Source organism: Biomphalaria glabrata, chromosome 4 (assembly GCF_947242115.1).
Source record: "Biomphalaria glabrata chromosome 4, xgBioGlab47.1, whole genome shotgun sequence".
In the NCBI taxonomy this organism is placed as follows: Eukaryota; Metazoa; Mollusca; class Gastropoda; family Planorbidae; genus Biomphalaria; species Biomphalaria glabrata.
Window position 1 is genome coordinate 24,478,258 of NC_074714.1, and position 72,089 is coordinate 24,550,346.

At 38.1% G+C, this 72,089-nt stretch overlaps 3 protein-coding genes across 6 annotated transcripts in view; 2 read left to right on the forward strand and 1 right to left on the reverse strand.

Moving 5' to 3' along the window:
* Window positions 1-1,560: 1,560 nt before the first annotated feature.
* On the forward strand, window positions 1,561-11,540 carry LOC106075753 (interferon alpha-inducible protein 27-like protein 2). Its single transcript, XM_056027697.1, has 3 exons — window positions 1,561-1,756; window positions 2,344-2,615; window positions 10,433-11,540. The coding sequence occupies exons 1-3, from the start codon at window positions 1,688-1,690 to the stop codon at window positions 10,674-10,676; spliced, it is 585 nt and encodes a 194-aa protein (XP_055883672.1). The 5' UTR covers window positions 1,561-1,687; the 3' UTR covers window positions 10,677-11,540.
* Window positions 11,541-18,811: 7,271 nt separating this feature from the next.
* On the forward strand, window positions 18,812-30,974 carry LOC106050964 (interferon alpha-inducible protein 27-like protein 2). 2 transcript variants are annotated; one of them, XM_056026975.1, is made up of 3 exons: window positions 18,812-18,998; window positions 28,458-28,664; window positions 30,050-30,974. In XM_056026975.1, exons 2-3 carry the CDS (start codon window positions 28,477-28,479, stop codon window positions 30,423-30,425), a joined length of 564 nt encoding a protein of 187 aa, XP_055882950.1. In that variant the 5' UTR covers window positions 18,812-18,998; window positions 28,458-28,476; the 3' UTR covers window positions 30,426-30,974. The 2 variants fall into 2 exon arrangements, with proteins under 2 accessions (XP_055882950.1, XP_055882949.1); XM_056026974.1 differs by having other exon boundaries at window positions 18,814-19,016; window positions 28,461-28,664.
* A 13,219-nt stretch (window positions 30,975-44,193) lies between these two features.
* The window catches only part of LOC129925914 (mucin-2-like), a 42,979-nt gene continuing 15,083 nt past the window's right edge, over window positions 44,194-72,089 (reverse strand). Inside the window, exons 1-5 of one of the 3 annotated variants that reach the window (XM_056027492.1) lie at window positions 61,836-62,040; window positions 55,912-56,149; window positions 54,042-54,219; window positions 50,622-50,763; window positions 44,194-46,342 (exon numbers count right to left, since the gene is read on the reverse strand). In XM_056027492.1, coding sequence (XP_055883467.1) covers window positions 44,541-46,342; window positions 50,622-50,763; window positions 54,042-54,219; window positions 55,912-56,149; window positions 61,836-61,923 — 2,448 coding nt within the window. In that variant the 5' untranslated portion in view covers window positions 61,924-62,040 and the 3' untranslated portion in view covers window positions 44,194-44,540. Of the gene's footprint in view, window positions 46,343-50,621; window positions 50,764-54,041; window positions 54,220-55,911; window positions 56,150-61,835; window positions 62,041-72,089 lie in introns of those variants that run through there. The other 2 variants (XM_056027491.1, XM_056027493.1) reach the window with 2 other exon arrangements.

Sequence of the window (72,089 nt, forward strand, 5' to 3'; positions counted from 1 at the left end):
GGATTTTGATTCGCCTCCATTTGACTCTGATTCGTTTACAGATTTGACTAGATTCATTCTACCATTAGATTTAGAATCAAAGCTTAGAATAGTGACTGGTGAGTCATAATTGATTCAATTATAGGCTTACCCAAGCTAATAGAGCAATATTCTGTTAATATTTGATATGCAAGTTATAGCCCTTAGTCATTGTGAGTTATGCGTCTTTTGTTGTGAACATGTCCTTCCTGCCTAAGATGGCGTCCTATGTTGATGATTAAAAGTGTTCGGCCCAACTACGACAATTGTTGCCTCAATTCTTCAGGCAAAAAAAAAAAAAAAAAAAAAAAAAAAAAGATTGAGCCTTTTCAAAACAATTATATCAATTATAAGACTTCAGTTAGGCCAGGAGAGGCGCGGTAGCTTAGCGGTAAAGCGCTTGGCTTCCGAACCGGAGGCCCCGGGTTCGAATCCTGGTGAAGACTGGGATTTTCAACTTTGGAATCCTTAGGCGCCTCTGAGTCCACCCAGCTCCAATGGGTACCTGATATTAGTTGGGGAAAAGTAAAGGCGGTTGGTCGTTGTGCTAGCTACATGACAACCTCGTTAATCGTAGGACACAAAAACAGATGAACTTTACATCATCTGCCCTATAGACCACAAGGTCTGAAAGGGGAACTAGATAGGCCAGGTTCACATCTAACTTTGCATTCACTTGCACCTATCCTTTGATCTGCTGTACCGTTGGGGCACTACACAAGATCTGTCAACCTTCTTTCTCCATTCTTATCTCTCATTTGTCTTTGATATAATTTCATTTGGATGTTCTTTCTGAAAATATTGAAGCCTGCCTGGGTGGACCACTTCGGGGGCCGATTTTGAGTTTGTGTTTCCACACAAACTGTCTTTTGTAACCTTGTTTTGTTTAGACAAAGTCTGACAAAGTTCAGAAGTATAGTTCCCCGGTTATACCTTGCTATCTTTGGGGCAGATAATGTTAAAGTCATCTGTTTCTTTGGCCAACGGAAAACGAGCAGAGTGCCATGTGACCAGCACAGCGACCAGCCGCCTTTACTTTCCCTAACTAAAATCAGGTACCCATTAGATGTGGTTGGACTCAAGGGCACCCTAAAAATCCCAAATTTATTTAAAAATCCCAGTCTTCACCAAGATTCGACCTTAGGACCCAGGTTCGGAAGCCGAGCGCCTAAACATTCATTTACCGCAACTGGACAGACAAATGGATCAACAAAAATAACCCAAGTCCAGTAGTGGGTTTTCTGTAGAAATATCTCTCAACTATATTCTTGTCTTCTTTGAGTTATTGCTAGAACACAAGTAGAGCGATTTACTAAAGGCTTTTTTATATATCGATTGTAATATGTTCAAGTAAATAGTGCGTTGGTGTGGTATTTGACACACCTACTGATTTTAAATTACCGCTTTGGCCTACTCTCGAGAAATATTATCGGCCCTTTTGTGTGACTTACTGTTTCTATACTATGAAGTAATCAGACCAAAGTATGTTGCTTACGGATGACATATTGTTGTAAATATAGCTAATGGTATTTCCAGACGTTTGATATCGGTCTAGTTTCAGTTTCTTTTTGAAAGTATTTTTCATCAGTTGCATCTCATTGTGTAGATTGTGGTCATTATTAATTTTTGTTTGATTAAAAAACAAAAATTCGTTTTAGAAAGGATCATCATGGCGTCTTGTAGGAAATTAATTCTTTTGATGAATCAACATACAGGAACTAGAGTCTTCATTTCAACGGTATATTATTTAAACTTAATAGCAAATCATCTCTCTAGTTTGTGTACCTATAAAAGTACTCAAAACAAGACCTAGAGATTGGTTACAATTCACCTTGTCTCACTGGAGTCGAGACTCAATAAAAACATGGAACTATTTAACAGACACGTGAATGGACGAATATGGACACTATGTTACAATTATACTCTCACTTATCATCTTGTAAACTTGTAGATACATTCTATTAAAGACTTCAAGAAAAATCAATAGTTTGTTAGATAACGAATTTGTATATCTACAAGTCTTTATATAGATTGCATATCTATAAGCCATTATAGAGATAGATTCTAAATCTACAAGCCTTTATAAAAATGTACCTACTACATTGAAATCATAACGAGACCCTCCTACAACTAGAGGCTGTTAAACAACGCTAGTAATAGAGTCAGTCTGTCATGGATGGTCCCCCACTACATGTCACCAAGGTCACATAGTATACACACATATGTAGGCCTATAGCTGTCATCAATACTGTCACAAAACATGAAAGATTATAAACGTTCCATATTTTTAAAGACTTTTATAATGTTTCTATGTTCTATCTCCAGTTACGCCCCCTTCCGTCAGCTGTTGTCTACGTGGACAGATCTATCACTTTTAAAACAAAATCCAATCAGAAAGAGAATGACGATGATGACCTGCAGCAGACGTTAAATTCATACAGAAAGTCAAAAATAATCATTGGGACCGCTGTTCTAGCTGGAGCCGGTGGGGCTGTATTGGCTGCTCCCCTTGCTCTCACGGCTGCCGGTTTTGGGGCTGCTGGAATAGCAGCTGGGAGTGTGGCTGCAAGTATGATGTCTGGAGCAGCTACCACTGGGTATGTCTTGGCTTTTGATTTTTTCTTTTGAACTTCGGAATCGATACATTTAGTGTGTGTGTGTGTGTGTGTCTTACACATCATTAACTGAATTAGTCCCCTTTATAGGTCGCCTCTCTAAATTGAAACAAACAATATATAACTGCACACTCTTCTCTTCTCATAGGTATCTCACTAGCACTTCATTTGGATGAGGCGTGTGCATAGAGATCGAAATATGGTCGTTCCCCATTTATAAAACAACTAAAGTAAAATGCACCCAGATCTCCCTCTTTCTTCCCTTCATTTTCCCAACTGGTCCAGCTGAGTGATGCGATCATAGCGTAATGAGAAAGCTAATAGCATGAAATAGCGCTAAACTAAAACAATTAGTAAAAATATGAATAATTTTTGTTGTTTGTCTTGATCTATTACAAATTTATCCGCTAGTGTAAATGCTTTGAATAAAAAAAAGCTTATACGAAGGGGGTGGTTCGGACGAATTTTAGTAAAGAAATCACAAAATGTGCATATGAATTTATTACTTATGTTAATAATATAAACTAATTATTTATATTTCAACCTATTTTAAAATTATTTCACTCCCCCCCTGTTGGCCGATTTGGTGGGGTGGGGAGGGGGCGATGGCATCAATCCCCCCCCCACCATAAACTTTGGAGTGTGCGGGGGGGGGGCGGTCCAATTTATTTGTAGAAATCACACCTTGTTAACAGAGTCAATTAAATATCTATATGATTAAAACTTGTTATTGATATTTTAACTGATCTTTATATTATGTCGTTCCCCTGTTGGACGCCGGGGGGGGGGGCGAATGCATCTACTGCCCTTACCACCTAAACCCTTTTAGTTGGGGGGGGGGGGCGGTCCTATTTTACTGGAGAAATCATAGTTCGGAACAAAATTAGTTGAATTACTTTATATTTTTTATATTAGGTCGCTCCCCTTCAGGTATCTTTGCCGATTTGGTGGGTAAAAAAGGGGGGGGGGGCGATTGCATCTACTGCCCTTCCCACTCTAATCCTATAAGTCGCTTCCCTCTGGTATCTTGGCCGATTCGGCGGGGTGGGTTGGTGACGATAGCATCTTCTCCTACTCGATTTAAGGTTTTCACTCTCCCCCCCCCCTCTCCTTTCCAGACAAAAACATGACGTTTTTTTAAAACAGAATAGTCAAGTATGGAACAGAGTTTATGTCATTGCACACGAATTTATCATAATTATTTTAAGAAAGACTTTGTTTTGGAAAATGTAGAATTCAAAAGAATTTTTTTAGTATAATTGTAACAATTGAGATGAATTTTGAACCCAAATATTTTTGCCTAGTCGCCTTTTTCAAACCTTTAAATTTGGGACTACAGCTCACAATTTGTGACTGAATCCTAAACCTAATTGGTCCTCTAAATTGGTCCTCCCACTTTTGTTTTGTTTTGAGCTTTGAATTACAGCTCTATAACAAAAGGAAGTTACAAGTAGGTATATTTTTTTAAATATTATTTTTTGAATATATTTTTTTCGGCGGCGATCCTCAAAGCCTTAATCTAAATCTGTGTATCTTATCTTTTCAAGAAACAAATTGGTTGTAAATGCAATGTAGTAAGGGCCTATAAATTCATACAAGAATATTCATATTAGAATATTTTTCAAGTAAAACATTATTCAAAAGTTTCTTGAAAATGATAAAATTTTGTGCTTTTAAACTGTTGATGTCTTATGCTGACCAAATATCGGTATCCCTACTACAAGAGGTCTCTCTTAACATGAAGATAATATTACGATAAATATATTAATAAACTAATGAAGACATACTTATACTATTTATGCCTCGATTGTCCCTCACACTTCAGCATCGGCCCTTGTCCCCACGTAACTTGATTTGACTAAATTTGATCTGGCTTTTTGAATAGGATGAATAATGAGCTTTGTCAGGAGAATCGGTTTCTGCAGTTACGAATGCAAAAAAAAAACGCTTGGCGTCGGGGCAAAGCGCTCCCCCACATCCCCTAGAAATCAAAAGAAAGGCCGCCAACATGACTGATTTATTGTTTTTTTGCCGAAGGTTGAGATACACTACTTTTTTATTCTCATATGTGTGTGTGTGTGTGTGTGTGCGTGCGTTTATGGACTTGAAGATGACGTGGCATTGGTAGGTCAGTTGCAGATAGGCCTGCTGCTTATCTCAGCTTTTTGTTGGTTCGGCCTTCATTCACCCTGTCCACACTTCTTGCTTCAAACCTTCGAGTGAATAGGATATGAGAAACGTTCTCATCTTTGATCACGAAGGAGAAGATATATAAATATATGAAGTTTGTCCATATACACGTGGGGGGGGTGAGTGGCGGGAGATAAGTGCAAAGGTGGTCTAGACTATCTGGCGTCTTTGACAAAGAGGCCCCCGCTTGACCGTGACGAGAGTTTCCGGGAGATAGACATTGCGCGAAGGCGCGAGTTGAAAGTCCAGGAAATCAGCCCAGGTGGTCAGAGAACAAAGAGAGGGGGGTGATCGGAGGTGCCCAGGGCAAGGTAGATTACACCTTGATACTGGCTTTGCGCTAAACGATCGGGGAGACCGCGGCCCGAGGTGTCGAGTTGAATGGGCCCTTTGAAGTGACCAGCCGCTCCCCACAAAGGGGGGGGGGGTCAACGGATGTTTGCCAAGATAGGAAAAGGGGAGCGTACTCTTGTCAAGAGTCTAGTGTGGCACGTGTCAAGGTAGGGATAGTAAAATGTGACATCGATGCCAAAGGGGGTGGGGTTGGATTGGAGGGTTGGTGGCTGTGTTTTAGCTCTAGATCACTAAAATTAGTAAAATAGCGTGTGAATAAATTAATTAAATGCTTAGACTTGAGTGATACCTTGAGGGAGCTAAAACGGTTCTTCACACTAACAACACTAGTAAAATAAAAAATAAAAATTAGTTAATTAGCTATTGGTAATAAATTACTTTGTTTGGTATCTCAAACAAGGGAAAGAAATAGTACTTGACTGAAGTGGTGGTACAAGCTGAACTAGTCCCCTTTATATTAGAATGCCGCTTAGTGAACACAAACATGAAATAGAAACACTAGATAACTATAAAATCTTCCATGTTCATAGACTCTTTGATATCAACGTGGTTACCACGTTGGCTTTAGAAGCCTGAGAAAGCTTTAGCAAGTTTAGCCCACAAGTTCAAATTCAGTTTGTTCTCTTTTTTTAAATACATTTAAAAGGCGATTACTCAGATACCATCCTACTCTACAGATTTGTATCGAAATGTTGGAAAACTTCTCTGATGCTTCAAACACAATCAACTTTTAATAAAGTCTTAAAAATGTTCTTAGGATCGAGGTTATGAATTTCGTTTCAACTTTTATGTAGATGGAATTATTAAAAATTAATTGCGCGATAAAAAGATTGTTGAAAAAAAAAAAGAAAAGTTTTTGCCCCATTAGGGACTTGAACCTCTGACCCTCAGATTTAGCTATTCGAGTGCTATTCATATCAGAGCAAATTACGCACTAAAAGTAAAGTGCTAAGAAATGGAAGTATAATCTTGTACATTTCAAAATGTTGTCTTGAAAAAAAACAACACTTTTTGTATTGAAATTGCGACTAAAGAATCATTTGTGGTCAATCTAACCGCTGCGGTTTCGACAGGGCCGGTCTTAAGCCACTGCAACCTTTGCTGCGGCAGTGGGCCCCGCGCTAATTATATGTGTAAGTGCATAATGATGCAAATATACGATAAAATCGTACAAATCTCCGGAAGTTATTAAAATCTTCTTAAAAAATAGACAAAATTGTTATTTTGGGGTGTCATTCAAAATGGGAAATACAAATCTTAAGCGGAAAAAAAAGGCTTTGTCAGCTTTCATATTTAAATCAGGGCATTTAGACGCCATGACTAGTTGCTGTGATGCTGCAGCAAGACTAAGTAAAAAAAAACCCAGACATTGACAAAGTTCACCAGGAGACTTAAATGTTTGCTTCTAGTTGTTCAAAGACTTGTTGCGATTGTACAATTTCTAGCGAAGAGCAATTTAGCTTTCAGAGGGACCATTGAAAGACATGAAGAGCCAAGTAATGGGAATTTCCTGGTCTAGTAGAATTACTGGCAAAGTTTGATCCAGTAATGGGGAACAACTTCGACGTGTTACCAATGCAGAACTTCATGATCATTACCTGGAAAGAAGATTCAAAACGAACTTATTACTATAGTAGCTGCTGCTGTGGTGAATGCTATCCTTCGAGACGTCAAGAATGTAAAGTATTTTTCAGTGATACTGGATTGTACTGCAGACATAAGTCACAAAGAGCAGATGTCATTAACTATCCGGTATGTAGCAGATTGGGTTTGTGAAAGAGCCTGTGGTTGTACATGAACGATTTATTAAGTTTCTTTCAGTGGAAAGTACTACTGGACTGAACTTACGCGATGTACTAGTGAATGAGCTGGAGAAGTACAACTGGACTGAACTTATGCGATGTACTAGTGAATGAGCTGGAGAAGTACAACTGGACTGAACTTATGCGATGTACTAGTGAATGAGCTGGAGAAGTACAACTGGACTGAACTTATGCGATGTACTAGTGAATGAGCTGGAGAAGTACAACTGGACTGAACTTATGCGATGTACTAGTAAATGAGCTGGAGAAGTACAACTGGACTGAACTTATGCGATGTACTAGTGAATGAGCTGGAGAAGTACAACTGGACTGAACTTATGCGATGTACTAGTGAATGAGCTGGAGAAGTACAACTGGACTGAACTTATGCGATGTACTAGTGAATGAGCTGGAGAAGTACAACTGGACTGAACTTATGCGATGTACTAGTGAATGAGCTGGAGAAGTACAACTGGACTGAACTTATGCGATGTACTCGTGAATGAGCTGGAGAAGTACTACTGGACTGAACTTATGCGATGTACTCGTGAATGAGCTGGAGAAGTACTACTGGACTGAACTTATGCGATGTACTAAATGAGCTGGAGAAGTACTACTGGACTGAACTTATGCGATGTACTCGTGAATGAGCTGGAGAAGTACTACTGGACTGAACTTATGCGATGTACTAAATGAGCTGGAGAAGTACTACTGGACTGAACTTATGCGATGTACTAGTGAATGAGCTGGAGAAGTACTACTGGACTGAACTTATGCGATGTACTAAATGAGCTGGAGAAGTACAACTGGACTGAACTTATGCGATGTACTAGTGAATGAGCTGGAGAAGTACTACTGGACTGAACTTATGCGATGTACTCGTGAATGAGCTGGAGAAGTACTACTGGACTGAACTTATGCGATGTACTAAATGAGCTGGAGAAGTACAACTGGACTGAACTTATGCGATGTACTAGTGAATGAGCTGGAGAAGTACTACTGGACTGAACTTATGCGATGTACTCGTGAATGAGCTGGAGAAGTACTACTGGACTGAACTTATGCGATGTACTAGTGAATGAGCTGGAGAAGTACTACTGGACTGAACTTATGCGATGTACTAAATGAGCTGGAGAAGTACAACTGGACTGAACTTATGCGATGTACTAGTAAATGAGCTGGAGAAGTACAACTGGACTGAACTTATGCGATGTACTAGTGAATGAGCTGGAGAAGTACAACTGGACTGAACTTATGCGATGTACTAGTGAATGAGCTGGAGAAGTACAACTGGACTGAACTTATTCGATGTACTAGTGAATGAGCTGGAGAAGTACAACTGGACTGAACTTATGCGATGTACTAGTAAATGAGCTGGAGAAGTACAACTAGACTGAACTTATGCGATGTACTAGTAAATGAGCTGGAGAAGTACAACTGGACTGAACTTATGCGATGTACTAGTGAATGAGCTGGAGAGAAATTTGAATTAACTGTTGAAAATATTCGTGGACAAGGTTATGATAATGGTGCGAACATAAAAGGCGTCAATTCCTGAGTTCAAAAACGGCTTTTAAGAGCATTCTTTATTTCATGTACGTGTCATAATTACAACCTGGTGGTAGCAGACATGGTCAAAACTTGACCTGATGCGTTAATCTTTTTTGGAACTATACAACGCGTGTACACGATCTATTCAGCATCTAGAAAGAGATGGTCACTATTCAGAAAGCATGTTTTCAATCTGTCTTTAAAACCTCAGTGCTAAACGAGCTGGGAGTGTAGACTAGATAGTGTTAAAGCACTTTGTAATCAATTACCTGAAATATGTGATGCACTCGATAAATTAGCTGAAGAGACTAATGATGTGATAATTAAAAGTGAATCAGAAACACTGTATGAAACATTGAAGCAGTACAAAGTCTTAGGATCACTTGTGTTATGGTACGGCGTGCTCTTCCAAGTCAATGTTGTGAGTAAAGAACTACAAGGTGAAACAGTAGATCTGAGCACTGCAATGGACTCGTACAACAACTTGATGACTTGACAAAGGAGTTGGCTGAAAACATGGATGTTGTGCAATCTTTCCAGCCAAACGTCAAAGGAAAAGGCAGTATGATAACTTTGTGGAAAACTTCACATCTGGAAATGCTGAAGACGACTACAGGATAAAATGTTTCAACAGAATTGTGGACACTGCAATTCAATCCTTGCAGCCGAGATATAAACAGCTGAAATCAAATCACAATCTCTTTGGGGTTCTTGTCAGCTTCAAGAGCCTTAATGACATACAGCGAGCCTTGAGCAAGTAGTGACGTCATCAACAGACCAGTCAGCAGATATGTGTGGGCGAGAATTAGCAGATGAAATGGAATCTTTAAGGCATATTCTACCAAATACCACCAAAATCCCGGTAGAAATTTTAGCTTATCTGTCCACTAATGAAAGCTACACTGCTTTCCCAAACTACTTTGTTGCACTCAGAATTTGTTTCACAATATTCGTCACTGTGGTATCTAGTGAAAGAAGTTTCTCGTGCCTCAAGCTAATCAAGAATTACTAAAGGTCAACAATTCACGAAGAGAGATTGAACAATGTGGCAATTCTTGCTATTGAGCGTGATCTATGTAGGTAACAGAATTTTGATGATATACTGCATGACTTCGCTACACGCAAGGCTCGTAAAGTGAAGTTAATTTAATCGTGATTTTGTACTTACTTAAGAAGAAATAAAATGCAAAGACGTATGTTTTTTCTTATAAAAACCTTTATTTTCACTTATTATCCTTGTCCCTACCCATACTAGGCCCCGCGCCATCCGTTTCGCATAGGGCCCCGCAATTGCTAGGACCGGCCCTGGGTTTCGATCATGAAAATATTTTAGTTGCCCTAGATCCAAGGTAAGAGGTTAAAGGTTAAATTGTATTTATTTTTTTTTCTTCCACGCAAGTGGGGGAGTTAGTGATAGGTGAGTGAGTGAATTCATTAATCAATCAATCAGGGTCCTTCTAATTACTATGTAGATATTAACAATGACTCTATTTAAAGCTAAATTGAAATGAAATTAAAATACAGAAACACAACTAGACCCATAGAAAAATTCCAATGATGTGATATAGAAAACAAAAAAACCGCTAACGAAACAAAAGATGTTACAGCATTGCAAACGAATCCAAGAACATTAATGAGGGGGAAAATGCTGAAATTAACTTAGATGTAACACAATGACTTGTTACAGAGAGAAAGAGAGAGAAGTCGTCCCACTCCACTTAAAATACATAACTCTATCAGCCATCAAAAGTTCTGTTTTTAATGAGTCTCCACACACACGCACACAGACATTCTGACGCTCACAAACAAAAGCTGTTAAAGCGTGTCGAATATCGGTATCCATACTTTACAGACCTTTATTGAACACTTAATGATTATTAATCTTTTTCTTTTCAAATGTAGGGTTGGAATGGCTGTCGTTTCAGCTTTACAGTCTGCCGGAGCTGCTGGGATAGGCCTGGCAGCTAACGCCTTGATTGGTTTAGGTGGAGCAAGTGTCGGTGGGACACTTGCAGGAGCTGCTGTAGGAAAAGTGACGAGAAACGTGCAAAGTAAAGAGAATCAAGCCAAGGGAAATGAGCTCAATGATAAACTCATTGATAACATTCCAGTCAACCAAAGTTCTTCAGGTGATAAAGAAAAGTAAAGCGTTTAACAGAGAAAAAAATAATTCGAAAAATACAAAAGATAGACTCAAAAAACAACGCAACAATCATCGAGCAGATCTGCTCCTCAATATACAACTAATGTACCTGGTCCAGACGGAAACTTTTAACATCCAAGACTAAAAATGAAACTTGGGACTTGACCGATGTATTGAAGAGAACTAACCAACATACAGAAGTAACCTAGATCGTCTTATCCAAGATATGTTTATTTAAATTACTCAATTTGTAGTGTTTACATATAGATTTTATTATCAATGAATTGTTATAAAATTGTTATTTATTCTTATGTTCTAATTATCTACATTGTATTATTTTATTACAATTTTAATTTTAAGCAATAAATTTAAAAAGCATATAATGAAGTAAAACTGTTCTAAATTTCATACTGCTATCAAGATTACACATTAATGTTTATACATTTCGCGGTCTCAGTTTGGGAGACATCGACACTTACCTACGTCCTCCCGCGTCGTTTGACGCATTGGATAGCAAGCTGTCTCCACAAAGATCTGTCAGTGGTAATGTCTGAAGCCTTCTCCCTCCTGGTGTCCACTGTTCTGAGGTCCTCCGTGAACAGTTTGAGAGAATTTACAAAATATTAATTAAAGATTAAACAATTATTAGAAATATTATTCAGATAGAAAAAAAAAAGATATTTCTACCAGCAAGAGTGGAAATGTCGATATTAATGTATACTATTTATAAGCCATCATTGCGTTATTAGATAAGTATATCTGTAATTAATTAACTAATTAACCATTTTCACAATACTAAATGTGATTTTTGTGCTGTTTGATCTTTAAAAAAGCGTGTTACACATACAATGATTTCTGGTACACATATCATAAGTTGTTTGTTGTTTTATTTCGTGATACTGTTGTGTACTGTTGGGAAGCACGGTGGGTGAGCTGTAAAGCGCTTGGCTTCTGAACTGAGGTTTCGGGTTCGAATCCTGGTGAAGACTGAGATTTTTTTATTTCGGGACCTTTGGGCGCCTCTGAGTCCACCCAGCCATAATGGGTACATGACTATAGTTGGGGAAAAGTAATGGCGGTAGGTCGTTGTGCTGGCCACATGACACCCTCGTTAACCGTAGGGCTGATGATGTAAAGGTCAGGGTTAGGGTTAAGCCAAGTTTGATTGTTCCAAATTTCAAGCTGCTGTCTATCATCGAAAAATAGTTATGCTATACATCTTTCGGTCTTAGTTTTTCGGATACTTTTTATAGTAATGTATATATAGTCAATGTATGTAGTGAAGTCAGTGTATGTAGTGAAGTCAGTGTATGTAGTGAAGTCAGTGTATATAGTGAAGTCAATGTATGTAGTGAACTCAGTGTATGTATTGAAGTCAGTGTATATAGTGAAGTCAGTGTACATAGTGAAGTCAGTGTACGTAGTGAAGTCAGTGTACGTAGTAAAGTCAGTGTATGTAGTGAAGTCAGTGTATATAGTGAAGTCAATGTACGTAGTGAAGTCAGTGTACGTAGTGAAGTCAGTGTACGTAGTGAAGTAAGTGTACGTAGTGAAGTCAGTGTATGTAGTGAAGTCAGTGTATGTAGTAAAGTCAGTGTATATAGTGAAGTCAGTGTATATAGTGAAGTCAGTGTACGTAGTGAAGTCAGTGTACGTAGTGAAGTCAGTGTATGTAGTGAAGTCAGTGTACGTAGTGAAGTCAGTGTATGTAGTGAAGTCAGTGTATGTAGTGAAGTCAGTGTATGTAGTGAAGTCAGTGTATATAGTGAAGTCAGTAAACGTAGTGAAGTCAGTGTATGTAGTGAAGTCAGTGTATGTAGTGAAGTCAGTGTATGTAGTGAAGTCAGTGTATATAGTGAAGTCAGTGTACGTAGTGAAGTCAATGTATGTAGTGAACTCAGTGTATGTATTGAAGTCAGTGTATATAGTGAAGTCAGTGTACGTAGTGAAGTCAGTGTACGTAGTGAAGTCAGTGTACGTAGTAAAGTCAGTGTATGTAGTGAAGTCAGTGTATGTAGTGAAGTCAGTGTATATAGTGAAGTCAGTGTACGTAGTGAAGTCAGTGTACGTAGTGAAGTCAGTGTACGTAGTGAAGTCAGTGTATGTAGTGAAGTCAGTGTATGTAGTGAAGTCAGTGTATATAGTAAAGTCAGTGTATATAGTGAAGTCAGTGTACGTAGTGAAGTCAGTGTACGTAGTGAAGTCAGTGTATGTAGTGAAGTCAGTGTATGTAGTGAAGTCAATGTATGTAGTGAAGTCAGTGTACGTAGTGAAGTCAGTGTATGTAGTGAAGTCAGTGTATGTAGTGAAGTCAGTGTATGTAGTGAAGTCAGTGTATATAGTGAAGTCAGTGTACGTAGTGAAGTCAGTGTATGTAGTGAAGTCAGTGTATGTAGTGAAGTCAGTGTATCTAGTAAAGTCAATGTATGTAGGGAAGTCAGTGTACGTAGTGAAGTCAGTGTACGTAGTGAAGTCAGTGTACGTAGTAAAGTCAGTGTATGTAGTGAAGTCAGTGTATGTAGTGAAGTCAGTGTATATAGTGAAGTCAATGTACGTAGTGAAGTCAGTGTACGTAGTGAAGTCAGTGTACGTAGTGAAGCCAGTGTACGTAGTGAAGTCAGTGTACGTAGTAAAGTCAGTGTATGTAGTGAAGTCAGTGTATATAGTGAAGTCAATGTACGTAGTGAAGTCAGTGTACGTAGTGAAGTCAGTGTACGTAGTGAAGTCAGTGTATGTAGTGAAGTCAGTGTATGTAGTGAAGTCAGTGTATGTAGTGAAGTCAGTGTATATAGTGAAGTCAGTGTACGTAGTGAAGTCAGTGTACGTAGTGAAGTCAGTGTACGTAGTAAAGTCAGTGTATGTAGTGAAGTCAGTGTATGTAGTGAAGTCAGTGTATATAGTGAAGTCAATGTACGTAGTGAAGTCAGTGTACGTAGTGAAGTCAGTGTACGTAGTGAAGCCAGTGTACGTAGTGAAGTCAGTGTACGTAGTAAAGTCAGTGTATGTAGTGAAGTCAGTGTATATAGTGAAGTCAATGTACGTAGTGAAGTCAGTGTACGTAGTGAAGTCAGTGTACGTAGTGAAGTCAGTGTATGTAGTGAAGTCAGTGTATGTAGTGAAGTCAGTGTATGTAATGAAGTCAGTGTATATAGTGAAGTCAGTGTACGTAGTGAAGTCAGTGTATGTAGTGAAGTCAATGTATGTAGTGAGGTCAGTGTATGTAGTGAAGTCAATGTATGTAGTGAAGTCAGTGTACGTAGTGAAGTCAGTGTACGTAGTGAAGTCAATGTATGTAGTGAAGTCAGTGTATGTAGTGAAGTCAGTGTATGTAGTGAAGTCAGTGTACGTAGTGAAGTCAGTGTACGTAGTGAAGTCAGTGTACGTAGTGAAGTCAGTGTATGTAGTGAAGTCAGTGTATGTAGTGAAGTCAGTGTATATAGTGAAGTCAGTGTATATAGTGAAGTCAGTGTATGTAGTGAAGTCAGTGTATGTAGTAAAGTCAGTGTATATAGTGAAGTCAGTGTATATAGTGAAGTCAGTGTACGTAGTGAAGTCAGTGTACGTAGTGAAGTCAGTGTATGTAGTGAAGTCAGTGTACGTAGTGAAGTCAGTGTATGTAGTGAAGTCAGTGTATGTAGTGAAGTCAGTGTATGTAGTGAAGTCAGTGTATATAGTGAAGTCAGTAAACGTAGTGAAGTCAGTGTATGTAGTGAAGTCAGTGTATGTAGTGAAGTCAGTGTATGTAGTGAAGTCAGTGTATATAGTGAAGTCAGTGTACGTAGTGAAGTCAATGTATGTAGTGAACTCAGTGTATGTATTGAAGTCAGTGTATATAGTGAAGTCAGTGTACGTAGTGAAGTCAGTGTACGTAGTGAAGTCAGTGTACGTAGTAAAGTCAGTGTATGTAGTGAAGTCAGTGTATGTAGTGAAGTCAGTGTATATAGTGAAGTCAGTGTACGTAGTGAAGTCAGTGTACGTAGTGAAGTCAGTGTACGTAGTGAAGTCAGTGTATGTAGTGAAGTCAGTGTATGTAGTGAAGTCAGTGTATATAGTAAAGTCAGTGTATATAGTGAAGTCAGTGTACGTAGTGAAGTCAGTGTACGTAGTGAAGTCAGTGTATGTAGTGAAGTCAGTGTATGTAGTGAAGTCAATGTATATAGTGAAGTCAGTGTACGTAGTGAAGTCAATGTATGTAGTGAACTCAGTGTATGTATTGAAGTCAGTGTATATAGTGAAGTCAGTGTACGTAGTGAAGTCAGTGTACGTAGTGAAGTCAGTGTACGTAGTAAAGTCAGTGTATGTAGTGAAGTCAGTGTATGTAGTGAAGTCAGTGTATATAGTGAAGTCAGTGTACGTAGTGAAGTCAGTGTACGTAGTGAAGTCAGTGTACGTAGTGAAGTCAGTGTATGTAGTGAAGTCAGTGTATGTAGTGAAGTCAGTGTATATAGTAAAGTCAGTGTATATAGTGAAGTCAGTGTACGTAGTGAAGTCAGTGTACGTAGTGAAGTCAGTGTATGTAGTGAAGTCAGTGTATGTAGTGAAGTCAATGTATGTAGTGAAGTCAGTGTACGTAGTGAAGTCAGTGTATGTAGTGAAGTCAGTGTATGTAGTGAAGTCAGTGTATGTAGTGAAGTCAGTGTATATAGTGAAGTCAGTGTACGTAGTGAAGTCAGTGTATGTAGTGAAGTCAGTGTATGTAGTGAAGTCAGTGTATCTAGTAAAGTCAATGTATGTAGGGAAGTCAGTGTACGTAGTGAAGTCAGTGTACGTAGTGAAGTCAGTGTACGTAGTAAAGTCAGTGTATGTAGTGAAGTCAGTGTATGTAGTGAAGTCAGTGTATATAGTGAAGTCAATGTACGTAGTGAAGTCAGTGTACGTAGTGAAGTCAGTGTACGTAGTGAAGCCAGTGTACGTAGTGAAGTCAGTGTACGTAGTAAAGTCAGTGTATGTAGTGAAGTCAGTGTATATAGTGAAGTCAATGTACGTAGTGAAGTCAGTGTACGTAGTGAAGTCAGTGTACGTAGTGAAGTCAGTGTATGTAGTGAAGTCAGTGTATGTAGTGAAGTCAGTGTATGTAGTGAAGTCAGTGTATATAGTGAAGTCAGTGTACGTAGTGAAGTCAGTGTACGTAGTGAAGTCAGTGTACGTAGTAAAGTCAGTGTATGTAGTGAAGTCAGTGTATGTAGTGAAGTCAGTGTATATAGTGAAGTCAATGTACGTAGTGAAGTCAGTGTACGTAGTGAAGTCAGTGTACGTAGTGAAGCCAGTGTACGTAGTGAAGTCAGTGTACGTAGTAAAGTCAGTGTATGTAGTGAAGTCAGTGTATATAGTGAAGTCAATGTACGTAGTGAAGTCAGTGTACGTAGTGAAGTCAGTGTACGTAGTGAAGTCAGTGTATGTAGTGAAGTCAGTGTATGTAGTGAAGTCAGTGTATGTAATGAAGTCAGTGTATATAGTGAAGTCAGTGTACGTAGTGAAGTCAGTGTATGTAGTGAAGTCAATGTATGTAGTGAGGTCAGTGTATGTAGTGAAGTCAATGTATGTAGTGAAGTCAGTGTACGTAGTGAAGTCAGTGTACGTAGTGAAGTCAATGTATGTAGTGAAGTCAGTGTATGTAGTGAAGTCAGTGTATGTAGTGAAGTCAGTGTACGTAGTGAAGTCAGTGTACGTAGTGAAGTCAGTGTACGTAGTGAAGTCAGTGTATGTAGTGAAGTCAGTGTATGTAGTGAAGTCAGTGTATATAGTGAAGTCAGTGTATATAGTGAAGTCAGTGTACGTAGTGAAGTCAGTGTACGTAGTGAAGTCAGTGTATGTAGTGAAGTCAGTGTACGTAGTGAAGTCAGTGTACGTAGTGAAGTCAGTGTATGTAGTGAAGTCAGTGTATGTAGTGAAGTCAATGTATGTAGTGAAGTCAGTGTACGTAGTGAAGTCAGTGTATGTAGTGAAGTCAGTGTATGTAGTGAAGTCAGTGTATGTAGTGAAGTCAGTGTATATAGTGAAGTCAGTGTACGTAGTGAAGTCAGTGTATGTAGTGAAGTCAGTGTATGTAGTGAAGTCAGTGTATCTAGTGAAGTCAATGTATGTAGGGAAGTCAGTGTACGTAGTGAAGTCAGTGTACGTAGTGAAGTCAGTGTACGTAGTAAAGTCAGTGTATGTAGTGAAGTCAGTGTATGTAGTGAAGTCAGTGTATATAGTGAAGTCAATGTACGTAGTGAAGTCAGTGTACGTAGTGAAGTCAGTGTACGTAGTGAAGCCAGTGTACGTAGTGAAGTCAGTGTACGTAGTAAAGTCAGTGTATGTAGTGAAGTCAGTGTATATAGTGAAGTCAATGTACGTAGTGAAGTCAGTGTACGTAGTGAAGTCAGTGTACGTAGTGAAGTCAGTGTATGTAGTGAAGTCAGTGTATGTAGTGAAGTCAGTGTATGTAGTGAAGTCAGTGTATATAGTGAAGTCAGTGTACGTAGTGAAGTCAGTGTATGTAGTGAAGTCAGTGTATGTAGTGAAGTCAGTGTATCTAGTGAAGTCAATGTATGTAGTGAAGTCAGTGTACGTAGTGAAGTCAGTGTACGTAGTGAAGTCAGTGTACGTAGTAAAGTCAGTGTATGTAGTGAAGTCAGTGTATGTAGTGAAGTCAGTGTATATAGTGAAGTCAATGTACGTAGTGAAGTCAGTGTACGTAGTGAAGTCAGTGTACGTAGTGAAGCCAGTGTACGTAGTGAAGTCAGTGTACGTAGTAAAGTCAGTGTATGTAGTGAAGTCAGTGTATATAGTGAAGTCAATGTACGTAGTGAAGTCAGTGTACGTAGTGAAGTCAGTGTACGTAGTGAAGTCAGTGTATGTAGTGAAGTCAGTGTATGTAGTGAAGTCAGTGTATGTAATGAAGTCAGTGTATATAGTGAAGTCAGTGTACGTAGTGAAGTCAGTGTATGTAGTGAAGTCAATGTATGTAGTGAGGTCAGTGTATGTAGTGAAGTCAATGTATGTAGTGAAGTCAGTGTACGTAGTGAAGTCAGTGTACGTAGTGAAGTCAATGTATGTAGTGAAGTCAGTGTATGTAGTGAAGTCAGTGTATGTAGTGAAGTCAGTGTATGTAAGTCAGTGTATGTAGTGAAGTCAGTGTATGTAGTGAAGTCAGTGTATGTAGTGAAGTCAGTGTATGTAGTGAAGTCAGTGTATGTACTATGTAGTGAAGTCAGTGTACGTAGTGAAGTCAGTGTATGTCGTCATCTAACTGGTAATTTTGTTTGACGTTTATTTTGGTTCAAATGTGTTGTGAAAGACATTCTGATAACTATACACAATGACGTAAGTTACTCTCCAGGTCATGCAGCTTTCACACGTCTGCTATCTTGCATGTTGGCCAGAGTCCAATTTGCGCTTTGATTCTATCGAGTTGTTTTTTTAAGTGTAAGGAAAGTTGCTCTAGTCTCAATTCTAACTCGAGTCTCCATCCCGACAAGTTTTGCCACTAAGTCATTCAAGTATTAAAAGAAAAGAAGGTCTTTTTTTTAGTTAATTTTTTTAACGAACGACCTAATGCTCTACATTATTGTGATTATTGCCACGGGTCGCCCCTCTTCGATTTTGTACATTTTTTTTATATAAAGTATATTTTTTTAAAATAATTCTCTCTCATTGATGAACTGACAACGTGTACAAGAGTTTGTTCAAGCTTGATAAAAAGCAGTAGGCTAACTGTAGTTATTTATCGTAATTGTTTAAATATTAACAACCATATTTTTGATGCCATATTCTTGAATTGAAAATGCATGGAGCAATAGAGGTATCTCGTTGTTTCCAATACGAGAAGCTCATTTCTTTCTTATCAAATACGTTTCAAACCTGTGCTTTTGGTCTCAACATAGTAAGAGCAGGCCATTGAATATGAAAGTAAAAGCATTTCATGTAGGCCAATATTAGAGTATACGACTGAACCTACAACTGGTAGAAGAAATATTCAATATTCTTAGAAATGTTTACATTCTGACAAATGTGGTAAATCAAAAGAAGGCGATAAAAAATTAGGTCAAAGTTTTGCTATAAATAAATGATAAGTTCAATTGAAGTTTCAACTTTTTTAATGCGTCTTCTAATTGGAATCAACATCATTTTGAAAAGTTTTTCTTTCGGTACAGAACGTTTTACAAACGTTCAGTCAGATACAGTTTTACAAAAGTTCAGTCAGATACAGTTTTACAAACGTTAAGTCAGATACAGTTTTACAAACGTTAAGTCAGATACAGTTTTACAAACGTTAAGTCAGATACAGTTTTACAAACGTTAAGTCAGATACAGTTTTCTGGTAATAGTAGAGTGCAAGATTGGATGTGTTTCATTGGTCAGGTCTGTATGGTGTATTCTAATTATCAAAACGTTTTGTATGGATGTTGTATGTTATACTCTTGTCTGTTTTGTAGCTATAGAAACACCTTCATGAAAAATTGCATCTACAATTATTTCTTTGACCTGACAACACATGAATCAATTGAAACATGGTTACAAAGACAGTTTGTGTGGGTACACAAACTCAAAATCGGTCGCCAAAGTGGTCCACCCAGGCAGGAAAAAAGGTTTCAATATTTTCAGTAAGAATATCTTAATGAAATTCTTATGAAGGCAAATGACAGAGAAGAATGGAGAAAGAAGGTTGACAGATCATGTGTGGTGCCCCAAAGGTCCAGGAGACCAAGGGATAGGTGAGAGTGAATGTGAAGTTAAATGTGAACCTGGCCTAACTGATGTCTTATAATGAGTATCTTATTGATCTAATTGTTTTATCTAATCTTTTATTCAAAGCTTCAAGAAAAAAAAAACATTTCGTAAAAAAAAAAAAAACTTTGTGTGTCAGTGTGTCTGCCCTGCAGTTCACGTGATAATATGAAAAATTACTTATTAATTTATGTTTTAAATTATGTCCAATTTATTTGCATAATAAATAGATTTTTTCTCTTTTAAAAAAAACATTTTTTTTTGTAAATGTAGTATTTAGTATGACATAACATAACAATACAATTGTGAATAAAAATATTATTTTACCAAAAATATAAAAACCATTTGCCTAAATGTGTTTAAGAAAATGGTAAGCGCCTATATCCCTTACTAAAAAGCCTCTAGCGTTTGTTACTATTAATAGTGAATAGTTGTAAAAATGGTGTATTTAATGAAAAAACTGCTAGCATAATTGATTTAAAAAATTAGATTTTTCGCTTTCAGAAAAGAAAAAAGTAGCCGTTGCATCAGAAATTTGAATGATCTAAAATATCATGATGTTCGATTTTCATTTTCTCTTCTAGTTTCTAAGATCTAAACGGGACGGACTGACGCAGTGGCGTACCTAAGGGGGGGGGGAGAATTTTAAGATCCCCCCAGACTCCCACCTAGGGGGAGGGGCCCAAATGGGTGTCCCAAATTTATTTGTAAATACATAAATTAATATATTTGATTGACAAATAGTGTCAACGGGTGTTTTTTTTTTCAATATTTATGGATTAAATTTATAACAAAGACTAAACCTAGATCTAGGTCTATCAGTACGTGTTATGAACATAAAGATAAGAGAGCCGAGAACCATGTCTGTATAGTATGGCTTTAATACACTGAATGACTACACAACACACATTTCGTGAACACATTATCACGGACGAGTTACAAGCACATGTAAACATAAGAACGATAACCGATACAGCATATAATCTTCATAACATTCACCCCCGGTTCAAATTATGCTAACTAGTATTATTATAAACAATAAAAGAATTAAATAAGTGTAAAATAATAATAGAGGTTCAAGTAAACAAACAATGTAGAATAGCATGACATTATGTAACATGTTGATATAACATGGTAAATCAAATAGGTTATTAAAATATATCATGATAGATCAAATATCACATTAAAGTGAAGTCAACATAGCCAAATGAAAGTAGTAAAATAAACAAAATAACAGTTCTAGTAAGCTGATGAGCTTTTACACTTTCTAGTTGGGCCTAGTTCTCCTTACTCTAAGATTGTATGTATGTGTAGTTTCATCTGCTTGAGTTTCGGACGGTCTGGCTATGTCTTCGGTGGTGCTGGTGGTTTCTTCAGGCATGATAGAATCAGTAGGTTGATTCCTGGGAGGTGAGCTTTGGATGGGGCAGCCAATATCAAGCTCTGTTCTACTCTGATTCTCATTTTCTATAACTTTTTGTTCCTCCCTAGGGGCTAACATTCGTAATGAGACAGTTTCCTCTCGACCGTTTGGTGTTCGGATTACAGCGTACTGAGGGTTGCATGTTACCAAATCAACTTCCTCTATTATGAGATCATATTTAGATGATCTAACGTTCTTCTTCAGCTGGACAGGACCAGCAGGTTGAACCCAAGAAGTCGTTCATGTGGTGTCTGTTAGTTGCAGTGCACAGTAATGACCGGATGGATTGTAGAGCATCATTTAGTACTAGTTCCCATTTAGCTATGTCCGATTCCTTAGAATGTAGAGCCAAGGTTATGGCTTTCCATAAAGTCCCGTTAAGTTTCTCTATTTGTCCGTTCCCTCTCGGACTGTAAGGGGTCGTTCTACTGATTGCAATTCCTCTCTCGTGGAGGAAATGCTGCACCTCTGTAGATGTAAATGAAGTTCCCTTGTCAGTTTGGACGTACGCTGGAAATCCAAATAGAGCGAATATTTCAATGAGACATTTAACAACCGTAGAGGAAGACATATCGGGACATGCACATGCAAATAGAAATCTAGAGAATTCATCTATAATGGTAAGTAGATATCTATTTCTTGAAACAGCAGGAAGAGGTCCCTCGAAATCCATACTAATTCTCTCAAAAGGTTGAGTTGTTTTAATCAGTTCTCCGGTCGGCTGTCGAAAAAAACGGGGCTTTAGTTCTGCACAAGTTTGACATTGTTCTATCACAGTTCTGACGTCATCACAGGAAAATGGAAGATTTTTAGTCCTTACGTAGTGCAATAGTCGAGTAACGCCCGGGTGGCAAAGACTAGTGTGCAGCAATTTAAGGTCATTGCGAGTGATAGCAGATAGATAGTTTCTGGTAAATGTATCAGCTACAGTGTTCTGCTTGCCAGGGCGATAGATGACGTCATAGTGGAAACACGAGAGTTCTAGTTTCCACCTCTGGATTTTTTCATTTTTCATTTTTCCTTTGTTTGACCTGTTATACATGAAAGAGACAGATCGCTGATCCGTAACAAGTGTGAACGCTTTACCAACTAAGAAATGTTTCCATTTCCTCAACGACTCAACAATGGCATATGCTTCTTTCTCAACTGAAGAATGTTTTCTTTCACTTTTTGTTAATGAGCGAGAGAAGAAAGCAACGGGCCGGCCATCTTGGTTGAGGGTAGCTGCAATGGCTATATCAGAAGCAACCGTTTCAACGGTTAAAGGGCGATTCGGATCAATAGTAGATACAGCGGCTTTTTCAAGCTCATTTTTCAAACTTTCAAATGTTTTTTTGACTTCTTCGGAGACAGGAAATTGTTGATTTCTTGTTAACAGGCTTATTTTTGTTGAAAAGTTAGGTATCCACTGTGAGTAGTAAGCCAGAAGACCCACTACTCGTTTCTGTTCACGCATGTTCACTGGTACGGGTAATTCCCTTAGAGAGCGAAATCTCTCAGGATCTGGCTTAAGTTGTCCTTTGGAAATCTCGTATCCTAACAGTCTCACTTTAGCAGTGCCACTTTTTGTTTCATTAAAAGTTGAGCACTATCAAGAAATAGCTGTAGGTTTCGGTCGTTTGATTCAGAGTCCATACCACAGATGGTCACATTGTCCACATAAGCAAAAGTGTCAGTGAGTCGTTCGTCTTCGATAATTTTGTCAATCGTACGCTGAAATCAGGCGACTCCATTCGTAACGCCAAACGGAATCTGACGGAATTGATACAGTTTCTTACATACACGTGAACGGCCTTTCCTCTTCTTTTATAGGAATCTGATGGAATGCACTTTTCAGGTCTAAAGTGCTATATACAGAGTACTGGGAAATCTTTTCTGCTAGTTCATCGATTCTGGGCATAGGGTAGGCGTCTAGTTGAGTGAACCGGTTTATGGTTTGGCTGTAGTGTAGTCTATAACCATTCTTTTCTTATGTCTGTCATTTGTTGTGACTAGGACTTGTGCACGCCAGGGAGATTTAGATGGTTCAATAATTTCATCCTTTATTAGTTGTTGAATTTCCTTCTCTATAAACTTTCTATCTGGAACTGAGTATCTGCGAGACCTTGTAGCCACTGGGGTACAGTTTGGTGACAGATTACTAATAGGCTAGGATCTTCTATCCTCGCTGGCTGGAGAGTATTCAGACTTTGTTGACATTTAAAAAATATGTTTTCCCATAGAGATCAATTTTTTTTTTAAAGTTAGTTTTACATTTTAAGCTTTGTTGCCACCAATAAAACTGCATGATATACAGCGAATTCCAGGTATCTTGTTACCTTTACTAATAATAGATCTAAATGGCAAGTATTTTGTGGCTACACTAATTAACCTTGCAGGGCCGGTCTTAGGCCACTGCAACCTATGTCGCCGCAGTGGGCCCCGCACTTTCATAGGCTCCGTGCGATGCGAATTCTAGGTGAAAATTATTAAATATGAACCATTTAACTCATTATTAAAAGGTTCCATGAATTCTCCTGAAATTATAAAATATAAGAAAAAGTCATGAAAATCTCCTGAAATTATTAAAATCTTCTGAAAACTGATGCAAATCTCTTTAAAACAGACAAAATTGTCATTTCGGGGTGTCATTCAATATGGAAAACGCCAATCCTACTCGCTAGTCGATTTTAAATCTAAAATGCAAATCTGAATGTTTATCTTCTTTTTGTTTGGAAAACTACTATGTAATGTAGATGGCTCGTAAAGTTAATTTGACAGTGATTTTGTACTTAGTAAAGAATGAATGAAATGCAAAGACGAATTTATTTTCTAATACAAAATCTTATTTTTCCCTTATTATCCTTATCACAACCCAAATTAGGCCCCGCGCAATCCGTTTCGCATAGGGCCCCGCAACCTGTTGGACCGGCCCTGTAACCTTGAAGCAAAATTTACAGAATCGAGTATAACAGATCCAAAAGTTATTCTTAATAATGTTAGAATAGTCCATTATTCGGGTTTGGCTTTTATAATTTCAGAATTAAACTTCACACTCGAGTTATTACCCTTCTATTCATCCTTCCTCAATACAATGGAAACTCTCTTTTTATTAGCGGCCCCGTAAGGGGAAAAAGCTGCTATTAGGTTTGGGCAAAATGTCCATCTGTCCGTCTGTCACACTCAGATCTCGAAAACTAGAAGAGATATGAAAAATATTATTTCACAATTAAATGCGGCTTGAAAAGTTTAGGTGCAACGGCTACGTTTGGTTTTCTAAAAGCAAACCGTTTAATTTATAAAATTAATTATGCAAGCGATTTTTTTCATAAAAATACACCAATTCTAAAACAATTACGTAAATGTAAGGGAGGCAATGTTACAATATGCCAGTGATACCCAAAATACGGCCCACGGGCCAGATCCGACCCGCGACGTAGATTCCAACCTGCCCACCGAACCGTCGGCACAAAGTGTAGAAAATCCTCTCCCCCCGTTAGGCCCACACTTTTTCTCTGATGGATTGGTACCATGATCTATAACATGTGTACGTTTATAAAATGGGAAAGCCGTAGAAATTACAAGCCAGTACAAGTGGACTCTGAATGTAGAATCTATCAGGGAAAGTGAAAGTATCTTTACTTTTTTGTGATGATAATGCAAACTATTTGATTTGTAAAGAAAGTGTGGCTGTTGAAAAAAACAACAACATATAAACGGCTTTATAAAGCAAATATGACGCCTTCTTGCTTTGAGCTGCGAAAAAAAAAGATTGTTAAACTACGCCTAGAAATTAGAGAATTAATGGGAATATTTACCAGAAAGAGACAAGAAAATGAGTCGGTAGTAAAATAGCTACCATGATGGCCCGCGACACGAGTGTCGGAAACGAAAATGGCCCGCCGATCGAATTAGGTTGGGCATCACTGCAATATGCTAACAAAGATGGACAATTTTTGTGTATTTTCAGTATCGCTAAGTCAAATATATTTATAAAATCTACAAGAAATGTTTGCAACAAATATAAATAATAGTTAAAAGTGTTTTTTTCTGGTCAACTAGCTGCTGAAATTAAAAGAAAACATTTCTGTTTGTTTATAAAGGCTAATAACGCACTTTGTATGTAAATATCACGCACATTCTCTAAAATGGACTTTTTATGCAGCGACTTTCGTGCAGTAGCGTAACGTCGCAACATAATAGACTACCAAACCAATTCCTTAAACTTAAAAAAAAAATCAGTCTTTATTAATTTTTTGTTTAGTGCCCCCATCCGAATAAAAGAAGCCTATTTTTTTGCGTTTTGTCTGTTCGTCGGTCTGTCTGTCACGATTAGATTAACAAATAAAACTAGAGACTATTGTAAATCTGAGTTAACCTTTAATTTTTCATTCAGGAATATTGCAATAGTTTTAAGTATCTATAATAGATTGTTCCGGATGTTTTGTGAAAAACAAATCAATCCCAACGAATATTTGTTTGCTCTACTAAATTATATTTAATTTCCATGCTTAAACGTTGCAAGAAACACATGATCTTTAATACATTATTCCGTTTTTTTAATGTAAATAGCATATAAATGCTAAATAAAAATATATATACTGATTTATATTTCATTAACTATAAAGTTGTTCCGGATATTGTTTTATAAAAAATAAATTATGTCAAATGATTGTTTCAAATCGCATAATTGACTAATATTACACTTATATTCTTTGACACTACGTCACTAGTTTATTTATCAATATCAATTGTTCCGAATTTTTAACTTGGAACAAATGTTTGTCTAATGACTTTATTTTTTTCAAAAATATCGACAATAGGTTGTTCAGGATTTTAAAATAAAGTAATATACTAGAAACGATTATTGAAAATCAATTTATAGACTTATTTTACAGTTGTTTAATCAGTCAAGAATGTTCCGGACTTGGTTTCGAAAAAGAAATCGACCTACATTACTTTAATTTTCTTACAAATCGTCGCCAAAAATGATCCGAATTTTATATGAAAAATCTAAAAAAGCTAATAAATGTTTGAAATCCCTCTTGTAATAAATAAAACAAATAATTTTCTCATTTACGAAAATTGGTTGTTCCGGAATTTTTATGAAAAATATTTTAACTCTATTTATGTAAAATCGCACTTCTCTCTTACACTACATTTAACTTTCTAGCAAAAACGTTAGAAAATCTAATTATCGTTAATATTATGCTCCGATTTTTAAGGAAAACAACTTCCTAACACCAAAGTATGGTTTGAAAATCTCTCCATAAGGCTATGGTACATCTTATTTTCATAACAGACCATCCCACAAATTTAATTAACGGTATTTGATTAATCTGGAATTCTTATTTTCTCTCACTATAAATATATAAACATCCAGAACAATCTATTATAGAAACTTAAAACTAATGCGATGTTTCGGAAGGGAAATTAAATTTTAATCAGATTTTCAATAGCTTTTAGGCTTTTTTTTTCTCGCTATTAACATGACGGACAGACAGACTGACAGACAAAACACAAAAAAGCGTCTTTAATCCTTATATATATATATATATATATATCCTAGGAACTTTAACAATTCGTCCACTTCTGGTTGTCTTGACTGGCACAACAAGTTCTCTAGACGTTGGTCTATAACTGTCTGTTTCGTTTGTTCCAACAGTTTGCAGTTCATTGTCTCCATCGGTATCATAGTACCCAGAGATGTCTTCATCGAAACTCTTATGTAAAAAGCGTTGATTTCTTCTGTATGTTTTCCATCGTTTGTCTTTATGATGTAAGATGTGGGTGATGAATGTTTTTTATGACAACTGCTTTCTGCCATGTTTGACCTAGACGAACTATCTTTTGCATCGTATTTCATTTTGCTTTTCATCTGTCGTTCGTTGAGTAATGTCTCTGCATTTTCAGCTACCGATGTTTTCAATAGTTTGTGATCAGTTGGAATGATTTCCTGAGTCTTCTACTCGTCAGCAGTTGTGATGGTGAATACGGCAGTCCACTTATCGGAGTATTTCTATACTCGAGCATAACGAGATATGGATCTTTCCCACTTTTGTATGCTTTGAATACTTTTGCTTTAGCACAAAACATAAACAACCAACAATGACGTAATATCATATAATATTAGCACAGAATCTTCTTCATGCAGTGGAAAATTATTAAGAATTTTTGCCTATCTGGAATTATGGTCAAAGCTCTTGCGCCCAATTCAGAAGAAACTACAAAAGTCTGGACTGCATATACGGGAAGCTGCTAAAGAAATTAGTACCCTTTCATGCTTTCTGCAAAATGATGAGAAACTGACAAAAACCCAATCCATCGAAAAAGCAAAAGAATGTAGTGAATACTATGGATTCCCTGTAATCAAAACAACCAGAAGAAAGAAAAGACTTGATGGGAAGTTGAGTTCTAATGTAGGACTGTCAATAGAACTGCAATTCAAACGTGTTGCGACAGAAGTGCTGGACAGACTTCATACGGAGATGAAGGGCAGATTCCAAAGGCTGAAAAGAAAATGGATACCTTTGGGTTTCTTCTTGAACCAAGATACCTGTTAGATGAAGACATGCTTATGACAAACTGTGCTACTTTTCCTGTTTGTATGATAAAATAAATGGCAAATCGCTTTTTCAATGATGTCATTGATGCACGAGCACTTTTCATTAACAAACCAGTAATACAATCACCAATAGACATATTGAGGAAACAGGCTTTATTTGGTAATTACGTATGCTCAAACCTTGCAACCTCCTCCAAATACCGCTAACTCAGGCCACTTCCGTTACGTCATGTAAGAGATCATTCTCAAAGCTCAAATTCATCAAAAACTATCTCAGGAGCATAATGACGCTAGAAAGGCTTATCATGGCTTTAATGTCAGTGAAATCACAAATACTAGAAAGTATCGATGTAGATGATGTTATAGATTTCTTTGCTGCACATAATGCGCGACGTGAAGCGATATCAATTGAGATTTGTCACTTGTGCATTATTTAACTAATAAACAAAGGTATTATTCATTAAAAGAGTCTTAATGATTATTTTTTGTTAAGTTTACTGATATACTGAACCAATTTGATTTTGGGCTTACATATTTTTGCATACATTATCTCATGTCATATGTCGAATGTCAAAATGCAAGGGGCCCCAAAGAGGTCAATCCTCTCGGGCCCCCAAATCCCTAGTTACTCCCCTGGACGGACGGACAGACGTCAGTCAGACCACACAAAACTAATAGCGTCTTTTCCCCTTTCGGGGGCCGCTAAAAAAAATACCAATTAGTTAATTTACTATTGGAAGTTAATTATTTTGTAGCGAATCTTGAACAAGGGCAAGAACTAGTTTAGGTAGTATAAGTTGAATTAGGCCTAGTCCCCTTGAGGACTCTTAAGCCCTGTGTGAACATTTACCTCAGATACCTCCGCCCTACTTCCCCCTTTCAAAACTGGACCAGACACGGGATAGGATCGTAGCACGTTGAGACAGCTTAAAGCTAAACAAAAACAATTGGTAAAAATATTTTTAATCACACAGATTTATTAGGTCTAGGCACTTGCTCACACACCTGCATGGCTGATCCAAACTAATCAACACTATTACACTAAATATAAGCATTGTTTTTTTTTTTTTTTTTAAAGTATTTTTTTTTGTTTGTTTTTCGTTTTTTTCAGTCTGTTATCTGTAAAGATGGCCCCTAAAAAGTCATCTGTAAAAAAAGGTTTGATTATCGGCGGAGTCATTACGGGTGCGACAGTTTCAGCAGTTGGGGCGGTACTTGTAGCGCCTGTTGTAGTAGGTGCTCTTGGATTTGGAGCAGCTGGTATAGCAGCTGGAAGTGTTGGCGCTAGCATGATGTCGGCCGCTGCTACTTCAGGGTAAGACTATTTCTTGAATCTACACGGCAGCTGTTTGTATCAAAGTATCTCCATTCTACTGGTGCTCACATTCTGATGACAGCTTACATTTCACAGTCTTGTAACCTTTGTAACGTCTTGTCAATGTGAGATTTGAGAGCTATGACACATTGAAAATGTTACGACGGGCGTGAAACTAAATCATCACCACTAAAAACAAAACCTTTAAAGTAGCTTAACAATCTATATGCTTTCAAAGCTTCATTATGGCTTTTTTCTTTAAAGACCAAGACTTCTACATCTATTTCTAAGAATCTTTCATATTGCTTCCGCGAACCTTGAACCCTTTTCGTGGCGATGGCATTCCAATACCGTTGCATTGTGTTACTGATTGATTGATTAGTAAATATATATATTAAGAGAGAGAGAGTTTTATTTGAAAAAAAAAAATGTCTCTTTTAATTTTTTCTTGAATAGGTGAATATTATTTTTACAAAGCTTATATCAACTCCCTCTGTCTGTCTGTCTGTCTGGTACACTTTAGTTCTCCAACACCTATTCTCGGATCAAGCAGAAAATTTTGACAATTATTTATTGGCGAAGACATGATATGAATCAATAAATGAATTAAACTATTAGTCAATTAATCATTGATAAGTATTTATTTTTTATGATACCAACAAGGGTGATTAATCCTTCAGTATTTACGGACACATGGCTAAATATGTAGGGTATGGGTCCCTTAAATAATTGCATACTTTATTTCTCCAACACCTATTTTCGGATCAAGCTGAAATTTTAAACAATTATTTACTGTACCTAACTAAACATGAATCAATTTAAAAAAAAAACTAATTGGTCAATTAATTATTTAATTATTTTGTTTGAAATCGAAAAAGGAAAGTAGTTTCTACATTATCTAAACATATAGTTAGTGCGGAATTTTCCCCCTCAGCTAAGCTTCGTTGTATTTTTTTTTTTTTTTAATTTTACTTGCTATTGTCTTTCAGTCACGCTGACATTTTAAAGTGCTTACAATTATGAAAAATGTTTGAGTCTTGTAAAGATTGCATGATACAAGTTGGAAACACTAAATTTGAAAATAAAAAGTATTTGGTCCCCAGGTTATGAGAATTTGGTTACCAAATGCTATATCTAAATCTATATTTAATACCACCCAGACTTAAGAGTATTTAGCCCTGGACAATCTCAAACGTAAACACAAATATATAGGACCAATGGTTCAATGTGGCACTGAAATTAAACTATAAAGTAGAAAACCAATAGCCCTTGGATGACATTACTATCTTATTGCCCATGCTGTAGAGTTTGTGCAGTCTGTCTATGCGTCTCAGAAATATGAAGCTCAGAAAGAAAATTGTATTTCCTTTTTTTTTTTTCAACAGATTTGGAATGGGTATTGTTTCCGTTCTACAGTCTGTCGGAGCTGTTGGGTTTGGAGTAGCAGCCAATGCGCTGATTGGTGTAGGGGGTGCCGCCGTGGGTGGTGGAGTGGCTGCAGCTGCTGGAGCCGCAGTCGTAAAAACTAAGAAAAATAAAGACTCTAACAGTGCCGATGCATCAACAAGCACAGAACCGGAAACAGATGAAATACCTAGCAAGCAGAAGTATGAGAATGTTATGTGGAGACGCAGAAGGAACAAGAGTAGCCCAGAGAATATTAGGTCAGATACTGTTGGTGATGTCACAACGTCTGAAGATGATGATAACATAGACAGCGGCGATGAAATAATATTTGGCGGAGTTCTCAGTTTAAATTAAAGTGTATTCACTTGACACATTCATCTAGATATCTCTATAAAAATGACGTCTAATTGCTTAGTTCTCAAATAAATGCTTATGTGACAGTCTGTGACGCTAATATGGTAATCGGAAATGAGAAATATTTGTGTCTGCTCTACTGCTCAAAGTCTTAATTTAAACATTAAGAAACAAACTGTTTCCTGTAAAACTAGTCAAATCTCAGATTCCTAAGACAAGATGTACTCGGCTAACTTACAGATAATTACAACAACTACTAGTCCTGTCTACACTATTTGACATGGAAAGAATTGAACCGGAAGTTTGTGTCTATTACCACAATGCTTTTACATTTAGACGTTTGTCCAATTAATTCAACACTAACACACACATCTCTGCTACATCCTGAGAGGAACGTGTAACTCAATGGACGACGTTTCCTGGATGTTCCGAAAAATTGATGAGCTTTTTGTTTTACATTTAGTTTCACGAAGAGCAAAACATTTCAAGGAAGTCACATTTTATTTGGATTTACAATCATAATAAACTACTTTTGAAACCTGCACTTTTTATGATATTTAATTTACAATGTTTCCTTTCCTCGTCACGTGACTTTCTACTATTTATACCTCTAAACTGTAAGCTTGAAAAGTAGCCTTTAAAAAAGTTATACGAAAACTTTGTTGTTTTTTTTTCAACTTATATTTTGTGTGTGAAGAAAAAAAAAGGAACTATCATGAAATGTGTGCTTGCATGTACCGTGACATTGTTAATCGTATTTGGAATTGACTCAAATGCAAAGCCTCTATTCTGTGTAATGGACAACGCCATTTTCTTGGTAATCTTTCATTTTTTTTCTCGTTTTAATCTTATGTTGTAAAATTTCATGCTAGTAAAAAAAAATTCACTTACAGAAATAAAATTACTTTAAAAATTTTGCCAGAAAGTGAATAGAGAATGTTTATATGTCAGTGCTCTTCCAGGCAACATTGTCTAGCGAGTGCAATAATGTGGGTAATGTCGAATGTTAATAAATCTTTGATCAAACCATCGTCTTTTAAGACGTTTCAAAATGTAGATTAAACACAATTAACAGCAATATGTTATTTTTGTGTTCTAAATTGTAAGATCGGACGTAGAAATGTGTTTGTATTTTCAGTTCTTGATTTGTCCTTAAGCATTTTACTTCCCAGAATGCTTTTAAGAAAAGTTCAGTCAAAATAAAACGTAAGAAAAAAAATCATCAAAGAACGTATCTCTTTACGTTGTTACTTTTTTCACATTTTTTGTTATGAAAACTCTTTCACTTTTATAAACAAATAGGATAGGTTGATTCAAAATTTCACTTTTATAAACAAATAGGATAGGTTGATTCAAAATTTCAATTTTATAAACAAATAGGATAGGTTGATTCAAAATTTCACTTTTGTGAAATAGGATAGGTTGATTCAAAATTTCACTTTTATAAACAAATAGGATAGGTTGATTCAAAATTTCACTTTTATAATATACAAATAGGATAGATCAGTGATGCCCAAAGTACGGCCCGCGGGCCAGAACCGGCCCGCGACGTAGTTTCATCCGGCCCGCCGAAACGTCGGCACAAAAGTAGAAAATCAAATCCTCACCCCTTCAAAACTGTTAGGGCCTCCACTTTTTCTCTGAAGGATTGGTACCATGACCTTTAACGATTGTGCGTTTATGAGTTTATGAAATGGGAATCTACCGAGAAAAGTGAATCGATCTTTTTTTGTGGAACATGATAATTAGCCAGCATATTTGTTTTGTAAAGAAAGTCTGGCTGTTTCAAAAACAAGAACATATACAGCGGCATTATAAAACAAATATGAAGGCCTTTTTGGTTTGAGCCGCGTATAAAAGATTGGTCAAACTACGCCTAGAGATTGGAGGGTCGATGGGAATATTAACCAAAAAGAGACAAGAAAATAAGTTGGTGGTAAAGGTAGCTACAATGTCGCTCACATTTTAAGTAGAGAAATGATCCCATTTTTAGACGCGTAAAAAAATGATGACTTTAAATATCCCATTAATTAATACTAGATCCAATATTTTCAAATAGTTTTTGGAGAATATGGATTTCATTATTTTACCTTTTATTGATGTGGCCCGCGACACGCGTGTCGAAAGTTAAAATGGCCCGCAGGTCGAATTCGGTTGAACATCACTGGGATAGATTGATTCAAAATTTCACTTTTATAAACAAATAGGATAGGTTGATTCAAAATTTCACTTTTTTTAACGGAAAAAAAGTTTGTAATTGATATTCCCAGGTAGCTTTTTTTTAAGACATGAAAAGATAAATGATAAGTTTTGGGCTGGCTGAATCAGCCAGGAAAAGCAATGACTTGGCAGAGTTTAGGTCATTGATTCACAGGCATGACTAGATTGCCCTAGGCACACTCTTCAGACGTAATCATCTTTTTAAAGTAATACCTGTATTTTATAATATAAGATAAGATTCAGGGAGACAATTGCATACGACAGACAAAGATACAGACAAAATCACTATATTATTGCATTATAATTATTAGGCATTTGTTAATTTATCTTAGAAAATTATCAGCAAAATAAAATATTTTGAAACAAAAAAAATATCTTTAATTAGCAGTTGAAACATTAAGACAAGGAATGCTTTAAAAAATAAAATTGTATTACTTAGTATGACATATACAACAGTGACAGCATCATGGAAATTAACACCTTCTTTGTTCCTTGGTACAGACACAGGCCAGAACAGAGAGCACAGAAGCGTGGAACAGTACATATAGTTTACACAACTGAAATTGTACTATGATGTCATTACTAGGTGAATTAGTCCAAGTGTTGAATAGAATATCGCTGAGCTAGCGGGAACATCGAGTTGCACAGAATTGCTCGAGAGAGAACTAAGGAGACACGAAATGTTTCAGTAAATAGTCAATGTTCTAACCCTAAAACTTCTTCTTCTTCTTCGTCTTCGTTCTCATTGTTATGTTGGAGTGTTCAGATGACTAGACCAATACATGAGATGAACTGCGCAGTGGTTTCCCAATCAGGGAGCTCTCGATATAGTTTTCTTTCTATTGGGGTGATTTGGGGCCAATGTCTTATACGGGCCTCTTGGTAAAGAGAGCAGTTTTGGAGGACGTGGTCGGCATTCTCTGGTGATACTCCACATGGGCAGACTTCACTGGTTCCAATTTTGAGCTTCCGGTACATGTGTTGTCGCATTCTGTTGTGTCCGGTCCTGAGTCGAAAGATTAGACGTTGGTCTTGTCGGGATAGCTTATAGTAAGCGTCACCATTCTTGTGATTTTGGATGAGAGCTCGTCCATTTCTCATTTATTTTATTTACAATTAATTTTTTCAATTCTTCTGGATAGAGTGCAGAGTTTATTAGTGAGTTAGTTCTCCCACTCTTGGCGAGTGTGTCAGCCTTCTCATTTCCTTCCAGTTCTATATGAGCTGGTATCCATTGAATAACAGTTTTTTTGCTGTTGTTGTTGAGCTTTGTAAGTGCTGTTCTGAGGTTTTTAATATAAGGGGAATCAGAGTTTTGCAAGCTTTGGAGGGTTGTTTTTGCGTCTGTTAGAAAGACAATCTGACTGTGTGGGGAACTTGGATGATTTGTTAGCATGGTAGCAGCTAGTGCTTCCCTTTCTGCTCTGTGACTGTCAGAGAGCTCTCCAGTTGCAATGGATTTTTCTAGTTTTTTTCCATCCGGCCATTCAATGAGTATTCCAGCTCCTCCATTTGTGGTGGCTTTATGGGATGAGCCATCCGTGTAAACTCTGATCCACTGATTGCTAGGATAATTGATATGTAGTAAACAGTTCACTATTTCTTTGAGCTCTGTTGGTCTGTAATCAGATTTTCTTTTTATGCTTTCAATATGGTCCCTTATAGTAGGAAGAGGGCATTCGTCCCAGGGTGGATTAGACCTGTGATGTGGCAACAAACTATTCGTCTAAACTGCCCACAGGTTGTGACGTTGCATGTCAGTGTTCAGGTCGTTCAAATCCATTTTACTTGTAAACATCTAATTTTTAAATATTTTATTACTAAAATTTAAATAGATTTGGTAATACACTTTCTAGTAAAATCATTGTTGCAGTTAAAATCAAACTGCATTGAATTTCAAAGTACTTCTTTCTACTTTTAATAAATATCGTCGTCCTCCTCCAACCCCCCCCCCCCCCCCAAATAAAAAAAATAATATCTACCTTTTAATCTCGCTCGGAAATCAAGTATTTGAGATCGATTATTTCAATCAAATTGCGGCACTACGAAACGAAGTTTTGTTGTTATTTTTTTGTTTTGTGTTCCAGCTTGGCACCAACTATAATCCGGACAACTGCACCTCTTGTACCTGCCACTTTAACGGACAGATCACGTGTGACGTAACAGAGTGCCCGTGGACATTTTGTCTCAACCCAGTCAAAGTAGACGGACAGTGTTGCCCAAGCTGCAGAAGTGGCTATAGTACTGAGTTCTGGACATCCTTACTAGCTTCATTGTACTGGTAGCACATGTAGTGCTGGACATCAAAGTGTCTATGTAAGAATGTAAAGGCTTAGCTTGTACACATAAGACTTTGTCATTACGTTATGTCAAGTTTAAGGAAGAATGCAATATTACATTATTGGTATGTAGATATGTATTAAATAACAAGATTACAAATAGAGTTTGTGTTATTACACAAACACAGAGGCGGCCCCCATTGGATCCACCTATTTGCAATGAATATTCAAGACATGATTTTGTTTTTATTGTCCTAAGTAATAAAATTTCAAGGATTCATTTGGCGTTGTTGTTAACTTAATAACTAACGAATTATCTAATATTGATAAAGAAATTTTTAGACATTACAGCAAGACTGCTACCGTATCAGGAAACGGATGTAACCAGGGACAATGAAACGGATGTTCTTTAAGATGTATAACCGCTGACATGATGGAAGTCTATCAACAGGTAACAAATAGATTCACTCGGTTAGCATCCGGAAAGTGTTAGCATGTTATTACTGTAATAAACTTACCTTCCTTTCAATTCATTGAGTTTATAGTTGTGTGTATTTCTTAGTTGTAGTCATTTGTTATTTTAAAAAAAATAATACAAAATAATTAGGAGCAAATAAAATAGTGTTTATGACCTTTGACTCGATATATTACCTCTCATCGGGAGCAAATGTCGAAAGACTTTAACTAGGTAGATGCAGCTTTTATCAGTAGAATGTTTTAATCAAGGAATCAATTTGGGAGATTTATTAAAATACATGCTAAAGATGTATTCTTAATTTTAGACAAAAATAGTTTCCGATCGAAATGGCAATGTCTTCGATTCTGAAGATTAAGGATGAGTGTAGTGTTTCACATGGTCACGCAGAACCAGTTGAGACCTGTATATTTTCCAGCAACTGGTGCAGTCATAGCATGTCTGTCTACAAGGGCTTTCATCTGGGCATCAAATATGTGTACCGCGGCCTTCGTGAGAGCTCTCCCACTGGCTTTTTCAGATACCATCTGCTGCTACTTCTTTCCTCTTTTCCAATGACAGCAAAATAGCCCCTCCTGAATTTATCTTTATAGTGGTTATGGGGGGGGACCTCTGTTACGCCTTAAGAGTGGTCTTGGTCTGCACAATTCCCTTTCCACAATGAAAAACCCTAGTGCAGACTGGATACCTAACTGTAGATCACACTAGCCTGATGATACTGCCCTGATATCAGACTAGATACCTTGCGAAGGTATAGGGGTAAGGCATTACTTGTGGTGAGTGTACAATTAATGTTTACATTTAGTAAGAGTTATTGTACCTACATGAGATCCAATCGCTGTAACATTTGTGTACAGGATAGAAAACTAAATCTCTTTTTCTCACGTTCTACATCAAAATTGAAGCTGTTCCAGTAAATAAAGTGCAGACCTAAAACAATGTCTCTCAAACTCCCTCCCCCCAAAAAAAAAATTCAAAGAAAAAAAATAATATCGCTCTCCCTTTTCCACACCCTAGCGCCCCATTGAAAGCAAAGAACATACAAAATAGGACAAGTTATATTACTATAAACTAAAAAAAAATATATAATCTAGATCTAGATGTAGCAAAATAAATGCGTATACAATAAGTATAATAGTTTTACTCAACTACTATTCAGTGAATTAAAATCTGCAATCAGATTTGTTAATAGTAAAAGATTTTTCATTGAAAACGCGATTATTCTTGTAGATGCCTAATGACAAATTGTCACTGTGAATACATCATATTTAACGTGAGTAGAGGTCTCCTGTTGAATTAAAATAAACATAACAGTAATTTATAACACAGATCAAAGAATGCAATTATTAATTAGTTCTATATAAAAATGTTTGATAGCTAAAAAAAAATCATTTTAAATACAGAAAATTATATTTGCTTTTTTTAAAAATCTTTTGACACACGTCTGCATGTGGCGCCCCTCTGAGAGTGGGGCCCGGGGCATCATGTTCCCTTACCTCCCATTACTAAGCCTATGGCTTTGTCCTAGCCCTACGAACACTAATTGTATTTTTTTCTAGCCCCATGAGTGCCACCTACTCAACAGAAATATTTCCACATCACTGTGACCTCGATGTCGCTCGTAGGTTGGGTTCTTTCAATGCCAGCAATAATGTATTTCGTCTTAGTGAGAAGTCAGCCGCATTAGTCTAATAAGTAAGAACTATTGGAATCCACTTGGTTTTAACCAACAAGTATTTCTTGTACAAGTGTATGAGTTCAGAGGTCTGGTAGTTTGTACATGATTTGTAAACATTTTCCTTCTAATTTTTCAAGAAAAAAGAATAAAATAAGATAAACGTTCTGTCAGAGGATTACTCTTGGAGTTTGGAAATCTAAAGCTTTTACCGCTTCAAACCAAAAGTATCTTTATGCAAAAGTTTAAAAAGGGAGATAATCTAAATATTTTTTTTTTAAATTTCAATTTCATTGTACTGGATGCTTGCCCTTTTTATTTAAATTGTAAAACAATGAGTCAAAGAACTAGCATATGCTGTAAGGAAAAAATTTAAAGACCTTGTAAGTACGCCACTCAAGCAGCTATAAATAAATGTTTGTTTGTAAAATGTTTTACATGTTTCGGATGTTCCTTCAGAATTGAAGATAGTTTACTTCCTAGTCCAAACCACCTCAGAACGACGGGGGATGGGAGCGGACAGGTTTTGAACCATCGATAAATCCGAACGACAGTCCAGCGCGCAAACCGCACGACCAGGCAGTCATCCTGTGTATGCATTACCTTTGACTGAATGCGGAGCCAGAGAAAAACTGAGAACAAGGTTGGATGGTAGAAAATGTGTTAATATTAATCTTTTGTTTATTATGATTTTTTTTCATATATCAAGGAGATGTAAGTAAAAATATCTAATGCAGTGATGGGCCAACTTTTAGGTGAGCGGGCTAAAAACTTAACTCTTCTACCATTTTCTACCATCCAACGAGGAAGTATTTGTCCGTCTGTCCGTAACGCTTTGTTCTCGAATGTGTACCATAATGTTGTAGAGCTAAACATAGTACAGTTGTAGTGCCAGCTTCAAAGATGAGACGGCTAAGCCTCTAAGAAAGCAAAACAAGGCTTCTTATTGGATGCAAATTTACTTTTATTGCACTGGCTCGGAAAATTAGAGACAGCCCAACAGCTATGTCACAATCCAAACATTTTTCCTCAAGGGACTATTTTATGGCAAATATTCGCACAGCTGATGTGGTAAAACTTGAGGCCTTGTGACTCTAGTCTCCAGACTCTTGGGATAAGGGTCACCAGTAATAGGAATGTGGTTTATTGGCTTGGATCTCTCCTAGACCAAATACTTGTTCTAACAGGCCTTTGGAAGGGAGATCTCATTGGTCTAGAATAGAGTTTAGAGTTTCAGGAGTCCTAGACTAGCTCTTACGACATTGTCAAGTTTGGTAGAGTCAGACGTTAGTGACTCCGAGCCTGACACCTTGTGTTGGCCGTGACCTGCAGCCTTTAACCAGCTGACCATTTCGAAATTAAATCCCTAGTTTTTCTTCTTTCTACAAAGCGTATATATCAACTCACTCAGTCTGTTTCTCTGGCAAATAGTTTGAACACTATTTTTCTCCCACACCAATTCACGAGTCAAATTGAAACCTTAAACAGTTATTCATTGGCGTAGACAATACATGAACGAATATTAAAAAAAAATAACTAGTTAGTCAATAAATTACTGGTAATATATCTAATTAATATATTTGATACCGACAAGGGAAATCAATACTCAGTACTCACAGATATATGGGTCGATTTGTAGGGTTTTGTACCCTTAGATAATCGCACACCCATTCTCGGATCAAATTAAAACTTTAAACAATTATTATTTTTTACTTAAGAAAACTTAAACCAAGTTACAAAATTAAGAAGTAAATTACTTATTGATAATTAATTATTTTGTTTGATATCGTAAAAGGGAAATAACTTCTGCATTATTAAGAGTTATAGTTGTAAAAGGGATTTTTTTAAAGGGATTTTTATATTTTTACAAAGTTGATATCAACTCACTCTGTCTGTCTGTTCAATACAATAGCCGTACACGTGACTTCTCCCACACCCAAGCTCGGACTCATCTGAAATTCGGCACAGTTATTTCTTTTACTTGATAAGGCGAGAATCTATAAAAAAAAACTAATACAAAATTAACTAATTTGTCAATTAACTATTGGTAATTAATTATTTTGTATGGTATCGCACAAGCGAAAGAAATCGTACTTGACAGATTAGATGGTGTAAGTTGAATTGTCCCCTTGAGGCGGCTTGAGCCCTAAGTAAACACGTTGTTTATGCATTTAAAAAGCGATCACGGTTACATTGACACAGATATCCCCTTTCTCCACCCCCCCCCCTTTTTCCCAACTTATAAAGGCAAAAGATAGGATCACAGCGCACTGACAAAGTTAAAAACATTTGTAATCCCGTTTAGTTTTGGTAATCTTGAATTATTACAAATGTAATCACATGACTGATCCAAACTCATTGATCCAATTACACAAAATAGAAGCTGAATTGTTTTAAAGTATTTGTATGTTTTCTTGTTCTTGTTTCAATCACTCAGATGACTTTCATGTTGTTACACAAAATATCTACTCCATTTAGATCATTAAAGGTTTATTTACTTCTTGGGTGGATTCGATCTAATGTTTTGTTGATTTTCTTTGTTTTGTCTGTTTATTTGTTTGTTGTTCTTTAATACATGGGCGTAGCCAGGGGGGGGGGGTTGGGGGTTCAAACCCCCCCCCACCCCGAAATTAAATCCCCCCACGGGGGGGGGGCGCACGGACGTTAATGACTAATTTTTTGCTTTGATTTTGTTTATTTTAGATGATATTTTAATACTAAACCATCACTTGCCCCAGCGTAACCATGGGAGTTTTGAGTTTAAAACCCCCTACCAGGGATTTTTTAGTCAAATCCCCCTCTTCTATAAAACAAAACAAAAAAAAAAGCAAACGACATACCCTAAATTCCAAGAGCACAGTTAAGGAAGATTTTGATTTTAAACCCCCCTCCAAAATTTACGATAAACCCCCTCTTCAAAATGATAAAAAAAAGCAAATTATGCGTAGCTAAATGGGTTTTGACTCAGTTTTAAGTTTAAACTCCCCTCCGATAGAGTTTGAAGCTAATAGAGATCGGGTCTAAATCAAGGAAATCCTATGCCGAAATGGGAGTCGACCCCTTAGTAAGATTGTGACAGAGCGTCGCAAGAGGTTTGCGGGACATGTTCTCCGACAAAATGAATTACACATAATAAGAGTACATAAAATCCCCCTACAGGGCGTTTTGAGGTGGAAAACCTCTATCTTCAATATTTTTCTTAATCAAACTACAGATACCAAATTCTATGATCGTAGATTAATGGGGTTATGAATTTAAAAAACAACTAAGTCCTGAGATTTTTTAGTTTAAAACCCCCAACAGATGATTTTGACGATAAAACTTCCCTTTTCGATATAAAATCTAAAGCAAACTACAGACACCTAATTCTAAGAGCGTATTCACGAGAGGTTACACATTTCTACCAGTGGCGGGGCTCCATTAATAAAGTGCAGTGAATAGTCATCTGCCGAAATTGAAAAACACTAAATGTGGCTCAACAAAGATGGTTAAGACAGTTTTTAGGAGTCAGTTATAGAGATTGGGTCTAAATCAAGGAAATCCTATGCCGAAATGGGAGTCGACCCCTTAGTAAGATTGTGACAGAGCGTCGCAAGAGGTTTGCGGGACATGTTCTCCGACAAAATGAATATCACATAATAAGAGTTGGGATGACATCCTAGTACAACTTGGCGCCACACATTCATGGAGGTCCTCAGAGCAGGTGGGAAGAGGTTTCAGACATTACCAGTGACAGATTTTTGTGGAAACAGCTTGACGGCAAATGCGCCGAACGGCGCGGGAGGGTCTAAGTCAGTAAGAATAGCACATTAGGTTTTTGAAATAAAACTTTTTAATAGCAGGAAAATGCACGATAGATACCTCAGATTATGCATTTTGTAGGCATTCAATACAAAAAAAAATAGTGTTTGGAGGCGGGGTTAAGCGCCGCGCTGGGGGGAGCTGCTAGCGATAGCTTTGTAAAAGTTTACAGCAAAAAGAGATTGGCCGAAATCGAAAGTATTTTCTCGCGACGAGATATGGTAAATAGATTTTCCAGGCATCTAGAGCGCACTAGTCATCCTACAATCCAGTCTACAATTTTTCCACTAACACCAGGAAGAACCTATTCTAGGGCACAATAAACGTCTACCGAAAGAATAAAGGGTCAGAATGTAATAAAGATTATGTACACACACACATACATACATACAAATATTTTTTTCGCTGGGGGGGGGGGTGGGGGGGGGGGAGAAAAAATCCCCCCCTAACCCCCCCCCCCGAAAAAAATCCTGGCTACGCCCATGCTTTGATATATATATATTTTTGAAAACAGAACCATAAAGAAGAGCTCCTAGACTGACTGATTAAGGATAGATATGTTAATGATAGATATGTGAATGATAGACATGTTAATGATAGATATGTGAATGATAGACATGTTAATGATAGATATGTGAATGATAGACATGTTAATGATAGATATGTGAATGATAGACATGTTAATGATAGATATGTGAATGATAGACATGTTAATGATAGATATGTGAATGATAGACATGTTAATGATAGATATGTTAATGATAGATATGTTAATGATAGATATGTTAATGATAGATATGTTAATGATAGACATGCTAATGATAGACATGCTAATGATAGACATGCTAATGATAGATATGTTATTTCGTTGGTATGCTTATGAGAACTGGAGATAGACCTACTTCACAACACTGTAGTATTAATACCAAGACAAATGTCAAGACGTATTATATTAGAAACAATTCATCACAGCCAAAACTTGCCTTAACCTACTTAAAGAGGATTGGTTTATCTCGAATGTGTCTGCATCCTTTACTTCCGTGTCACTTTCCGAAGTGTACCGTGACATTGACCGAGCGGACTCAACGTCATGCATCTCCAGTTGTCACCTAGTGTCCAGTTGGTCCACTTAGTTGTTGACGTAACCACTTCAAGATGATACAAATAGAAACACGGATTGAATGTCAAGATAACGCCGTACTTGGCGCAGAATACGAAAAGATGTATACAAGACTAGAGACGGGACGGACAAAGTTAAAGGTCTGTTTTAAAAGTGAGAAAATATGCAGATCAAGGCTGGGTCTCTCATACCGTTGGGAATATGTTACCTTGCCTTCATCTTCATCAATCCCCTTACAGACGTCCTAAGCGTACATCACATTTAGTATCGACCATTGCGCCTCCTTCTTTATTATGGTTATTTTGACCTGCATATATTTTATTAGGATGACTAGTGCGCTCTAGATGCCTGGAAAATGTATTTACCATGTCTCCTCGCGAGAAAACACTTCAATATCGGCCAATCTCTTTTTGCTGTAAACTTTTACAAAGCTATCTGTATGGTAAAAGTGTGTACACGCCCAATCTCAGATCAAGCTGAAACTTTGCACAATTATTTCTTTTACCTGATAAAACAAGAATCATTTAAAAAAAATAGTCAAGTAACTATTGGTAATTAAATATTTTGATTGGTATCTCGAACCAGGGAAAGAAATTGTCCTTCACTAAATGGATGGTATAAGCTGCATTAGTACCTTCTATTTATAGGTCGCTGCTCTAAATGGAAAGAAACAATTTATAAATATACAATTTTCTCCATTCATAAGTACCATGAGTTCGAATTCAGGCCGTTCCTTTTTTTTTTTTTTTAATTTTTGTTATAAAAGCTTTTAAAAGCCTATAACGGTAAAACTCCACCCAGATAACCCAGATAACCCTCTCTTTCTTCCTCCCCCGCTCCCCATTTCCCCAACTGGTCCCGATAAGTGAGAAAGCTATAAGCATAAAATAGCGCGAATTAAAAACAATTGGTTAAAATATTATTAATCGCACAGATTTATTATTGTTGGTCTAGATCTGTTACAAATTTAATTACATAACTGATCCAAACTAAGTGAGACAGTTACACTCGTATACGCTTTTTTTTTAAAGTATTTTTTTGTTTTTCATGTTTGACATGCTCTCTGTGAAAATGTGTGATTTAAAAATTCTGAAGGCGAGGGAGGCTCCGCCCGTTGCTAAATAGTGTGGGGGGGGGGATCTTTTGTCTCTCCAATACAATGTCCAGAAAGAAGTTTTTCTAGTATACAAAAACAAAAATTACAATTCTAAATGAAAACATTAAGTTTGAAAGAGAAACAACTAAACGGAATAGCTTAAATGAATTCATGAAATTAATTTGCATTACACAAATATTGTAAATATTTATTTTAAAAATCTGGAAATGTGTGTTTTTAATTATTTATCTTTAAGTTTTTAATTACATATCTTTAACTTGTTAATTGTAAGAGATGACATCACTCACTATTCTTAGGGGGAACAACAAAGGAAATTGTGTAATTCAAATTACAAAGTCATAAGACCATTGAAAAAACCAATGTTTGCAAGTTCTACAAACCTATATTACCTAATCCTGTCATTGTTATCAAGTTCTACAATCCTATATTGCCTAATCCTGTCATTGTTAGCAAGTTCTACAAACCTATATTACCTAATACTGTCATTGTTATCAAGTTCTACAAACCTATATTACCTAATCCTGTCAATGTTAGCAAGTTCTACAAACCTATATTGCCTAATCCTGTCATTGTTAACAAGTTCTACAAACCTATATTACCTAATCCTGTCAATGTTAGCAAGTTCTACAAACCTATATTACCTAATCCTGTCAATGTTATCAAGTTCTACAAACCTATATTACCTAATCTTGTCATTGTTATCAAGTTTTACAAACCTATATTACCTAATCTTGTCATTGTTATCAAGTTCTACAAACCTATATTACCTAATCTTGTCATTGTTAGCAAGTTCTACAAACCTATATTACCTAATCTTGTCATTGTTAGCAAGTTCTACAAACCTTTTATGGCCTAATCCTGTCATTGATATCAAGTTCTACAAACCTATATAACTTAATCCTGTTGATCATTTTTTGTGAGCTATACACTTAAACTACATTCATTTTTGTTTAAAATAGACCTCCGGGATAACTGAAGAAGTGTCGCCGTTACCGACTTATTTGTTCACAGTTGAAACGATAATATTAATAGACATACTAACTTGGCTTTAAACAGTATTTCAATTTGGCAAAACTGCAAGTAAAGAGAATTATGCCTTTTATTTAAAGGAAATAATCCATGATTAACTATAGAATTGGAATAGTTCTTTGAAAAAAAAAGTACATAAACAAGCTGTCACATATTCATTCTGACAAACATTAAGTATAAAGTGTTTCTATAGTGTAGTTATTGCGAATGTAGGTCTCAGAATACGAACTCTCTCTCTCTCTCTCTCTCTCTCTCTTTCTGTTTCTCTCTCTCTCTCTATTTCTGTCTCTCTCTCTATCTCTCTCTCTTTCTGTTTCTCTCTCTCTCTCTATTTCTGTCTCTCTCTCTATCTCTCTCTTTCTCTCTCTCTTTATCTCTCTTTCTGTCTGTCTCTCTCTGTCATTGAGCCTCTACATTTATTTGTGCTGCTTCCTGGCGAGCTCTTTCTTGACTTTTCCTGCTTACAACAGCCAAACAGATTCCTGCCAACAAGACGGCGATAAAACCAGCAATTGTTGCCGATAGATAAGTCCATAGCGTTCTCCTAGTCTCGGCGCCAGTTAAAATTGATGTGTTGTAGTTTTCAATCATGACTGACTGATGCCACACAGAACTTGAAGTAGGCTCAGCCCTTTCTGTGAACTGATTTGTATACGAAGTGAACGATTCCATAAGTTTGTTGTTTTTTAAAGATGATGTTCTAATTGAACTCAGGGAAGATAATTCTTTAGGCAGAGAGAAAGAGACTTCCGATGACGTCATGATGGAGTTTGTTGGAACAAACGATGGCATTTTGTTATTTGGGTCTCGGTTCTGGTCAGGATAGTTCATCTTTGAAAGTAATGTCGACATCACCTGTACTGTTGATGTGAGGGACACTGTCTTAGACACTCTCTTGGAGTTCTCTAATGAAAAGAATATTGAGCTTTGTTCATTATTCATTAGCGATAGATACTCTTGTGAGTCTCTTGGATAGACTTTTAAAGACGTAGTTTTTGAGACAGACGTAAGACGTGATGACATCAGTGTGTCAATAGACATAGAACTTGGTGACACCAATGTGTCAGTGTGCTTGTTGGAGACGTCTGTTAGTGTGTCAGTAACTGGTGCCATATCAATGTTATGTAGACCAGATTCCGAAACAAATTCAAGTGAGTTACGATTGGATGCTAACGAAGTTTCTATGTCAGTTAAATCTGAGATGGTGTTGAAGTCATTGCTAAGTGGTATATCGGAATAGGTAGATGAAATAGACTTTAACTTGGAAGTTAATGTTAATGATTGTATTACGGTGTCAGTAATTGATGGCAATATTAATGGTAATGGAAATTGTACGGTGTCTGAAATTGATGGCGAAGAAAATATCACGATGTTCGAAAATGATGGAGATGAAAAGGTGACAGTGTCCGAAATTGATGGGGATGGTGAGATGACAGTGTCCGAAATTGATGGGGATGGTGAGATGACAGTGTCCGAAATTGATGGGGATGGAAATATACTCCCAATTTCCAAAATTGATGATGATGGCAAGATGATGGTGTCCAAATTTGATGATGAAATGTCCAAAACTCCAGTTTCTGTAATAGATGACCGTATTTCAGAACCTGATGATACTAATGATGGCATGATCTCGGAACTAGATGGAGATAGTAACATGTTCAAAATGAATGAAGACAAATATATAGGTGACGAAAATGTAGGTGACAGCATTTCATGAGCTGAAATCCATGGTAAAACAACGGTGTCCTTTATTGATTGACTTGTCCTAAAGTCCGATTCAGAAAACGCTAAGGAACTCGTAGATAAAATATCCTGTACAGTCGATGAAAACAAGTCTGTATTCATAAACGATGGCAGTAAGGATGTCTCAGAAACGGGCGTTAACTGTGATATTACTGTTTGCGAGATAGATAATGAGGGCATCACACTGCTGTCTAAGGTAATCAACGGTAACGATGGTATTGATGTTACAGAAAACACCGAAGAAGTAGAAAATATTGAGCCAGATTCAACGTGCGATGACACAGACTCTGGTTGATGAGTGATAGTTAATGGCATGAATGTCATCATTTGGGTATGATGGTTGTATGATGTCAACCTAGTTTTAAAGGTTGTGCTGGTCTCAAAGTTTTGAAGACTTGAATCATTTTTCCCCTTGACACCCTGATCTGATGGCTGAGCATTTAAACTTACATTACCACCTGAAATAGCCAAATAAACAATGTAGATCAAGTTATCAGAGAACTTAATTCTTGTTGACTTGTTCATTCATTCTTAAATGAATTTATTTCGTTAGTGATATAAGACTCTGAAGAATTATTTCAAAAGCTATATATGATTTTGTAATACTTGAAATTCTTACATAATATTTATCGAATAATCAACTTTTGAAACTAGTAAAATAATGTTTCCTTTATACAGCTCACTAACCTTTCTAAGAGCGATTGTCAGCATTCGAAAACTAATAAATGATAGATTTTTGAAAAAAGAAAACATTTTCGACCCTGCCCCTTCCCCCGACAAAAAACAATTGTGGTTAAGTGAATGTATATATCAACTCTAAGGAATGATCGATTGAAAGAGACATGAAACATTTTTACCTCACCCAATATAACCCTTCCCAAAAAAAAACAAAAAAACAACTGATTCTGTGAATATAAAAATCTACTCAGAGTATATCTGTGGCATTTTACGTCTCGAGAGACGATCTTTTCCCTTTGCAACTTCTTGTGTGACTAAAGAGGTCAATCCTTGATACACGGCTGCGATCGCAGGTTGGGCATATATAATCACCAGGCGCCGTTGCATTTTCACCCTTCTTTCTGCTTCTGTTGTGTATGACATCTGCAATCTGTGACCCTTCCTTTATGCTCTCTCTCCATGTGGATCTGTCCAGTGCCACCACTTCCCAGTTGCCAGTGTCGATTTTGAAGAGCTTCATGTCGCATTTGCATACATCCGTATAACGTAAAAGTGGGCGACCAGCGGCTTTCCTGCCTTCTATTAGATCGACATACAGGATGTCCTGTGGAAGTCGACCTACTGGCATTCTACGAACGTGGCCAAGCCAGCCAAGGCGTCTGCTGCTGATAACAGAGCGGATGTCCTGGCACCCTGCTCTTTGCAGCACTTTCTCATTGGTTATCTTATCTTGCCACCTTATTTTAAAGATCCACCTTAGGCATCGGAGGTGGAAAACATTCAGCTTTTTTTCCTGCCATGAGTAGGTTGACCATGTTTCACTTCCGTACAGCACAGGTCCGGTAGACTAGGGCTTTAGTACTGTTAGTCAGCAATATGTTGTCCCAGACTCTTTTCTGCAGCCGTGACATGGTGGCCATTGCCTTGGCTATCCTGTTGTTTATGTCTTTATCCAGTAGAGTGTTGTTGGATATGATGGAGCCGAGGTAACAAAAGTGATCAACAATTTCTAGTGGTTGGCCATTAACGCTTACTTGAGGTGCAGTGTTTTCGTTTTGGACAAGTATCTTAGTCTTGCTTTGACTGATGTTTAAGCCGAACTTCTGGCAAGCAGCAGATAGTTTGTCAACCAGGGACTGAAGCTGAATATCAGAATCAGCCACAATAGCTGCATCATCAGCATACAGGAGTTCCCTGATGAGTAGCTTCCTAACCTTGGTTTTTGCCCCCAGCCTTGATACATTAAATAATTTTCCAGAGGATCTTGCATGGAAAAACACACCTTCGTTTATGTCGCTGTACGCATAATGCAGTAGACAGGAGAAGAATATGCCAAACAGAGTAGGTGCGAGCACACATCCCTGCTTGACACCACTGCAAACCTTAAAAGGTGCTGATTGGGCTCCATTGAATTTGACAGTACATTTAGTTTCATCGTGGAAGCACTCAATGAACTTCAGTAGTTTGGGAGGGCAACCTATTTTCCTCAGAAGTTTGAAAAGGCCACTTCTGCTGACCATGTCAAAAGCTTTAGTCAGATCAACAAAAACGATGTAAATGGGTCTGTCTCTCTCTCTGAATTTCTACTGCAGTAGTCGTAGAGAAGATATCATGTCTATAGTAGATCTACCACTCCTGAATCCACACTGAGACTCTGGGTAAACTCTAGAAGCTATCACTTGCAGTCTGGATAGTGCCACTGTAGCAAAGATCTTGCCCACTATACTGAGGAGAGAGATACCCCTGTAAATGTTGCAGTCACTCCGATCCCCTTTCTTCTTGTATATTGTGACTAAGTTGCGTCACGCATGTCCTGTGGGATATGACCTGTTTCCCAACAGCGGCAGAGGAGAATATTGAGTTCAGGGAGCAGGAGTGATTCGTTGACTTTCACTACTTCCACTGGGATACCATCACTCCCAGGAGATTTTCTATTTTGTATGCAGTTAATTGCTTTTTTGAGGTCACTAAGGCTCGGAAGCTCATCTAGGCATTTCAGTACTGAAAGATCTGGTAGAGAAGCCAGGGCGACATCGTCTACTGTATTCTGTGTGGCATAGACTTCGAGGTAGTGTTCTGTCCATCGTTCTAGCTGCTTGGTTTGATCTGTAATTTTTTCGCCTGATTTGGATAGAAGGGGGGCAGGCTTAGGCACTGTTGGACCCATTGCCGCTTTAATGCCATCAAATAGAGCTTTGTTATTTCCTGAGTGGAGACTGTCTTGGATTCTGTTGCAGGTATCCCTCCAAAAATTGTTAGCACATTTTCTAGCCATTTGTTTCGCCTCTTTATTAGCACTTTTGAAGGCCTCCAAAGATTTTGGACTTGGCTTTGTCTTGTGAGCGAGGTGTGCAGATCGCTTTTTCTCGATGCAAGGTTCCATATGTGCTAGATTCGCCTCAAACCAGTCTACATTTTTGTGTTTTTGAGGCCCAAAAGCGGGGATTGCCGAACTGTAGATTACATTTCTTAATTTCTCCCATTTGATAGAGATGTCTTCTTCATCACTTAACGAGGGGATTGAACTGTTCAGGAGCTCGCCAAAGAGTGCAGACTTCTCTGAGTCACCTACATGGTTGACGTTAATTCGCCTAGTTCTGGGTTGAGTGGAAGTATAAGCCTTCTTGAGAAGTAGTTTGATTTTGCTTATCACTAGTGAATGGTCTGAGTTGCAGTCCGCACTATGGTATGAACGGGTGTGGATGACACTTTTCAGATCCATCCTTCGGGTGATGCAGAGGTCAAGCTGGTGCCACCTTTTTGAGCGTGGGTGCTGCCAAGAGACTTTATGGCGTTCCTTGCCAGAGAAGAATGTATTTGTTACACACAGTTTATGAGAGCTACAGAACTCGAGTAGCCTTTGGCCATTGTCATTGATTTTGCCAACACCATGAGGTCCCAAGCATTTTGGCCATTCATCATTTCCATCACCAACACGGGCATTAAAGTCTCCATTTTTTTAGAGGTGCTCGGATTTTGGAATACTTTTAATTACGTCCTCTAGAGCTTGAAAGAATCTGTCTTTGTCCTCTTCCGGTGCAGCAAGCAGAGTATATAAAAATTCTTATAAAAGGCCAATAGATACAGTCTTAGAAAATGGTGCGCAAAATGCTCCTGAACCTGTAGTCATTCCAATTTAATAAAATAAAAATAAAAAATAAACGGCCAAACTAGAGTTTAATAAGTGTTGCTAGTATTTCTTTCCGAGAGATATTTATCAAGTGTCAAACTTCTAGACAAATTGTTTAATCCATTTTCTCCCGGGCACGCTGCCCTGCCTCATCATGGCGCCCGGGTGGAAACGGTCGTGAGAGGGGACCTCTAGGCCAAAGAGTAGCAAAACAAAGCTCCCGTGGGAGTGTCTAAGAGTGTGTAAAAGAGCTCCCATAGCGATCTGTCAACGTCAAGGGGCCGTTACACAAATGACATTTCACTCACGTTTAGCCGGTAGATCAACGGAAAATGAAGGGGACACCGATGGCCGCGTCTCTAGTCCGCGAGTGCGGAGTGTCCGTGCCAGCGGAAGTGAACGCAAAACTAAACTTCAAGTTGAAGCTTGAGTCTCACCCCCCCCCCCCCGTCAGACAAAACGATGTATGCGAGGTGTACACCGTTCATTCAGGCAGTGGAAGGGAGCTTTTGTTCGCTTTTGCTGGCCTTAGGACTCCAAGTGTGATGCACAACTCTACATGACAATTTCTAATGATACATTTTTTAGAGTCATGTCCACCCACCCAGTTTCAACACTTTTTTTTTTACCTGATAAAGAGTTAGAAACCTGAAGAGTGAAATTATTTTAAAAAAATGGTTTAAAAATACGAAAAAACATTCTGATGGAGTTGAAATGGAAAAAAAAAATCATTCAAACTTAAAGTCTTCGCGTTCTTGTCTCTTGTCATTTAATTAAAGCAACGTTCTTAAAAGGAATTTATATTTAAAATGTCTGTAAAAACACATTCTGTTTACAAAGCAATTTATACATTATAATAGATGTTTTGTAATATTGAACTATAAAACGCAATGAAGAAAAATACAACTCCCCCCCCCCGTGCTACTTACCAGAACAAACGACAGGTTTAAGTTGATCCAGATGACGATTGAAGTCTGCAAACGAATCAATTTTTAGGAACAGGTCAGTGCCGGATGAAACATTCCTCAGCTCTGGTTCATCAATGTCTTTTGTAACACCAATGGTCAAAATCTACAAGACAAGCAGGAACAACAAATTATTGCGAGACTCACAACAAAACTTGTACAATCTCTGGTTGACTTTGAACGAACACATTAAAAGAATCAAATAATAAAATATCACATCCTGGCCATATGTTTTAAAGTCAACTATCCATCATTAGAGACATAAAAGAAATCAAACAGGAAAACATTTTAAATACATTTATTAAACGACAATACTTCTTTTATGCAACTTGTCGAGCGATTGTTTAATGAATGTTAGATTTTAAAAAAAGGAACATTCCCACCCCTTCCTCCCTAGACAGAATCCTGGTTAAAATAACATTCCCCCTCCCCTTCTCCCCTAGACAGAATCCTGGTTAAAATAACATTCCCCCCCCCTTCTCCACTAGACAGAATCCTGGTTAAAATAACATTCCCCCCCTTCTCCCCTAGACAGAATCCTGGTTAAAATAACATTCCCCCTGTTCTCCCCTAGACAGAATCCTGGTTAAAATAACATTCTCTCCTTCTCCCCTAGACAGAATCCTGGTTAAAATAACATTCCCCCCTTCTCCCCTAGACAGAATCCTGGTTAAAATAACATTCCCCTCCTTCTCCCCTAGACAGAATCCTGGTTAAAATAACATCCCCCTCTTCTCCCCTAGACAGAATCCTGGTTAAAATAACATTCCCCCCCTTCTCCCCTAGACAGAATCCTGGTTAAAATAACATTCCCCTCCTTTTCCCCTAGACAGAATCCTGGTTAAAATAACTTTCCCCCTCTTCTCCCCTAGACAGAATCCTGGTTAAAATAACATTCCCCCCCCCTTCTCCCCTAGACAGAATCCTGGTTAAAATAACATTCCCCACCTTCTCCCCTAGACAGAATCCTGGTTAAAATAACATTCCCCCCCCCCTTCTCCCCTAGACAGAATCCTGGTTAAAATAACATTCCCCCCCTTCTCCCCTAGACAGAATCCTGGTTAAAATAACATTCCCCCCCTTCTCCCCTAGACAGAATCCTGGTTAAAATAACATTCCCCCCCCCTTTCTCCCCTAGACAGAATCCTGGTTAAAATAACATTCCCCCCCCTTTCTCCCCTAGACAGAATCCTGGTTAAAATAACATTCCCCCCCCTTCTCCCCTAGACAGAATCCTGGTTAAAATAACATTCCAATAATTTGAATGTGAGCATTTTGATATAGTCTTAGAATACGATGCGCAACATTCCTGAACATTAATTAAACTCTTGAATCAATAATTAATGCCTTAATTTCCGTTCCGATGTTGGATCTAGACATAGAATCTAGATTTCTTGCCAAATATAAATTTTTCATTTTTTGCTTGAAAAATTATAACGGTCAAACTAGAGATTTTCCCATGTGTCCAACGAGCTAGTCATTCTCAGTGATGTACATCGACTGTTACATTTCTAGGAAAATCTTCAGAGCTGTTATTTTAGATCAGCGTCCTTGCAGATTCCAGGTTCCATGAAGTTCTCACTTGAATAGCGGTATTTAAAAATAGATTACATTACACGCCAAGGCCAGTTTTGCACCGTTTATTGTCCTAGCCTCTATTTCTTGTGCCACATGTGTGTATTTCTCGACAACTAATTTAGTAGCAGCATTTTACGCTCACAGCTTTCAGTTACCTGTTTCACAGCACCACAGTTAGCTGGGATTACAGCATCTAGTTACCTAGATCTAGTTCGATGGTCTGACAGGGAAGAATTAACTATGGTGATGCACATAGACAAGACTTATGCAGCATTTGGTATGCAAATCAATGCCGAAAAAGCACAGATTATGATCATTAACAAACAGGGTGTGACAAGAGGGAGAATAAGGGTAGCTACTTTTTTTTTTCAATAAGAGTTAGTCTCCTTTATAACACTATTTAAGTGTCTTTTAACGGTATTCAATTGCTACTTTCTTTTGAGTCTTTGAGCTGACCACTGTACATTATTGTGAACTAAATCTCCATAATGTTTATATAATACTTTTGTTTTTATGCTCAGACTGTGTTAGTCAAGAGGAGTGTGCCACTGTTATGGGAATGTGTTTTTCAATAATGAGCTAAGTAGACTTTATTTATTTGTTATTAATACGTTTCTGTATTTGAGATGAGACACTATTGTGCCTCTTCTTATTGTGCGGTTCTTTGATTATTTTGAACTGAACCTGTCCTACTCATTTTGATTTTTTTTTCATTATTTTATTTTCTTTTGTTGGCCTTTATTTTCGTTTTGTTTTTATGATCCTTTTCTTTTGTTTCCAAATAAATTCATTATTAGTTGCAACAAAAATCTTATTATTATTACTTGTTTGTCTCAGTAAGTTGTATATCTAGAGGTTATGATTACAAACCTAGGTAGTATAATTTGGGACCACGAAGTACCACTGGACTAACTGGCCAGTACAGCAGAAGTCACTGGTCTTATGACCTAATCATAACACAAGGTCACACAGAGGTTAAAATGGGACATTAGCATTGGTAGCGAAAAGCTGAAAAGAGTCAGTAGTTTTAAATACCTTGAAGCTATTGTGTCAAATTAAAGAACAAACCTGAACTACCGGCCAGAAATGCAGTCTATAGTGGCACATGCAACACTCAAAACAATCTGGACAGAGGCATAGTCCTCGATACTAATATCAAACTGAATCCCCTCCTGGTCACGGCCACATTCTTATATGCATCTGAATCTTGGACGCCGATTGCAGATGAGAAGAGGATCCTAGCAATGGAGCTAAGATGCTACAGAAAGATCCTAGGAGTCACTTACAAAGACCGCATCACGAATGAACCCTAAGATATTAGAAACAGTATTAATTCAACAATTGGCCTCAACGACAACATGCTAACCACTGTCAAAAAACCTTATCTCAAACTCTAGGGCCATATCACAAGGTCCTCCGGGTTCGCAAAGACTTTCCATCAGGTAACACTATCTGGAAGAAGAAGAGGAAGATACGGGAAGACAACATCAGAGAATGGACAGGCCTGTAGTGAATAAAATTCTATCAAAGGCTAAGGACAGAAAGGAATGGAGAAGATGGTTGACAGATCTTCTGTGTGCCTCCAACAGAATAAGGGATAGATGAAGGTGAAGTTACATACTTTTATCTGGCATGACAATATCAAGGATTTAAGTTCACAACATTACCACACTCACATATCTCGTTACCTGGGATCACAACTAGTTATTTAGGATCACATCATGCAGCTACCTGGGATCTTACACCCAAATAGTTACCTTGATATCAACAGCTAGTTACCTCTCCAATTGAAGTCTTAAAACTAACCTTTAGATACTGTTTAGATTTCAGCTTCATTGCTTCTTCTTTTGTGCCACGCTTCGTAGACCTCCCATCTGTGATCAAGACTACCAGATCCTGCACCTCTGGTCGATCACCTTTCTTTTCCACCAATACATCTGTCCTGGTTTTGTTTAGTGCCTCATGTGTGTGTGTATTACCATGCCTGCATAAACACACACATCAAAATTATGTATTGCCATTATTTTCACAAAAATATTCTAACTTCCATTTAAAAAAAAAACTATGTACAACTGCATTGCAATGTGTACCAACTTTTATTTTTACAATAGCCCTATTCACGTCATAACTTCATGGAGGGTGGGTGGGCGTAGGTGGCACCTCAGAAAAAAATTACGAGATCGTTGGCCACACAGGGAACTCTCTAGTTTGACCGTTTAAATTTTTCAAGTAAAAAAATAAATTTAATTTGGCTACATAACTAGATCGAGGACTAGATCTAACATCGGTTTTTTGAAAGTACTGTCGCGTTTTTGAAAGGACTATCGAGTTTGGGACTCGGGAATTTCCGAATGTAAGGCATTATTCTTACATGAGTTTAATAAATTAATGTTCGGAAATTTTGCCCATCAACTCTTAAGTCTAGATCTAATGACTGTCATTGGACTATTATAAAGTGAAATAGATCTATACATTCGCTTAACCAGGATTCTTTCTCAGGGGAGGGGGGAAAGGTTACTGGATAAAAAATATTCCATTGTTTTTTAAACTAAAATTCATTAGTTGTTAAGAGAACAAAACAATCTATCAGTTGTAGAAGGGAGATGTTGTCTTTGTTTTATTTTTAATCTTTGTCTAGTTTCTACTTCGTATGTTAGTTGGAGCCACGCATACTGAGCTCATTTTCTTATTACAATGCTTCTTTTCAACTCGTAACTTCGTGGATACTTCTGGGAACGTGGACACGCATCTCGAAAACGGCTAAAACGATTTGCCTAAAAATGTAACAGTAAAAGTATATCGCTGAGAGAAGTATTACTAGCACGTTCAGACTGGGAAATCTCGAGTTTGACGGTTATAAAATATTTTGTTTGTAGAAAGCAAAAAGAAATACTTTTATATTTGGCTAAAGTTCTCTTGAACCCACGCTACGTCTTCGGGTATTTCCGCTTTCCTTGAACAGTTTTATAAATTAATGTTCTAGAAAATGTGCTCGTCGTCTGCTAAGTTTAGATCTAAAGACCTTTCATTGGACTAGTGTACAGTGTAGTAGATCTAGTGGAGATGTTCACGACAAGCTAAACAATGTCAAGGACGCTCAATGAAACTTCAAAATGGCCAATTCAATAAACATGACAAACAGAAGAGCTAAAAAGCTTCAATTCTAAAGTACTAAAATGAGCACAAAGATAATTATGTCACCTTAAAACAAAAAAAGCTCATCTGAAAATCTCCAGTACATTCGCTTTACCAGGATTCTTACTGGGGGTAAAAAAGGTGAATGGTGTGTGTGTTTGAAACAAAAATGTCTCATTGTTTTTTTAACCTAACATTCATTCGTTGTAAAGAGAAAAGCAATCACTTCATTAAGTTATATAAGTGTGGCAATATCTTTTTTTTATTAAAGTATTTGTAATGATTTTCTTGTTTTGTTTTATTTTATTGAATCGTTTCAGTTTGCTAGATGATTGAGTCGACTAACTAAAGTAGTCATAGAGACATCTCTTTTAGGAATGTTCTGTGAGTTTACAAAAAAAATCTCTTGTGCCACTAAAATCTGTTCAATGAAGATAAACAGATGTACAAGCATCAAACTTAGTGCAGTATGTCTACACACAGAGAATTAGAAGGTAATCATTAATTCGTGTGTTCATCTCAGTTCCAGTGAGAGCCTTACTTGTATTTAATTTTTAATACATCTTTTTCTTTCTCCTCTTTATTCATTCTTTCGCCTAAATTAGAAAGAACTTCAACGTCATTGGAGTATCTCATTAAGGCCACTCTGATGTTGTCTGGTCCTATTTGTAACGGCCTTATGAGATTCTGGATGAAAGCTATGCTTAGTTTGAAGTTTGGCCACGTCACGCTTGAGGAGGTGTCCAGTATGATGACCAAGTCTAGTTTCTGTGCGCAATCTATGAATAAACATAATTTATTACACATAATGTATTCTTGCTAATTCTTTATTATAAAAAAATTGACCACCAACCACATAAATAAGAAAAACATACCATAAATGTAAAAAAGACAGAAGTGCTGCACCAACCTCCTAATAAATCTGTCACAGAAACAGACACACACATTCTAATAGATAGCCAGAAACTAGCAAACCTCAAAAAGTTTGTCTATCTGGGAAGTACCATATCAGCAAACGCCAACCTAGATGAAGAGGTAGACTTCCGTGTTGCTCGTGCCAGTGCTGTTTTTGGCAGACTTCAAGGACAAGTAGGGCAACGGAGTGGACTCAGCATAACCACTAAACTGAAAGTCTACAGTGCTGTAGTTATCCCATCACTCTTTTATGCATCAGAATCTGGACCCTATATTCCCGCCACATCAAAAAGGTAAAATCCTTCCACCTACGGTGTTGGTCCGACCACATACCAGACAAAGAAATATTAAAGCTATCCAACATTAACAGTATCAATGCGACAGTAAAAAGGTCCCAACTTCGATAGGCGGAACATGTTGTCCCCATGCCAGACAATCGCCTTCCAAAACGACTTCTGTACGAGGAGATGTGTGCAGGAAAGCGCTCCCAGGGAGGTAAATACAATACACTCTTAAGAGCTCCTTCAAGGAATGCGATATCGACATTCACAGCTGGGAAGCACCAGTTCTCGATCGTACGTCATGGCATGAAGCTGTGAGTCTCGGAGTCTCGATATTTCAAGCAAGAAGAGTTACCAGGCCGAGAGAGCGCCAAACCAACAAAAAAGCTGAGAGAAGAAACAGACCTATCTGCAAGTGACCAAACCTACCCATGCGGCCGGCTTTTTAAAGCGAGGATCTGGCTTTACAGTCATCATTGAGTCCATAGGATATGAGAAATGTGCTCATCTTTGATGACGAAGGAGGAGCTATATAATTCAAGTAAAATCCTAGTTAAGCGAATGTACAAATCTACTAGAAATTTAATATTATGATGATGACCTATAGATCTAAGCAAAATGTTACTGAACATGAATTTCAATGAATAAGGCCTTCATGCGGTCATACCCGTAAACGTATAGTCTATTGAAGACTATAATAATTCGAGTTGTCGCCAAATTTAAATTATTTGTTATTAATACCAATACTGTTGTAACCCTACCTTGCACCAGTGCCTGTGGTGCGTACGAGCGCACAAGTGAACCAGAACAGAAAGACGCTAGGATAGAGAAGAAAGAACAGTGTATCAAGTAATTGTGAAGAGTCTGAATTGTTGTTAACTAAAGAGCCGTCTTTTGTGCTTCCTGAAGACTGTAGTGGGGACCTGGAGCGAAGCGGGGAAGGCTGTCGTTCTTCCGCTTTCGGTATGCTGGTGAAAGGACTGGTAGAATTAGTAACAAGACTCTTTTGATGTAGAAAGCTGTTATGTGTTTGTATTTGGTAAATAAACACACTTATTTATTTACTGTAGAATTTTGTTGAGTTGCCTGCCTTAGATTTACAACAATTGGTGTCTGGAAGTGGGATTGGGCGACTCAACGGAGGTAGGATTTTTATGTCATAATGACATCTATGAAACGGCTAGACGAGCTAAAGTTGAAGGAATTAAAAGTAGAGCTCGAATGGACGAGCTTGAATTGGTTTGAAAAGAATAAAGACCGTCTTAAATCACGTTTTTGGCAGACTGTGGCTGATGAAGGGGAGGATCCGGAGACATACTTGTTTGAGTGGATCCAGATATTGGCGAGCTTCTTAGAGATTTGCAAGACTCGATACGAACACAATTCAAACAGATGGATACCTCGCTTAGCAAAACAGATGAATCGATGAACAAGAAAGATGAGGTGTTATGTACCATGCTCAGCAAGACTGATGAACCGATATATGACCTGTTGAACAAGACAGACGAACAGATGGCTACCATGTCGACAAGAATAAAAGATCCGTTACTCATCGGAGACGCTAATCATGGTAGCGCTGTTTGTGACTGTGATTACGAGCCGTTCAAACTTGGCTCTCACGACTAGAAGTCTGGTGATTGCTGCGAATATCACAACGATGAGCACAGACCTGATCATGTCAACGTGATTCCATCTGCCTACACCCAGGCTTTCTGTGCTGACGGGAGCTTGCAAGGAGAGTACAAATACCAGAAGACCTGCCAACAAGGTCAGGACCCAACAGCGAGAGAAGATCTGAAGGTGGTCAGAAGAACCCAGTGATACGTGATTCAGCAGCTGCGCAATGGACATTACTCTCGTGCCCTACAGGCATTTCTTCCAGATGCTGCTGGGTTTGGTGACCTGTTTGATAACCTGACCTCCTGGGGGCCTCCGGTTATATCGCAAAGCATTCACTGAGAGAGTCTGTTAAGCAACGTGTAGAACCAGCGGTCTTAATGACACCGCCATGACATCCACTACCTCGCTTCTTGTTGAGTGCTTGTCTTGGATTTACGATAGACTCCCGTCTGCGTCAACTAACCTCCGCAGCCCATGTCGTGAGGTAGATTTTGTCCTGGACAGACAAATCTGAGAAGTGGGCAATGTTTTAACCCTGCCTTGCACCAGTGCTTGTGGTGCGTACGAGCGCACTATTTAACCAGAACAGAAAGGCGCTAGGATAGAGAAGAAAGAACAGTGAATCAAGTGATTGTGAAGAGTCTGAATTGTTGTAAACTAGAGACGTCTTTTGTGCTTCCTGAAGACTGTAGTAGATTCCTGGAGCGAAACGAGGAAAGCTGTCGTTGGTCCGCTTTCAGGTTGCTGGTGAAAGGACTGGTAGAATTAGTAACAAGACACTTTGATGTAGAAGACTGTTATGTATTTGTCTTTGGTAAATAAACACACTTATTTATTTACAGTAGAACTTCGTCGAGTTGCCTGCCTTAGATTTACAATACTTTGAACAATTATAACGATCAAAATTTTTCTAGTATGGCTTAAGAGCTAGTAATTCTTTTGCCAATGATACATCAAATTTATCTAACTTCTAAAAAAATGTTTGATCCATTTTCTAGAGCCGTGTCTACTCACTAAGTATCCATTCTTTGTTTTTTAACCCTATGAAGAGTTTTCATATAATGTTCACAAGCAATTCTGTAGATAATGTTTTTAATGAAATTATGTTTTATCTAAGATTTAGGGCTCTGTTTAAAAGTCTTAAAACAAAAACTTTGTACCAGAGAAAGGACAGAATTCAAACAAGTATCAAGAAAAGAAGAATTTATGAACGAGAAACAAAAAAAAGTTAATAACTAAACATTTCTTCCTTCATGAAATTAATGACTTTTTGTAGTGAGACTGCTTTGCTTTCAATAACTAATATATGAATTACAAGCATTTCCCACTTTGTTCCAAGGCTATATATTGTTATGACTCTACAATGCACGCTGTCATTAGGTGTGAGACTGCGCACCATGAGACACAGGACCGAGACATGAAATAAGAGAGGAAGTCAAGATGGCCGATGATTAGAGAATTAGAGATGAAAACGACCCTTGTGATGTGATTAGTGTAATTCTAGATCTAGTTTCCTATTTGGTTATTAAACATTCTATTTTGTTTTGCCTTGTTCTTGTATCATGTTCCAAAGCTCCATCATAGTCGGTTCTATTTCAAACTCATAGGTCTCCGGGTCCTGTTCTTCCTCTATCATGCTTTGCCTAAGACGCTCCATAAGTGCCTCCTTGTTGCCGCTCACCTTCAGCTCTCTACCTCTAAGTTCCTGCCTAAGTTCCTGTAATGACAGTTGACTAAGTGTTTTCTTAGACGCCATCTAGTATTAAAACGTTGATCAACTAAAAACAAAACTTATGTTGATTTACCCGAAAATGGAATCGTTCAATGTCCCATACATAGATCTAGACCATCTTCTCCCCTTTCGTAGAGGATCCCACTATCTGACACCAATTGCTATAACTTAGCCAAATAACCTCAACGAAAGGATTATAAAATAACAAAATAGAATGTTTAATAACCAAATAGGAAACTAGATCTAGAATTACACTAATCACATCACAATATTATTTTCTTATTACATCCTGCAAATGCTCGCTAAATACTTTGTGCGTACGCCCCTCAACCCTTATTTTTGTGTATTCTAGTATATGCTACGTTTAAGCAGGTGTTAAAACGTATCGAGGATCGAGGTCATAAATTCTGTTTCAACTTTTATATAGATCGAATTACTCATTTTAAATTGTGCAAACAAAAACAACTATTTAAAAACATATATAAAAATAATATCGTGCGATAAAAGATTTGAGCCTTTGACCATCTGACGTAGAGTTTGAAACGCTACCGACTGTGCTAACCAAGTTTTTACTAAAATCTGTGGAAATTTACAAAATCTAAACGAAAATATAAATTTGTAATTTTTTAAAATCAACTTACTTGGGTCGAAATGGCAAATAAGGAATCGTTTTCGGTAAATTTACCCGTTGCGGTTAGCTTCGTGAAAGGTGTTTAATTTGTGTAGGCTTTCAGAAAGTAGTAACTAGTGAAATTTTGATATTTTTGGGGGATTCTTGACAAATGAAAAAAATAGTGATATGTCTGTACATTAGAGCCCTTTCGTTTATAAATATAGACTCCACCCTTCCAGTGGAAAAAAAACATTCTGGTATGGCAACACTATCAGAGAGTAGTCCAGACTAGAATAATGGATCTAGTTTGAGATAATAGTATTGATAATATGTATTGACAAATTGTATAAGTATTATACGCAAATGTGTATAGTGACAAATTATTTATAGCAAACCAGCTAATAATTTCTACACAAGACTGTACGCTAAATGTTCCTAAACGCCAATCTATTTATTTAAATCTTTAACTGAAGAGATGCAGGGATTCCCACTGACTGGGTTCCAATAGACCAAATTTAATTTTAAGATGATTATATTTTTAAAGTTATAGCGGTCAAAGCAGATTTTCACTGTGTTGCCACATAGCTAGTATTTTTCTCCAAAGATATATATACACTGTCAAATTTCTAAGAAAATCATTATAATGTAATTAGTGTCCCCCCGTTTCCAGATTTCAGGTTCCACTCATGAATTGCAAACTAATACAGTTTGTGGGAAGCGTGGTTGAGAGGCCAAGTGTGCCTGAACTTAGCTTGGCTTGGCTACCTAGAAGGGGGCTCGAGGTTCGACACCCGACTCGGGCAGAGTTGTGTTTACTGAGCGCCTAAAGGCAGCACGGAAAACCAACTCCTAGATAACACCCCCCCCTACACACACACTGGTCCACAAATTAGATTGGACCAAAAGCGCTCTGAGCATCCTATAAGCATGAAAGTAGCGCTATATAAAAGCTATAATAAAAGATTCAAAACTATATCTTCATTAGCTCATTACGGTGCACTTACCTTAATATCCTTTGTGATAAAAGCTTTTTTGGTAAGAGGGAATAACAGCTAACAACCTCGAATAGCCCCAACATTAATTCGGTAACCATTAAAAGCTACGTGGATGCTCTAAGATCGACATTATTTGTCCAGATGTTCTCAAGAATTTTAAGAATAAAGAGTTATGAAGCTTAGCACCTACTCACAATACCAATCAGAACATACGAGATATTAATTAGTATCTACAAGATCTATTTCGTTTGAACATGGAGTATTTCATACCATAAATGTACTATTTATATACATTAACTATTTACTTACTCTCTTTAGCCTCCACAGTTATATTTGGTCTTATTATAAAAACTGACAGGACTATGAATATGAACTTATAAATGACTGGCTTTGTCATGTTTTACAGTAGAAACACTGTTCCACAAGTGCGACGGATTGCAACAGAGAGTGACTGTGTGATATTTTAGTAAGCTCTCAGGACACAACTGGAGGATAAGTTGACACAAATACTGTTCAGCATCAAAACGGAACAGGTAATTAAAACCACTTTTAAAAAGTGGCCGCTGCGCAGTTGCAGGATCTTACGGTTATTTTTCTTGAGTTTGTTTACTTTTACAACGTTGGGGCAATTGTGCTTTGATGACCTGGTCAGTGGAGATGGGAAAACTGGAAAATATTTATATATATATATGTGTGTGTGTGTGTGTTTATTATATATATATATATATATATATATATATATATATATATATATATATATATATATATATATATATATATATATATATATATATATATATATATATAGTTAAATGCAACAAGCATGTATGTATTAAGCATGTATGGGTGTAAGTCACGAATAAAGATTAAAACCGTTTGACCAATCTTGATAAAACTTGGCATAAATGTTTCTTAGATCATGTTGGAGACCGTAGTGTATGTTCATTGCCATTTTCAGAACTGGAGGGACCTATATATCTATCTATATATATATATATATATATATATATATATATATATATATATATATATATATAATATATATATATATATATATATAGCATGGAAGTCATCTGCTGAAGTACCCACTTTCCAACAAATGCTCCCATGGCTTGCGTCTCAAAATGCCTCTGACAGTCAAATCCAGCTCCTGGCATTCACGTGTGACTTTCCTAAAAATCCGTCGGAACCTGTTCTTACAAAAAGAGAGAAGGGATGAAAGGCGGAACACTGGCGCCTCAAAACCAGTTTAGCTTCGTGTTGATGGGGCACGTCAGCTTAAATAACGCAACCCATCTAGGAGAAAGAAAACTCTGACTCCGAACCTCCACCCTGTGGCGATACTCCCCCGTGTGGGTATCGGGGCTTGGAAATGAAGAAGAGAAATAAATAACCCCACTGCCTTTCCACTTGCATTTCACTAAGTGAATAATAGTGGACCTTCCCCCCCTCTAGGTGCTTTTTGACGGAGGTCTGGATTGCACTACACCAGACGGAGGTCCTTGTCTCACTGCATTCTAATACTAGATATAAACCCATCATGAAGTTTGTTTTTCTGGATCTGGTGAATGTGATATCGTGAAGGGGCCTGGATCCAGGATGTGACGATTCCACAGGGCATACACAGGGCACAGTCCACTTTAAGCTTTCTACTGCAGAAAAGTTCCATTTGGAGAGCTCTATGGATGGCGGAGAATGGACCATTGACCAACCCCACCTTGTCCCATGGATATTCCGGTTACAGTCTTCAGACCTAGATGTTTCCTTTTATGTCAGTATTGGAGAAAATTGCCAAGACCGAAAACTCCTTTAAAATGCGGGGACTATATGTTTTTTAAAAAGCCTGAGGAAACACCTAGCCTACACTAAATGCCAAGGACCTATATATATATATATATATATATATATATCATGGAAGTCATCTACTGAAATTTAAAAAATACTAAAGATAGCTAAGACGGATTTTATGAGTCAGTTACACAGATCGGGTCCTATGCCGAACTGAGAGTCGACCACTTAGTAAGGGTGTGACAGAGTGTCGCATGAGAGTTGAGGGACATGTTCTCCGACAAAATGAATTACGCATAGCAAGAGTTGCGATAACATGGAGGCCAATACGAGGAAAGCGCAAACAGGAACATCTTAGTATAATTTGGCGCCACACCTTCATGGAGGACCTCAGAGCAGTGGACATCAGGTGGGAAGAGGATACAGCTTCCCGCCCAATGCGCCGAACAGCACTGTAGGATAAAAGTCCTAAGTATGAAAAGCACATTAGGTTTTTGAACTAAAATGGTTTAATAGCAGTATAATGTACTGTAGATACATCAGAATATGCATTTTAAAAAAAAACGGAAATAGCCCACAGCATAGTGTTCTATGAAGGAAGGTCTTTGCGAGCCCCGAAAACCTTGTAATACGCCATAGATTTTTAGCTTGCGTTTTTTTTTTACCATAGTTAGATGGTCAACGTGGGATTCAATCGCTGCAGTAACCCTGTCTCTAATTTCTTGGTTATTAATGCGGTCTTTAAATGTGATACCTATTATCATTCTGTAGCATCTCAATTCCATTGCTAGAATCCTCCTTTCTAGCTCTGCAGTCAGCGTCCAAGACTCACAAGCATATAAGAATGTGGCAATGACCAGGGAGAGCATCAGTCTGATTTTGGTGCCGAGGACTAGACCTTTGCCTTCCATATTATTTTAAGTTTTGAAAGGGCTGCTGTGGACTGTGCTATTTGGGTCAGTAGTTCAGGTTTCGTTCCTTCATCTGAGACAATCATCATCATCAAACATTTCTTAAATCACTGCCAGCAAACCTTTTTTAGGCATTTGCTGTCAAAAAATGGCCACATTTTGCTGTAAAAAAAATGTGACCTTGTAGCCTGTTTTTACTCCCGACCTGTTTTCTAGTCATTTCATGGTAAATATTCTCGTCTATCATCCAATCTGTAAACATAAATAACGTGGGTTAAGTCCAATATGCAAATGTTCATCAACTGCTTCATAAGGTCTCAATGAGTTCTCGTGACCACCTTCAGGGCTTCTCTTGCTAGTTATGGTATCGGGACACGCGTCTGTTGGGTCCAGTCTCCCTGCAAAGTCCCATCAGCAGAGATACCATTAAACCCCTGGGTGTAGGCAGCAGGAATCACGTTGACATAATCAGGTCTGTGCTCATCGCTGTGATATTCGCAGCAATCTTCAGGCTTCTTGTCGTGAGAGCCAAGTTCGCACGACTCGTTATCACGTTCCAGACAGCACTACCATGATCAGCGTCACCGTTGAGTAACGGATCGTTTATTCTTGTCGACAAAAGGGTTACAACAATATTGAAAATCCTATACTCTTGTATGTATGCACTGGGGAGTTCAGGGTGGGGGAGGAAGGGGCGAACGACGCCCCACTCTGCCGGACGAATTTAAGTAAAGAAATCACACAATTTGTATACGAATTTATTACTTATGTTAATAATATATACTAATTATTTACATTTCAACCTATTTTTAGATTATTTCGCCGATTTGGTGCGGTGGAGAGGGGACGATGGCATCCTAAACTTTCGAGTGGGGGTACTGTCCCATTTATTTGTAGAAATCACAGCTTGCTAACAGAATCAATTAAATATCTATAGGATTAAAACTTGTTTTTGATATTTTAACCGATCTTTATATTATGTCGTTCCCCTGTTGGCCGATATGGTGGGGTGGGGGGAGTTGAATATTTATATAATATAGGCTACACATTGATAATATGAACCCATTTGTATATTATGTCGCACAACACTCGAGTCTCAAACTTTATCATTAGTAAATTTAAAACTATAAGGGTTGTACCGGGTATTATGCAATCGCCCTCTGCCCATCGGACAAACTAATACTATTTTCTTTTTATATTTTAGTTAAGAAATTAATTTTTTTTTTAATCTGTCAATAATATAATTTATATATGCTATAGATTACATTTTTTTAAACCTGTCACTAATATAATTTATATATGCTATAGATTACATTTTTTTAACCTGTCACTAATATAATGTTACGAATCTCACTATCCAGGCTCTCTGCAAACTGCACCATACACCACCAACTTAAAGAACTTGACAACTCAGGGCTCGAAGTAACGTAACACTTTAATGGTTGAATAAATAACAGCCAATACTGTACAATTGGCAGCACGTAACACAAGACTGTACAAATATCTTTCCGATAACACCGTTCCGCCGTATCAACTCTTGCACTGGCCTCTCCGTCTCGTTCCGGGCTTGCACTGGGTTCAACAGTTCAGGACTGACTTCACACACTAGGCTCGTTGTGTCGGACTCGATCGCAGACCAAGATCAAGACGCCAGTCGTCTCAACTGTACTTGACAGTACTCCGCACTGAACCGTCGTAATGCTCCGTACAGAACCACACCGTTGAACTGTGCTGTAGTCGACCGTGTTCTGAGCCCTGTCGTAGACCTTCTGTCGTGAACCGTCTTGACTGCGTCGCCTCCGCTCTTATATAGGGTCCCTACTGGCCTTCTCGAACCGGACAGAACGCCGCTCGACGTTTCTAGGTGGTCAGATGACTACAACTCTCGTGACGCTCCTGAGCTCTTGTTCACGACGGCGATCTTTCCCGAACTGTCCTGTTGACACTCGACTCGGCTGACCGTCGTAGCTCGTCACGGTTGACCGCTCGTCTAGCGCTGGCCTGGGGCGATTTGCGTCGGCTGACTACACACACACCACTACCCCTCTCTGTGCCACCACCAAGTTTATAACACTGCCCCCTCCTTAGATCTGTCCGTCCCGGACAGAATCAACATCATGGCATTGGCTGTGAGGTTTCATCGCTGCAGGCGGGGGTCGATCAGAGGCAGTTGGCTTGCCTCTTGAGCTTGATGGAGCCATCCATGTTGTAGTCAGCAATGGTCGCTTCCTTCTTCTCCTCCAATTGGCCTTCACCTGGTTGCATGGACGTCGTGCTTTTATCGCCATCCACGTTGAATTCAGAAAACGTTTCCTTCTTCTCCTCCAGTTAGCCTTCATCTGGTTGCATCGACGTCGTGTTCGCATCGTCATCCCTGTTGTACTCAGCAAAAGTCGCCTTCTTCTTCTTCTCCGCCAGTTGGTCTTCATGTGGCTGCAGTTATTTCTTGGTAGAATCACCATGCACGTTGGACTACGCAAACGCCTTCTTCTTCTTTTCCTCCAGTTGACCGTCCTCTTGTTGCAGTGACGTTGTGGTTGCTTCGCTCTCTTGTCGTTCGGTACTGAGGGCAGCCACTTGACACATGGAAAGGTATAGAATGTAAGGGCAGGGATTACCAAGATTGTTGACCAAAGAGGTGGCTTCATAGGTCTTTGCGAAGAAGGACTGGGATGGGCTTCAAATCCACAGGACAGGGAATTGTGGGACAGGTCATCATCTTCAGCCTTGTCTGGAGTGCATGCTCGTGGGGCAGGTTGGCAACACTCCTCATGCAAAGGTCCCTCGTCTTCGGCCTCAGGCTTCATTCGGCTTTCTTCACCACCATCAGGACCTCTCTCTCTTGTCTCAGTATCGGGCCGATCACTTGTTGGTTTTAGACCTTGTCGATGACTTTCGTCTTTCAAATGTCCATCAATGTCAACGTCAGACTGCCTTGGATTCTCTTTACCACCATCAGAACTTTCCTCTCCAGTCTTGGTAGCTGGACCAACGCCTGTTAGGTTCGGACCTGGCTGATATTTCTCGACTTGGATATGTCTCTCAACGGCTTCGTCAGGTTTCAATGGGTCCTCATTATCACCACCAGGGCTTCTCTCGCTGAGCTTAGCATCTGGACGAACGTCTGTAGGGTCCAAGCCTCGCTGGTAGCTTCCATCATGTAAACGTCCCTCATCAACAGGCTTGTATTCAGAATCAGCGTTCTCTTGATCTGTTTTGCTGTTTTAGGTGCTCATATCAGGTAAAGCTTCAGCACAAGATTCGTTCGAACTATGGGCAGCTTCCATTGTCTCTTCATCTGTCTCTTTCAGCTCCACAGGTCTGTACTCCCTGTTTTCAGATTGACCGGCAGCACCACATTCATCAGCATTGCCGTTGTCACTGCATATTTCTTCAAAGCTTTGGGTGGCTAGTAGTTCATTGTTTAACGATGGCGCAGCTCCTTTATTTTTCAAGTCTCTTTGGTCGTACAGGGTTTCTTCCACCACGTCCATCGTTTTCACCACGGGGCTCGTCACTTCCTTCACTGAGGTATACATCTTTTCAAGCTTGGTACAGGTCTCTTCGTTGGACTTCTTCCATGTCGTATTCATAGCCCGCAACTCTTCCTTCCAGTCATCTAGCTGTTGGTGCAAGAACTCTCTTAAAGTTGGTGCGACTTCAAACAGATACGTGTCTGGATCTTCCTCTTCTTCAACTATACATTCTCGGAGGCGTGCTTGTAAGGTTTCTTTATTTCCGCTCGTTTTCAGATCTCGATCACGGAGTTCTTTCTTCAGTTCTCTAAATTCAAGTTCGTACAGCAGTTTCAGACGAGCCATAGTAGATCCGATCCAATCCGATTCCGATCCGATCCCACTTCTGACACCAGTGTTACGAATCTCACTATCCAGGCTCTCTGCAAACTGCACCATACACCACCAACTTAAAGAACTTGACAACTCAGGGCTCCAAGTAACGTAACACTTTAATGGTTGAATAAATAACAGCCAATACTGTACAATTGGCAGCACGTAACACAAGACTGTACAAATATCTTTCCGATAACACCGTTCCGCGTTTCAACTCTTGCACTGGCCTCTCCGTCTCGTTCCGGGCTTGCACTGGGTTCAACAGTTCAGGACTGACTTCACACACTAGGCTCGTTGTGTCGGACTCGATCGCAGACCAAGATCAAGACGCCAGTCGTCTCAACTGTACTTGACAGTACTCCGCACTGAACCGTCGTAATGCTCCGTACAGAACCACACCGTTGAACTGTGCTGTAGTCGACCGTGTTCTGAGCCCTGTCGTAGACCTTCTGTCGTGAACCGTCTTGACTGCGTCGCCTCCGCTCTTATATAGGATCCCTACTGGCCTTCTTGAACCGGACAGAACGCCGCTCGACGTTTCTAGGTGGTCAGATGACTACAACTCTCGTGACGCTCCTGAGCTCTTGTTCACGACGGCGATCTTTCCCGAACTGTCCTGTTGACACTCGACTCGGCTGACCGTCGTAGCACGTCACGGTTGACCGCTCGTCTAGCGCTGGCCTGGGGCGATTTGCGTCGGCTGACTACACATACACCACTACCCCTCTCTGTGCCACCACCAAGTTTATAACAATAATTTATATATGCTATAGATTACATTTTTTTTAACCTGTCACTAATATAATTTATATATGCTATAGATTACATTTTTTTTAACCTGTCACTAATATAATTTATATATGCTATAGATTACATTTTTTTAAACCTGTCACTAATATAATTTATATATGCTATAGATTGCATTTTTTTAACCTGTCACTAATATAATTTATATATGCTATAGATTACATTTTTTTTAAACCTGTCACTAATATAATTTATATATGCTATAGATTACATTTTTTTAAACCTGTCACTAATATAATTTATATATGCTATAGATTACATTTTTTTTAAACCTGTCACTAATATAATTTATATATGCTATAGATTACATTTTTTTTAACCTGTCACTAATATAATTTATATATGCTATAGATTACATTTTTTTAAAACCTGTCACTAATATAATTTATATATGCTATAGATTACATTTTTTTTAACCTGTCACTAATATAATTTATATATGCTATAGATTACATTTTTTTTATTATGTCGCCCCACCCCCAATTCTTTAATCCCAAATGAAATCATTAGCAGAAATTATAAAAAGGAGCGTGGATTAATCGTTTTTACTCTACTGCCGCCTCCCCTTTCCAGACCAAAACATGAAGTTTTAAAACAAAATGGTCAAATATGGCGACAGATTTTATGTAATTGCACATGAATTTATCATAATTATTTTAAGAAAGATTTGATTTTGGAAAATTTAGAATTTATAAATTCATATTAGAATATTCTTTAAGTAAAACATTATTCAAAAGGTTCTTGAAAATGTAATATTTTTGAGCTTTTAACCACCGTTCTGTGAACTTCTTATGCTGACCAAAAAAGACTACAAGAGGTCTCACTCAACATGAAGATAATATTACGATAAATACGGCTAATAAAGATAAACTTACGTTACTTGTGGCTCGATTGTCAGTCACACTTCAAGATCGGCCCACGCCCCCCATGTTACTTTACTTAATTTGACCTGCTTTTTTTAGTAGGATGAAAAATGAGCTGTGCATGTCAGGAGACTGTGTTTCTGCAGTGAAGAATGCAAGACAACGCTTGGCGTCGAAGCCCCGAACCCCACTAGGGAAGTTTGCAGCGTTCCCCCAGACCCCTAGCTGACAAGAGAAAGGCCACCAACATGACTGAAGGTTCAGAAATACTGCTTTTTTTTTATTCTCATATATATATATTGTAATAATCCTGCCATGCGCACCGCCTTCCAGGTTAGTGCAGAAGGTGAGCACTTCTAGAAAGCAGACTAGGAAGGATGTTTACATTAGGAAGAAGAACGATTTCCGCCCAAGTCTAGAGCCATAATGAAAAGATTGTGCTAGAGATAGATGTTTTTATAATGTATTTGTGATGTCCTGTGAATAAACATCCTTGTCTCGTTGAGTCGTCACACTTAAGTTTTTACATTTGGTGTCAGAAGTGGGGTTGGGTGACTCAACGGAGGCATTAGGTAAGAGCTTATTTAAAATGACATCTATGAAACGGCTAGACGAGCTGGAATTAAAGGAACTGAAAGTAGAGCTCGAGTGGAGGCGTCTGAAACGCTATGAAAAGAATAAGGACATTCTAAGAGCATGTCTTCGGCAGGCTCTGGCTGATGGAGGGGAGGATCCGAAACATATTTGTTGGAGGTGGATCCAGATCTCGGTGAGCTTTTGAAAACTATGAAAGACTCACTAAAAGACATGTACGACTCGATACGTGAAGAAATGAAAATGATAGTGAACATGATCAGGAACAAGGTGGATGAGAATCTTTTAAAAATGGAAGGTCAAAAAGACCAAAGTGATCAAATGGTGTCGCAAGCGAAAGACAAAATAGACACGTTAATGAAGGAGCAGTTACCTGGTCAGGACTGTGGATGCACAAACAGTGGTGATAGAGGCGCTGGGGTATGTAGTACCATCTGTGACAGTGTTGTGGGCAAGTCTTGCGGGTGTGACTTTAAAGATTTGAAACGTGGCAAAGATTGCTGCAACGACCTCAATGGGATGTACCAAATCCAAAGGAAAGAGACAAATGAAGAAGCTTGAGAAGTCTGCTATGTGCCTGAAGCTTTTGTTCCTAATGTATCTGCGACGTTGGGTCTACGTCCAAGCTTATTGTTGTGGACCTTAAAGACTTCTGTTTATCTGTCAGTACCTTTGACGAGAACTCCAACCATGAAAGCCTAAGGACCGATGGATGTCGTCGGGTGAAATAGAGTCGGTCAACTATCTAATAGAGTCGGTCAACTTTTTTTTGAGGGTCTTAAGTTTGTTTTAGGGTACAATACATACGCTACGGTCTAAGTTAGCACCCAAGGAACATTTCTGCCAGGTTTTATCAAGATTGGTCAAATGGTTTTGATTTCTATTCGTAACATTCTGACACCTTACATTCTACTTTATAATACAGATAGATAGATAAGTTTATGGCTAAAACATTTCTTTGCAAACAAGAACAAGTTTTAATGAACCAATTATTGCACACCATCTAATGTAGCTTTTTTAATTATGAAACTATGAAAGAGAAGTAATGGGATTAAATATGCCGATATATGATTAAGTATTGTGTTTTAAGTAATTTATAAATTGTTTGCACTTTAATTGCGTTGAGACGTGAAGGTCGTTTTTACTTTGTTATTATTTTGCTGGTGACCTCCAGCTGTCTCGTTCTGAGGCCGCATGCAACCAGGTGCTCTCTTCTATGTCAGCTAAGGCAAGTTGGCGCCTAAGCTAGTTTTATTAAGCGTTTCCGTGGGGCCCTTCTGTTACGTCGACCACCTTTTAGCTCACCAAAAAAAGACTGCCTTTGGCATACGTTCGTCTCCCATACGGGATACGTGCCCTGCACAGCGTAACTGTTGGACCATAAGAAGTCCCTCTTTACAAAGGCCGCGGGATACACATCTGAGATCAAAAGAAAATCTGCTGCAGAGGACAGACGCAGACGGCGAAAAGAAAATCTTAATCGACCACCGGCGGACCATATTTATGCTTGCCCTGGATGTGAGAGACGAGAGATCTGAATGGAGGGATGTGTTGAAGTAGGCCATATCCCTCCTCGGGCTGAAGCGCCATTGGGATGAATGGATGGTAAAAGCCGGTATGAGCTTCTTATAGTCCGACATTCAGGCTGGGCAGGGCACGTATCCCATATGGGGGACGAACATGTTCCGAAGGCAAGGTGATCGGCGTTACAGAGGTGCCTCACGGAAACGTTTCTTTAGAAAACCAACG

Excerpts from the sequence above, each read along its gene's own strand:
- LOC106075753 (XM_056027697.1), top strand. The coding sequence starts at position 1,688 with ATGGCGTCTTGTAGGAAATTAATTCTTTTGATGAATCAACATACAGGA. Across the intron at positions 1,757-2,343 it reads CTAGAGTCTTCATTTCAACG|TTACGCCCCCTTCCGTCAGC; the intron begins GTATATTATTTA and ends TTCTATCTCCAG. Across the intron at positions 2,616-10,432 it reads TCTGGAGCAGCTACCACTGG|GGTTGGAATGGCTGTCGTTT; the intron begins GTATGTCTTGGC and ends TTTCAAATGTAG.
- LOC106050964 (XM_056026975.1), top strand. The coding sequence starts at position 28,477 with ATGGCCCCTAAAAAGTCATCTGTAAAAAAAGGTTTGATTATCGGCGGA. Across the intron at positions 28,665-30,049 it reads TCGGCCGCTGCTACTTCAGG|ATTTGGAATGGGTATTGTTT; the intron begins GTAAGACTATTT and ends TTTTTTCAACAG.